The sequence below is a fragment of the Thamnophis elegans genome, chromosome 12 (genome assembly GCF_009769535.1).
Source record: "Thamnophis elegans isolate rThaEle1 chromosome 12, rThaEle1.pri, whole genome shotgun sequence".
Taxonomy (NCBI): domain Eukaryota; kingdom Metazoa; phylum Chordata; class Lepidosauria; order Squamata; family Colubridae; genus Thamnophis; species Thamnophis elegans.
Window position 1 is genome coordinate 1 of NC_045552.1, and position 70,080 is coordinate 70,080.

Sequence of the window (70,080 nt, forward strand, 5' to 3'; positions counted from 1 at the left end):
CCCTACACCCTAGCACCCACACCCTACACGCCCTACCCTACGTACCCTACACCCCCTAAACCCCCTAAACCCCTAAACCCTAAACCTGTGGTTTGAGGAAATGATACACAAACACATAGATTTTAAACCAGAGGTCTTTTTATTGGGAATTATACCAGAAATCTATAACAAAGACTTAAATATTTTATTGTAAAGGTTCTAACAGCAGCTAGAATGTATTTGCAAAAAACTAGAAAAATGAAACAATACCAAAATAAGAAGTTATTCGAAAAATAATGGAGTGTGCTGAAATGAGTAAATTGACATTTGAAATTGGAGATCAAGAAGACGAGCCATTTTATAAGATATGGGATTTGTTTTATCAGTGGCTCGGGGGGAAGCCTGGAAATGAAAATGTTTTACTTATGTTTTAATTGAAGGAGCTAAGTGATAATAAAATTCTGCTGTGAAATAATTAACAATGATACACATATGAATTGAATACTTTAGAACTTTTTGTTTTTTGTTTTAAAATGGATAAGGATAACAATGAATTTATGTATACTTGATAGAGGATTGGTGATATAATGTATAACCCTAAGAATATATTATAAAGATATGTTGTTGATGAATAATTTTAATAAGGAAGTAATTAAAAATATGCAGTGACTACTTAGAATACCTTGTTGAAAAACGAAGGAATTACATCTTTGTTTGAAGGTATGATGTACAAGGACGATAATGAACATAAACATACTCGATAGTTGATTGGTGGGATTATACGTAATTGAAAAGAGTGATATACAAATATAAAGGGTTGGTAAATCTCTTTCGTATCGGGATCTGTGATTATATAAAAGTATTATTAAACAGACAATCAAGAATGTAAGGGAATTAGGTTTATTGAAAAAAATATTAATTGTAATTGAATATATGTTGTACAATGAAAGTGAGGCGTTTAGTTAGATGAAAAATCTGTGATTGCAAATGTAATTGAGAATATGGATGCAAAAACACTTGTAACCAAACGACATGCTGTATGTAATGGATGAGATCTTTTTATATTGTTTTTTTTATGTTTAAAAATAAAAAAACAGATTGCAAAAAAAATGGAATATATGTTTTAGATACATTTATCCAATTTGTGCCTGTTTTTTATACATATATGGTTTTTGCCATAATAAACCTCATGTTGCCAATAGTATCTGTCAGGCTTCTTGGCTAAATGTAACGCTGGATAATTAATGAAACCAATGACTTACCTTTGATGTCTTCAGTTTTGACTGATTTTACTCAGTGAGTGCCTCTGAAATAAATAAAAAATCAACATCACAAAATGTCCACCTGGTGCTCAAAGACTAGAAAACTAATTCAAGAATTTGACAAAGGAGCTTTTATGTGCTTTATCGGATCAGTGAAAAAGGCAAGATACAATGAATTGGAATGTTGTGCCTTGAGAATACCTCAGACCACGTTTTTCTACTGTTCCCAAAGATAGGGCCTCCAGCCCCTGGAGTTTCTCTTACTCTCCAAGAACAGGAACTTAACGTTGCCTCAGGCCCTGGGAGTTTACCTTCCAGCAAGAAACTTAGGTCAGTTCCTGGACCTGAAGCAATTTTAGTTAATAACCTCAGGCTCTGCCAATATTTTATTTTACTCCCTAAATACTTGGCTAAAAAACAATTCAGCGCCCAGAAGTTTGCCTCCTTTCCCTGAGGGAAAAACACTTTTCCTGGGACTGAGGGAGGTAACTCGCCATAGGTGAGCTGTGGTAATTTGGAGTCCTTTAAATAAGATGCAGAGATATTGCCTCAGCCATTTCTGGCGTTTTGCTCCTAAGCGTGGTTTACTCCTAAGAGTATTTTTACTCCTAAAAACTAACTTTTAAGAACTAAAATTACCACAGGTGCTATGTCTCCGCTAGAATTACCTCAGGACGCAGGAGGCTACGGCAGCACGAAGTCTTCGGCTGCGGAAGCGCGGATGGGAGAGGGGTTTGGGTTTTTTCCACCTCTCCCGCGCCCTTGCAGCAGCGTCGAAGGCCCGAGAGACAGGGTCTCCGGAAAGTCTTGGTAACCCAGGTCAGGGTTGAGTACCATGAACCTGGGGTTTAGGGTTGTTGTCTTTTTTGTTCTTCCTCTCAAGAAGAGGAAAAGGGGACTTTCTGCTTTTATTTCTATAATCTTTCATTTCTCCGAGAGACACAGCACGTGGCTGCTCCTGCTTCTGCAGCACGCCCACTTTCTAAACTGCCCCCCCTCGGAGGTGGGTGGTGGTGGTAGAAGTCAATCAGCCAATCCGAGGGAGGGGATTTCCGAAGCAGCCAATCGACAGCCGAGGTGGGCGGACCGAGACTTTCCCCGTACGAAACGCTTCCCTCCTCTTGTTGAAAAATAAAAAAATTAAGGGCTGCTGTTCCTTCTATCGCCACGAGACGGCGATGTTGTCTGTAAACTCACCTGCCATAGGCAAACTGCTCTGAAATTCTCCAATCCGATAAACCTCTTCCATTGCGTTGTGGCTTTGGGAATTTGTTCTTCTATTAGCAGAAATCGTGTGCATGTGTTACGTATTGAATTTTTTCCTCTTTTTAAAAATCAAGCTTTTTGCACCTAGAGGAGAGGACAAAAACTCACCCTGCGTTCCCAAAAATGGTGGCTTTGGAGGCAAAACGTTTTTGGAGCCCCAAAAAATTATTCCCTACCTACGATTGCGCTCCTTATCGGCTGTTTCGATCGTGGCCCCTAAAGCAACAACCGGAATCCTATAATGCCAATTTATGAAAATGAATCCTCCATATAGCTAACAATGAAGTCCTAAAACATATTAAAAAGATTTAAACAAAACAGCGCCTGTGATATCCCCTTTCGTCCTACAAAATGCTTCCCTGCTCTTCTTGAAAGATAAAAATTTTAACGGCTGCTGCTCCTTCTTTCCCCACGAGATGGCGCTGTTGTATGTAAACTCACCTGCGATAGGCAAACTGCTCTGGAATTCTCCAAATCCATACAGCTTCTGTTGCTTTGTGCCTTTTGCATTTTCTTGTTCTACTTGTGCAAATCGAAAAAGTTTCATGAGCTGTAAGCTGTAATCATCACATTTATGACACATCACGGCTTGAACTATCTTGCTTTACGTGTAATGAGTCTATCTCGTATATTAGTTTCACCTTTTAAGTTGCATTCATTACTTATGAAATAAATGAACTTTGGCACGATATTCTAATTTTTCGAATTTCACCTGTACTAGCAGATATCGTGCAGATGTGTTGCGTATTGTATTTCTTGCTCTTTTTTAAAATCAAGCTTTTTGCACCCGGACTCGATTCGGGGTGGAATTTCATGCTTAAAAATGGTATTTCTTGCTGTTTTTAAAAATCAAGCTTTTTGCACCCAGAGGAGGAAAATTCCTTACCCCGCGATCAGAAAAATGGGTGCTTTGGATGTATTTGTGGTCAGTTGAGTAAAGGGCCAATATTATCATGCTTTAATCCAATTCCCCCTGGAGCTGAAGGGGAGAACTCTTTATTATGTAAAGGGACTAGCTTGGCCTTCTTAATGGCCCATTGACAAAGTGGGGATGGGCAGGGTTACAGGCAGCTATTCTGTCTCTTAAAACATGTGTCTTTATTTTCACATCCAGAGAAATAATCTGCCTTTTCAATATTTCTTAGGATATTTCATTTTTCTGGGAGAGGGCTGGATGATAACTTCCCACACTAGGAAATATTGAAAAGGCAGAATTTTTCTCTGGATGTGAAAAGGAAGAAACATGTTTTAAAAGACAGAATAGCTGCCTGCAGCTTCCTCCCCATCCCCCTTTGTCAATGAGCCATTAAAGCCTGAGGTACTCCACTTTACATAATAAAGAGTTTTCCCCTTCAGCTCCAGAGTGATGGGATTAAGGCATGATAATATTGGCCCTTTACCCCACTCACCCTATGGCATCTGAGAACTCAACCAAATCTGGATTCAAAATGCAGCCTAGAGGGTTGCCCCTGCATGGACCCGTGGGAGTCTGACAGCCAATCAGAATGCAAGATGAAGATCAAAGGCCAGAGAGGGCATAAAACCAGGGACTCTGCTTTTCTTCGGCCCTTCTCTTTTTCTCCACGTCTCCAGTGTCTTTTTCCCCACTTGGAGCCGAACCCAGAAGGACATTTCTTTCATCACTATAATGCAGATTTATGCAAATGAATCCTCCATACAGCTAACAATGAAGAAATAAAAATAACGCTTCCGTGCTCTTCTTGAAAGATAAAAAATTTAAGGGCTGCTATTCCTTCTTTTGCCACGAGACGGCGATGTTGTCTGTAAACTCATCTGCCATGGGTAAACTGCTCTGGAATTCTCCAAACGAATAAAGCTATTCAGTTGCATTGTGGCTTGTGAATTTTCTTGTTCTACTAGCAAAAATCGTCCAGATGTGTTGCGTATTGTATTTCTTGTTGTTTTTCCAAATCAAGCTTTTTGCACCCAGAAGAGGAAAACTCCTGACTCCGCGCTCAGAAAAACGTGTGCTTTGGAGGCCAATTTTTTTTTATCCCAAATTGAAAAACCCATGAAGGGACTTGATTCGGGTTGGAATTTCATGCTTAAAAATGCTATTTCTTGCTGTTTTTTAAAACCAAGCTTTTTGCACCCAGAAGAGGAAAAATCCTGACCCTGCGGTCAGGAAAATGGGGGCTTTGGGGCCAAAACATCTTTTGAGCCCTAATTGAAAAACCCATCAGGGGACACGATTCCCTACGTAGTGTGGAACCCTCAACCTTCTGAATAAGAAGTGAGCATCTTCTACGCTAGACCACCCTGCGCTCCTTAAGAACTGTTTCGAGCATGGCACCTAAAGCAACAACCGGAATCCTATAATGCCAACTTATGCAAATGAATCCTCCATACAGCTAACAATGAAGTAATAAATATAACGCTTCCGTGCTCTTGTTGAAAGATAAAAATTTGTAAGGGGCGCTGTTCCTTCTTTCGCCACGAGACGGCGATGTTTTCTGTAAATTCACCTGCAATAGGCAAACTGCTCTGGAATTCTCCAAACCGACGTTGCATTGTGCCTTTTGCATTTTCTTATTCTACATGTGAAACTCGAAAAAGTCCAGGGGCTGTAAACCGTAATCATCACAATTATGACACATCACAGTTTGAACTATCTTGCTTTGCTTGTAATGAGTCTATCTCATATATTAGTTTCACCTTTTAAATTGCATTACTGAAATAAATGAACGTTTGCACGATATTCTAATTTTTCGAATTTCACCTGTACTAGCAAAAATCATGCGGATGTGTTGCATATTGTATTTCTTGCTCTTTTTAAAAATCAAGCTTTTTGCACCCGGAGGAGGAAAACTCCTCACCCCGCCATCAGAAAAATGAAGGCTTTGGAAGCCAAATCGTTTTGGACCCCAAATTGAAAAACCCATCAGGGGACTCGATTCAGGGTGGAATTTCATGCTTAAAAATGGTATTTCTTGCTGTTTTTAAAAATCAAGCTTTTTGCCCCCCGAGGAGGGAAACTCCTCACCCCGCGCTCAGAAAAATGAGGGCTTTGGAGGCCAAAGTTTTTTTGAGCCCAAATTGAAAAACCCATGACGGGACTTGATTCGGGATTGAATTTCATACTTATGTTAAATGGAAAAAGATTTCCTCCGCGAGTTCGGATTTCCCACCTGGGAGAGCGTCACCGGCTGAGTGAATGAATTTAGAGTTGAAGCGAGCTGAGTTTGAAAGCGAGTTGTCTTTATTATTTCAGGAAAGTGAAACCGATGGTGATGTGGATTGGAGTTCCTGGGTGAGCTGACCCTGACGTACAGTAAGTGTACATTTTTTATACCGTTTTCCTCTTTCGAGTCCTTTTTTCTTCTTTGTCCTATTGTTTTATTACTTTTTGTGTGTGCCTTTGCTAATGGTTCTAATCCTGTGTTGCGTTTTGTTATTCCTCTACCCTAAAATGATTCCTATTTTTACATCTTTGCCCTGAGTTAATGAATCTTTGTTGTCTCTCTGACCTTTTGGTATTTTAAAGGTAACTTCTTCCTGCGCTTCCTAGATCTTTTGTATTATTTTGTACTCTGCAGCTATTTCTAATAGTTCTGGTAACTATTCTCAGGAGGTTTCTTTTAGAATGTATGCTGGCTTTGTTATTCTTGTGACTTCCGGTTTGGTTACGGTCTTGGGAAAGTTCCCTTCCTACACTTAAAAATGGCATTTCTTGCTCTTTTTAAAAATCAAGCTTTTTGCCCTCAGAAGAGGAAAATTCCTGATCCTGCGGTCAGAAACATGGATGCTTTGGAGGCCCAATTTTTTTTTACCCCAAATTGAAAAACCCATGAGGGGACTTGATTCAGGGTGAAATTTCATGCTTAAAAGTGGCATTTCTTGCTGTTTTTTTTTAATCAAGCTTTTTGCACCCAGAGGATGAAAACTCACCTTACAGTCAGAAAAATGGGTGCTTTGGAGGCCCTATTTTATTTTATACCCCAAATTGAAAAACCCATGAGGGGACTTCATTCGGGGTGGAATTTCATGCTTAAAAATGGTATTTCTTGCTGTTTTTAAAAATCCAGCTTTTTGCACCCAGAAGAAGAAAACTCATGACCTCCCGCTCAGAAAAAGAAGTGCTTTGGAGGCGAAAGTTTTTTTGAGCCCAAATTCAAAAACGGACGAGGGGATGAGATTCGGGATGGATTCAATCACCAGAATGGCATTTTCTCATTCCCATCTCGTGCCCCCTCCTAACCATACCGATGGGCTCCGAATCCAATGGTGACGTCCGTTTTGCTCCGTGAATTCATGGAGAGCTAACCCTAACCCTAAGTGGCATTTTCCCAATGGATTTTTCCCATGTACTTTGCCGTAAATGTACATACCGGCTCAAAAGACGTGCCCCCTTCACCGACGCGCTCTGAATCCAATGGTGACGTCCGTTTTGCTCCGTGAATTCATGGAGAGCTAACCCTAACCCTACGTAGAATTTTCCCCAATGGGATTTTCCAATGTATTTTGCCAGGAAATGTACGTAAGGCCAGCTCGAAAGGCGTGCCCCCTCCAAACCGTATCGACGGGCTCCAAATCTAATCGCGATCTCTGTTTTGCTGATATGCGTTCACTATGGAACGTGTGACCCCCTTGGATTTTTTACTCCGTGGTGGTCTCCTTAACTGAGGAATTCTTGTACCGGTCTTCCCTAAACCTTTCTGTTCTTTAAGCTCTGACAGTTCCCCTGACATTTTTTAGCATAATACTGCTTAGTAGTGAGCAACCTGAACTATACGGAAATTTTGTAAGTACCGATCCAGACTTGGTTGCAAATAGATAAGTATGATTAAAAAACCTTCAAAATCACAGTTTATATTTAATATAGTGCAACAAAAATAGTTAAGAATGCAAGAACTTTTACAGATTAAAAAAATAGTGTTTAAAACCATCTGATCTTAAAAATAGACAGTGAAGCTTTAAATACAACCGCTAGTTATTTTTTACTGCTTCTTGCCTGGGACCGGCGTAACTATTAAGGAAAGGCTTCGTTTCTTAAAACAGAGACTTCTGTAGAGGCTGCTTGTTCGTAGTTGAAGTCTGGTATAGTTTTGCCTCTGAGTGGTGAGCTTGAACGTTCTTGCTGGATCCATTCAGCCAGTTTGGAGCTGGAATGTACCAGAGAGTTACTTTGACTACCGTTGGTTTGAGAGCAAACGTTATTCACTTCAGGGTTTTTGGTTTTGTGGTGGTTGATGTAAACTTTGTATTTCAGCAGAAGTATGAAGATAAAAACAAGGACGGACGCCACAATGATGCCTCCGATGATAATAATCATGGTCCCACCAAGAAACTGTGCGTGGAGGGAATGACACTGCCGATATGCCTCCTCTGTGGTGAACTGCACACACCCTACCACCAGGGTCGCTGTCAGGGAAGTCACGCCGTCCTCATAAACAGCAAGGACACACAGATCGTAGTCCCGCCCAGCAACCAGGTCGGTCAGGAAGAAAGACTTGCTAGAAGCCGGGATCATCCTGCAAGAGAAGACAAACTCGGTCTATAGCAAGGAACCGCACAGCAACATCCCTCTCCGCTCCCGTGATTTCCCAAAAGCTAAAGGGATGAACAGGGGAGCCGTTGGCTACTTAGGCAGCGTAACTGTCCCTTGGTGGCCATGTTGGTGTTAAAATGGCAAAGTGTGCGTTATGATATTCAAGTTGATGATATGCGTTCTTATTCTTACTTTGACAAAGCAACGGTATAGTCTGTACGTATATACGTATTTAAATTGCTGATTTTCAATTATGCAAAGGCCCGACATATAGGTTTTTCTCTGATTAACCTAGACATGAAATTTACCCAAGGCCATATTTCACTTTCCATGGGAAGAAGGATTGGGACTGGTAAATTGAGGAAATTAACCAAGGAAGGAAGGAAGGAAGGGAAGGGCTCTATCCCCATCTGCTGTTAGGCAGTGGTGGGATTCAAATAATTTAACAACCGGCTCCGTGCGCGTGGCTAGATGGGCATGTGACTGGATGGGTGTGGCTAGGTGGGCATGTGACCGGATGGGTGTGGCTAGGTGGGCATGTGACTGGATGGGTGTGGCTAGGTGGGCATGTGACCGGATGGGTGTGGCTAGGTGGGCATGTGACCGGATGGGTGTGGTTAGATGGGCATGTGACTGGATGGGCGTGGCCAACTCAATGTCATTCCCAGCAAGGTGGGGCGGCACCTTGCTGTGAGTGATGTTGAGTGGGCCATGCCCACTCAGTCACATGACCGATGCTGCAGAGACAGGCCGATTTCCTACCTTTCCCACCCCCCCTCCGTCCTTGAAGAGACAAAATAAAAGCCCCCCTAAAGATTGCAACTGCCTGCTGAGCCTGCCTGATGATGATCTCACCCAGCGGCTTCTACATGAAGCCGCTGGGTGAGATCATTCGACGGCATGGGATAAAATACCATCAATATGCGGACGATATGCAGCTGTATCTGTCCGCCCCGTGCCAACTCAGTGAAGCGGTTGACATGATGTGCCAGTCCCTCGAGGCTGTTAGGGACTGGATGGGGCTTAACAAGCTTGTACTCAATCCAGATAAGACCGAGTGGCTGGTGTGTTTCCCTCCTACTAATTGGCCAAGTGTTCCATCTCTCAGGCTGGGGGGTAAAACAGTACGCCCCTCAGACAGGGTTCACAATTTGGGAGTCCTCCTGGACCCACAGCTGACTTTTGAACACCACTTGTCAGCTGTGACCAGGGGGGCATTTGCCCAGGTTCACCTGGTGCACCAGTTGCGTCCCTACCTGAACCGGGAGGCCCTCACAACAGTCACTTGCGCCCTTGTGACCTCTAGACTGGACTACTGCAACGTGCTCTACATGGGGCAGCCCTTGAAGAGTATTCGGAGACTTCAGCTTGTCCAGAATGCAGCCGCGCGAGCGATCGTGGGTGTACCTTGGTTCACCCACGTAACACCTATCCTCCGCGAGCTGCACTGGCTGCCTATTGGTCTCCGGATATGCTTCAAGGCGCTAGTCGTCACTTATAAAGCCCTTCATGGTATTGGACCTGGGTACTTGAGAGACCGCCTGCTGCCAATTATCTCCAATAGACCAATTAGATCCCACAGATTAGGCCTCCTCCGAATTCCATCCGCCGGCCAGTGTCGACTGGCAACTACCCGGAGGAGGGCCTTCTCTGTGGCTGCTCCGACCCTCTGGAACGAACTCCCCGTGGAGATTCGAACCCTCACCACCCTCCAGGCCTTCCGCAAAGCCCTCAAAACCTGGATGTTCCGACAGGCCTGGGGCTAAAGAGCTGTTGCCCCCGTCTCGAATGGTATGACTGTTGTGAGTTTTAAATTATATATTGTTATGTTTGGTTTTTTTAATTTTTGTTTGTATCCCCCTTCCCCGGTTCGAGTTGTGAGCCGCTTCGGGGGAAAAGGGCAGCATACAAATACAATAAACTGAACTGAAACTGAAACTGGCAAAAGGAGGCTAGGGGCAGGCAGCAGCAGCGGCAGGAAGGCCGGCCCGGGAGTTGACTCCTCCAGGGCTTGGCGGCAACAGCAGCCTAGGTCAGACTGGGAGAGGGCTTGTGACGGTGTAGGCAGCTAGGCCATGAGTCAGGACTCGGGGCGTGCTTGCAGGCTCACTCACCCAGGGAGAGCAGGGCTGAGGCAGAAGGCCAGTGTCAGGCCTGCAGCCGGTTCCTTTTAGGATCTTTGGCCTGCCACACACTCTATTATTTTACTGTGCTTTTGATTAGTAGGGAATTGGGAGGGAGAATAGTAAGGAATAGAATGTGTTGTCAAAATAAAGAAATTCCTTTCTAGAAGCCCAAGGTTTCTACGCCTCTGAGCCCGACCGGACCTGGATGGACGGAACTGCCAGCGTGGCAGTGGAAGATTGGACCATGTGATGGACTTGTGGGTGTGGGAGCAAGCTCATGAACTTTCAACTGGATGGGAACCCCGGGAAGTTTTCAGATTTGGGTTTTCCACAGATGTGCCAACATGTCTCTCCTTATAAATTGGAAGTTTAAGGAAAACTCTGCCTTGGACTCTGATTTAATTTTGGATGATATTTGGAACGCTGACAGCATGCAGCAATGGCGGATGAAGGCATTCTGCAATGGCGTGTGGATGTGATGAGGAGTGACTGGGCAGGGAAGGGCGGGGGTGGCAGGCAGGGGAGGGGCCATCCAGTGGCGTGATTTGCCGGTTCTCCGAACAAGTAACATCCGGTTTGCCCGAACCAGTCTGAACCGGCTGAATCCCACCCCCGTTGTTATGCCTAGACCCAGGAAGCAATTTCAGGAATTTTAGTCTTGTCTTAGGCATGAGGCTGGCTGGGCCAGACACTCTCTCTCAGCCCTAGTAAGGAGGCAAGGGGAAGCATGTAGTCCAAAAATGTGGCCAAAGAAATGACAGGGATTACTCCAGAAGTCACCAGAAATCATGGCACAAAAATGAAATGAAATTGATCAGCCTGTTTTTAGCACATTTCTCATCTATCCTGCATGAAGTTCTGGTTTAAAAGGAACGTGGCTTGGATTTTCCCTTTGGAGTCGCTTCTCTTTTCATTCTGCCTCTTGATGATCTTCCTCCTACCCTCCCAACTCATTCTGTGAGAAGGCATCAAACAAGCGGTGCCCAGTTTTACACCACTGATGGTTGAACTTCCCACCGCTGCCATCTTGCCAGAAATAAACTTGAAACAGGCCTGGTAGGAATGCGTACCTGTACACCAGGATATCATCAGCAGAGCTGTTGTACTGGATCTGGAACATTCGCATCCCAGGAATATGGTGCTGCGAAGGCCACTGGATGAGGGCAGAGGACGAGGTCAGCTCAGCAATGGCCACTTTCCTCTCTTGGAGAGATTTGGTTTCATTAGAGAAGCTGGACTTGGCTGAGATGAGGATATCCGATGGACCCCGCTCAGCTTCTTTGCCAGAGTTCGTGCTGTTAGCAAGATAAGGATATGGGCTGACCAGAAGTTCAACGGGTGCAGTGGACTCCCCTGCAGCGTTGGATGCTATACAAGTATACGTACCCTGGTCTTCTATGGAAGTCACTAAAATATCCAAAGTCCCATTCTCATAGGAAATTGTTCGGGAAGTGTTGGAGACCAATTTTCCCCCTGGTGAAATCCAGCGCATGTATGGTTCTGGATCACCCATTGCTCTACACTTCAAGGAGACACTCTGTCCTTCCGTGATCACTTGCTTTGCTGTTCTGCGAGTGATCATTGGTGGTTCACAGACAAATTCCTCCTCCTTAATAGACCAGAAATACTTGCCCATCAGCTCGGGGGGGGAGGCACAGGTTTCCAGGTCGTCTTCCCTAGTTAGGCGCCGTAGCCACACTAGCTCACAGTTACAGTGCAGCGGGTTCCCTCCAAAGCTCAATACCAGAGACGACAGAGGGGTACCCTTGGGCTTGGCATAGACAGGGATGCGGGAGAAAAGCGGGTCGGGGGGGATCTTCCTCAGCTGGTTAGAAGTCATGTCCAGCCGAGCCAGTTTGTGAAGGTCGGAGAAGATGCCTTCAGGGACAAAATCTATGAGGTTATGATCCAAACTAATAGTATTGGCATTGGAAAGCCTCCCGACCGTTTCCCAGGGGACCTTAACAAGATTATTATAGGATAGATCCAGATCCTCAATTATGTCAATGAAATCATCAAAAGATCCAGGTGAAATATAATGTAACTGGTTGTTACTGAGAATTAAGTGGCGAAGGTTGATCAGTCCTTTGAAGTGATCCTCATCAATATAAGTGAGGCGGTTACTATCCAGGTGTAATGCATGAAGACCTTTAAGATCAAAAAACGCATAAGGCATAATATGACTGATTGTATTTCGTGATAGCGTTAAATGGATCAGGTCTGTCATGTTTGCAAAATCCTTCCTTCGCAAAGTCGTGATGAAATTATCCATCAGTCGGAGTTCTGCTGTCTGTCGGTCAATGGCAGGAGGGACAAAGAGCAGCCCATTCTTGGTACAGAGGATGGTGAAAGAGGGGGACACCCTCTGGCAGCTGCAGCGCATGGGACACATCAGGGCCCTCACAGCCATGGTGCTCGTCATCAGAAGGCAGAAGAGAAACTTTTCCATGGTAAGATATAAAGGGCACCTAAAAAAAAAAAAAAGAAATGGACAAATCCATGAATGTGAATTTGAACCAAACACGCTTTAAACATGAAAAAATAAAGAGAAAGCAACATTTGCCTGGGGATCTACTTAGCTACTCCTACATCGGGCTAATTTTTCAGCTAATCTATCTGCTGTGGACATTTTAAAAAAATAGCCTGAGACTGAAAGATGATTGTGGTTGGAGTCCAGAATCTCATTCTGAGGTGCTCTGGCCTCTTGAATTGCTTTCTACATAAAACCGAGTTTAAGGTTTTAAAAGAAGGCCATACAATTATAAAATCATAAGGAGAGGAAGGGACTGCAATCCCCTTCCCAGGTCAGGAATTATTTCCGATAAATGGCTTCCTACCCCTTTTCTGAAAAATTCCTGGGATGCAAACTATAGAAGGCAAGGTGTGTGTGTGTGTGTGTGTGTGTGTGTGAGAGAGAGAGAGAGAGAGAGAGAGAGACAGAGACAGAGACAGAGAAAGAAAGAGAGACAGAGACCCCACAATGGCTTCAAAGCAGAAATCACAGAGGCTTCAGATTTCAACACCACCTATCTTATCTTATGCCACATCAATCATTAATGGAAACATTGTTCTTATGATTTTACATACTCTAATGTAATGTCCTTGATGGTGGATGCACTTAGAAAGATACATTTGGGATAGAACTGTGCTCCTATGAGAATTACATTTCTTCCTTTCAGCCGCATTAACCTTTTGAAACTATCCAGGGTGCTTACAGTATTTTATTCCTGAAACTGTTACACTGACATTGCTCCTGCTTCCTTTAAAGGAAGCAATAACACAGATATAGTAATTATGTTTACTGCTTTGGCAAAAAAGCAAGAAACATTATATAAAACCATGAAAAATAACTTATGTATGTGGGTCAGAATTTTGCATCAGTCTGCCACAAGATGTCAGGAATGTTCAGAGCACACCGGGAGGAAGAACCCCTTGATCTGCCATGAGCTTCCTTTTTATATCTTGATCAGTTCTCCTGCTGCCTGATTTGAATTTTAATGTGAGCTGATGTCCGGCAAAGGGGGGGGGGGGTTTGCCACATCAGTCACACTACTTTCCTACCAATTAATTCCATCGTGTTTCCTAGTTGTTGTAATAGATCCAGCCCTTCTTTGTCTGATGGTTGCATTTTGTTCGTGCGTTTGTATCCTTGAAATTGCAAACTTAAAAATATGTCTGATACAAAGAGAAGCATTCCGACTGGTAGACTTCTCATTATTTTGAAGGGCCAAATTCTTTTCCCACCACAAACCTCTTGCAATAGAGCACGAAGTTGATAGCAACCATTTGCACATCTCTCACTTAATTTTTATCCTCTATTACTCCAATGTTTCAAAACTGGTCTTCCTGAAAAATCTATAAATTAAGTGCAGCGCAAAGCAGCTTCCATTCACTTGACAATAAATCCATCTAGGTTAGAGGAAGGCTACTCCAAGAAGCTCAAGAAGAGGTTGCCTGATCAGACCAGAACCAAAAAGCCCATCTCGTTAAGCATCACGAGGGGCTGCTACAGAGAAGCAATGAGACTTCTCTCTAATTCGCTTAACGCTGCAGTCTCTGAAGAAATCCTCCCTCAATTCTCTCCACCTCACTGGGGGGGGGGGGAGGGGACTTTCATCTCCTTTCTGAAGATGATTCCATGACCAATGATTCTAGGAAAGTGACCTCTTTCACATGACCACAGAATGTGATTTTTTTCAGCCTTCCACAACCCACATCTTTGCCAGGGGTGGGTTCTGGCCAACGTTACTGCCGGTTTGATCGTGGGCACGCGTTGGATGAGTGCTGTGCGCACATGCACAGTCCAATGGAAATTGTTCTGCGCAGGTGCAGAACTAAAAAACAATATGGCGGCAGCAACGGCGTAACTGGGAAACCGGTTCGGGGGTGTGGCCAGCCTGGGTTGCTGCCGGTTCTGCGACCCAGGCCAGCATACCACTACCGGTTCAGCCGAACTGGGCCGAACCGGTAGGAACCCACCTCTGATCTTCACTCACCAGACATACTGAACTTGTAAACCCCCCCAAATTCTAAGCCCCTCACAAAACCTGAATGTTTCCTTGGTGCCATTACAAAAACGAAAACCCACCCTGGAGCCACTGGAACAATCCAGAGAAGGGAGGTAGGTGGGGTTTTCCTTTCCTTTCTTGAGAACCTGCCCCATCACCTGTGGAAAAGACACAAAGCTGCTACAAAATAAAAATGCTAATTTACAACCACCCCAAGGGCCTCTAGGCCATGCATACTTTTTGACTGACAACCAGTTTTTCTTCCCATCTCATCCTCTTCACTGCGAGATGATTCTTTCCACACCAGAAGCTCAACGTTGCCTCGGACCTCAGTTCAGTAAAGTGCTCTGTCCCTTTTTTGCTGTAAAGCCACAGCAGCCTATTTTTTTCTGCTATCAGTGGACCCACGCATTTCCTACAAGATGCGCAAAATATTTTCCCATGCCTCATAAATGTGAATAGAACTAGGCTGCCCACTGGGGGATCCCGGGTCCTTGCTTCTGTGATCCGAAAGGATTTCTGTGGCGCTGGACTATCTCCACCACTTGCTTTCCAGAGAAACCTCCCTCTCCCTCCCTTCTTGCAAGCAGATCGGCCAGGCCTTCTTGAACTCTTCATAGCACCCCTTTTCATGGGTGATCTTTTTCCCAGAACAGAATCACCTTGACGCGGGGATCTTAAGGCCGTATCGACCTTTGACTATTCGAACGGAAGCCCAAGCGCTTCCTAAAGAAAGCACTTCCTTTAGAATCAGCAGGAACACAACCGTTCGCCTCCTACAGATCTGCAGGGAAAGCCTGTTCCCAAGAAAAGGCCCCTGATGGCGGAGCCCCATCTCCAACGTGCCCACCCTGGACTTCTCAAGGCAGGGGCTCCACGCAGGGAGATTCCACTCGAGGCCGTCTGTCTTAATCCTGCTCCATGGGGCGTTAGTCGGGCACCGTTTGGAGTGCTGGGTCAAGTTCTGTAGACTTCACTTTAAAAAGCACATGGGTCAGATTGAGCGAGTCCAGAGAAGGGCAGCAAAACGGTTCAAGGTCTGAGGGAGAAAACACATCAGGAGAGATCGAAGGAACTAAATACGCGCAGCCTGGAGGACAGAAGGGAAAGGGTGCATGTGACTGAAACCTTTACATATATTAAGGGTGGGAGTAAGATTCTAGAAGGCAGCATTCTCAATATTAAAATATTGATATTTTATTGAAATGCTTCAATATTTCAGTTTTCTATGGTTCTAGCTTCTCTTTCCTCATTCCAGAAATAGGGAAGTTTTGTGTTCTACCACTAAGCTTCTCTGAGCAGTGGGGAGACATCAGCTCCACATTCTGAAAGGACGGAGAGCAACACAGCATAACCTTTTGACCAGACAGAGGAAGCACAGGTAGGCGGGAGGAAAGAGGCAAGGTAAGAAGAGATTCTGCTCTTACTTTTTAAGCATTCCTCAAGTGCACTCCTAAATGAGCTCCAGCCATGCATCTACTTCCTTCAGAAGCTCCTTCCTGATGGATGTACTTGATGTGACAAGTCTTCTACACAAACTTGCATTTTCTCCGCTAACCCAGCAGTTCTAGTGGTCTTGGAGGAAGCCATTCTCCCTGCAATTACAGAGACCATTCTTTTGTACTGGAATTCTATTGGAGCAGAGACTTTGTCAGGTGATGGAACAGATTGCAATAAAAAGGGCTGTGTATGAACACATGCATGTATTTCTGTTTATACGCCTGCCCATCTCAGCCATAGGTAAATCTGGGCAGCAAACACAATTAAAAACATCAGCATAAGAAAAATGTAGACCCCATAAATGTATTTTAATATCTTTAGTTCTGCATAAGGTAGCATTGCCCCCGACAGACCCAGTACACAACTCCCAACTCCTCCTCAAAGAGCAAGTGGCAGTGATGGCTACAAGAGCCTTTGTACAACTGGGGAGTTGTGTACCAGTTGTTCCCTTTTCTGGATTGGGAATCCCTGCACTCAGTCACTCAGACCTAGTGATCTCTCGCTTGGACAAGTGCAATGTGCTCTTCATGGGGTGACCCTTGAAGAGTATTTGAAAGCTACAAACCTGGCTGTGAATGCGGCTGCGTGGATAGTTCCAGGGTACCCCAACGCTGTTATGTAAATTTCACTGGTTACCCATTTGCTTTCAACTCCGATTCAAGGTGTTTACAGGTGTTATCACCTTTAAAGCCCTTTATGGCAGGGGTCCAAATTACCTGAGGGTCCTTCTCACCCCAATGGAATTGGCTCACCACCAATGCCAGCAGAAAGGGCATGCGGCAGACCACGTTGACCAAGGAATTTGGCCTGGCGGTGTCCAGGAGATGAGCCTTTTCTGCTGCAGCCTTTGGAACCCCGCAGTCCTTGGGGTGAGATCTGCCCCCATCCTTCTGTAAAGGTCTTAAAACCTGGCTCAGCCAGTTGGCCTGGAGCCTGGATGGGTGCCTGTCATCCTGTCGTTACTGGATTAACTAGAAGAGTCCCCTCTCTGCTCTATTATTCCCCTGCCCCATCTCTGCTATTTTAGCTATTTCCTGTTAATTTTATTGTATTTATTGCCTCATTGTTTTATTGTTTTAATGTTTATACTAATATCTATACTATAAGCCACCCAGAGTTGTGTGACAGCGAAATGGGTGGTGGATAAATGTAATTAATAAATAAATAAGCAGGGAAGCAAATTAAAATGGAAGCAAGGAAAAATCCATCTGTAATAAATTAATACTTCACTGGCTCAACTAAACAGATGAGCAAAGGCCCTGGGTGAGTTTGTCCTCTTCAAATGTGGAAGGTAATTGATCTCTTCAGCACTTTGGGGTACAACCAGCTGCAGTTGCCATTCCAATAGAAAAAAGAGACTCGTGTGTGACATCACAGCACAATCCATGCCCTTATGAAACTGCACCCTGATGCCTGATGCAAATATGTCAACTGCACTGAGACATCCTGAAGTCTGTTTTCGCACTCCATGCGCACCCCCGCAGATGTTGATGAGAGGATTCTCCACTGCAGACTTCATTACTCCAGCTGCAAAGCCACAATTAATGCCAACCATCTGGAATCCAGCTTAACGCCCTGACCCTGCACTGGTTTTCGTGGCCCTTTATCAGAAATTAAAAGTAAAAAGACAGAGCAAAACTAGAAGCACCCAACTACTGTAGCAGTTACAATTCTAAACGTCATGATCCCACTCCCCACGTAAGCTTTTGTTAAAGCATGGACAATATGACCCGATCAGAGCCTCCTCCAGCACAGCACGGACCCTTACTATCCTTCCGGCCTTCCGCAAAGCAATTAAGACCTGGCTGTTCCGGCAGGTCTGGGGCTGTTGAATTATCCAGCCCCATCCGATGTTATGTCTGTTGCTGAATTTTTAATTGTTTTTATTTTTGTAAACCCCCCCCCCTTTTTATTGTTAGCCGCCATGAGTCTTCCGGGAGTAGGGCGGCATACAAGCTAAATAAACTAACTAGCATCCTGCTTCTGCAGCAACCAACCAGGTGCTTCTTTTGGGAAGCCTTCAAACAGGATACAAGCAGGAGACCTGGGCTCCCTCAGGCTCCCCAGCAGCTACCCCCCCCCCCCCCAAGGCTGCCAGTGTGACCAGAGGCCGTTGCTTACTTGGTGCCTGCCTTTCACTCTTCTTCTAAAGCTAAGTCCTTGGCCCTGACTAACCTTCCAACAGAAATTAATACCCCTTCGTCTGTTTCAAGCCTCCCACGGGAGAATAATTGATCTGGAACGCTAAAGGGATGCATTGCTGAAGACTATCGAGCATCTGGTGGTCAAGATGGTACTTTTCCCTTTTCTAGCACCGAGAACCAAAAGCATGAACTGCCATCTGTCTACAAGGGAGAAAACTTCCTCCTACCAGAAACAAGCCTGTTTAATAATGGTACAACAAGATGACCTATTTAGGTAGCTGACTCTGCCGGTTCCAAGCTCAGTGCTCTCCGGAGAGTCCCAACACTTACATGCAAAACAGGCCATTTATTCCATCAAATACATAGATTGCGCTTCAGGAAGAGGAAGAGAGGAGCAATCAGAAATATGAGACGCTGATCATTCACACTTTGCCAGCATTTTACCTGCTCCTATTTTGGATCCAATGTATTTTCTTCCTACACTTCCCCATGCAACAAGCTTTAGCCTTCTTTTGCTCAAACTCTTCTCACTGATGCTTGGAGCCATTTCAACCTGCTGGTCTTTGTCGATGTTGATGGCAAATGCCACCTTTTTCAGACAGCTCTCCCAAGCAGGAAAGGTGAAAGTGCCCGAGGAGCTCCAATCTCCACTCCGTATTTGAAAGTCAGGAGCTTCTTACAGAAGACGGAAGAAAGATCAGGTGGGACACCAAAGGATTTCCGATTTCCGATTCACCTTAGAAGTCCCGCATGCCACTCATTCCATTATGCCAGCTCAGCTGCCAAAGATATCAATGTGCACCTTGTACATTTTTAGCTAAAAATTATTCAAAAGGGAATTTGCAAATTGAAAGCAACCCTGTTAGTCATTGTCATTGTAGTGAGATAATGCAAAATTGAAGGAATAAGATTGCCTTCCAAAATGAATGTAATCTTTACTTATTTTAACTGTTACATTTCATCCAATATTTCAAAGTATCGATGAAGACCAAACTCTTGCACCTCTTGAATGCAAAGCTTCCTCCCGCAAAACATCAGGCTCCAGTGCAGAAAAAAATCTGCAACTCCCTGGTTGACAGGCTGCCCAGCTCCATCTCTACAGCAGCTCCTGCTGTGCCTGGGGATGAAACCGACACTCCAGGGAAGGACGTGGGAAAGAAAGTGGGAAAGCCCCAAACACAAAACAGGGGATTAGATCAAGACAGCGGATTGACTTGGACTTATGTACCGTTTCATTGTGCCTTATAGCCCTTTCTAAGGGTACAGAGTCACCATTTGGCCCCCACAAGTAGCCAAGATTTGCCCTTCCTTTTCTTTGCAATCTTTCTTCTTCCAAACAGAAATCTACCTGCATTTTGGAAACTGCTCCTTTTGGCCCCTGCTGCTTATCACCAACAGGTTGTATACAGGGGAGTTGTTACCCTGTTTCCCTGAAAAGAAGACCTCCCTGGATAATAAGCTCAATCGGGCTTTTGAGCGCATGGGCTAAAATAAGCCCTCCGCTGAAAATATTGCAACACAGCAGCAGCCATGAGGTGGCCACGCTCGCCGCCTCCTGCGCCTCAAAAATAATAAGACCTCCCCAAAAATAAGGTCAAGCACTTATTTCGAGGGTCAAAAGAAAATGAGACCCTGTCTTGTTTTGGGGAAAACATGGTGTTACTACTCTTTTATTTATTTCTCAAGTATTTTTTAGCATACCTGTGACACCCTCCCCCCCCCCATTATTTTCAAGCTACAGTCTAACCTCTCTGGACCAATGGCATATCTGAATTTTGAAAGCAGGTTTTGTCCCTCTTAGCAACCCACAGAGGCATATAACCCCCCTTCCCCAAACCAATAATATTCAGAAAGCAACTCAGTAAATCAATCAATAGCAGGATGTCTCTCTGTTCAATGCCTAGCCCACTTTTTTAATTAACACCTAGAAGAGAGACAAACTAGCTCTTCCTATTTACATCTTGTGAGCTGTGAGATAAAAGAAATTTCCAGCTTAAAGAACAAAGTATTTATAAAACTGTTATCTAGAAGGATACTTATTATTTGTGCTTTTTAGAGATTATGTGATTCTCAATTCCTTACACAACATAATCAACAACAGAATGCACAATATAATTATTAATGTTTATCTTATTTTCAGAAAATGTACAAAAGTTCGGAATAGTTACATGGTAAAGTAACTACTTTTTCTACTTATTGCTATAAATCAGTTTTTTAAAAGGTCACATAAAATTCACTAGATGAGCAAAAGGGATGCTGATCGTTCCCAATTATCCCAAAAGTGCTTTATCAAAAGGCCATTGGAGTTTGTTTTTTCCTTGAAAATGTTTCACTTCTCACCCAAGAAGCGTCTTCAGTTCTGATTGAATGGAGGGGGGAATGGAAGGATTTATATTCCTTGCACTCTCTAACTAAGAGTCATTGAGGTCACTTGGGGGTTTATCTATCCCCTCAGGATCCCTGAATCAGAGTCCAAAGGAGTGTGGAACCTTCTTGGCACTGCTAAAAAGACTGTGTTGTAAACAGGAGATGGTGTTCAATGTTAACGTGGGTGGCCTCTTTAACGCCTCTTTCAAACCAATGGTCTTCCCTATCCAGAATGTGGACTTTGCCGTGGTCGTTCAAATGAGAGTGGACTGCTGAATCTTGTCCTGAGGTTTGTTCTCCTATGTTGTGCCATGTATTTATGGAGTGGTTGTTTACATTCTACTGCATATATCACATTGCTGCGTTTATGTCTGGATGTTTTATGCTTGGGATGGACAAGCTTCTGCCTCATCTGTGTGTGTGTGTGTGTGTGTGTGTGTGTGTGTGTGTGTGTGTGTTCTGTAATCAACTCTGTAATGTCAGTTCTGTGGACTGAGACATTCAGTTCACATGGGAAGATGTCAAGGAAAATAGTCTAGCTTTCCTGGACTGAGCACTACACATGAAGAAAAAACAGAAGCCTTAACACTGATGTCTACAGAACCCTCCCCCCCACCCCCACAGATCAGTATTTACATTTTGATTCTTGCTACTCATTGGAGCACAAAATGAGAGTGATCAGAACCTGATCAGGGATCTTGGAGTCCTAGTAGACACCACTTAATTATGAGCCAGCAGTGTGCTGCAGTTGCCAAAAAAGCCAACACAGATCTAAGCTGAATTAAGATTATAGAATCGATAACACAGTGTATTACTATTACATTAATAAGGCCTTGGCAAGACCACACTTTAAATATTGCCGCCAGTTTTGGTCACCATGTTATAAGAGATGTTGAGACTCTTTTAGAAAGAGTGCAGAGAAGAGCAACGAACATGATTAAAGGACTGGAGCCTAAAACATATGAGGAACGGTTGCAGGAGTTAGGTACGTCTAATTTAATGAAAAGAAGGATTAGAGGTGACATGATAGCAGTCATCAAATATTTGAGGGGTGCAGGTTTGAGCAGCAGGTTGGACTAGAAGGCCTCCAAAGGCCCTTCCAACTCTGTTATTCTGTTAACTGCTTCCGAAACACACAGGAGAGCAAACCCATCAGTACAAGATTCGGTGATCCTTCTGCATTTGAAAGACAAAGATCACTTTTTTGAGGACACATTCTAAAGACGTCATCTATATTAAAATTGAACAGCCTTCTCTCAACAGAAGGGGAGGGATAGGACATCTATCTGGCACCATTTATCTCCTGTTTGCAACACATTCATTTCAGCAGTTCTAAGAAGGCCCCGTACCCATTTGCTCTCTGATTCAGGTGACCCTTAGAGCAGTGGTCCCCAACCCCCGGTCCGCGGACCGGTGCCGGGCTGTGGAGTACCTGGCACCGGGCCGCGCAGCGGCCGGGGGCCATGATCGCTGCAGCGGCCGGGGGCCATGATCGTTGCAGCGCAAAGGCTCCTGGCCGTGCGCAAAAGCTCCTGGGCCGTGCGCAAAGGCACCAGGGAAGAGAGCCCCGCGCAGGTACGCAATCAATGTGTCGTCGCGAACAACGCCCCCCCACCCCTGCGCGCGCTCAGCGGGCCACGGTAAAATTATCAAAGGCTGACTGGTCCGCGGCGATAAAAAGGTTGGGGACCACTGCCTTAGAGCACTTAAACCCCCAAGTGGCCTCAATGATTCCCAATGCTAACAACCAGATAACTGCAAGGAATATGAATCCTTCCACCACCCCCACCACCCCATTCAATCAGAATTTAAGATGCTTCTTCGATGAGAAGCAGAAAGTCTTCAAGGAAAAAAACAAAGAAAGTACAACTGCCGCTTGAAAAAGCACCTTTGGGACACCCATAACCCGCATGACTGAGTCTTCATAGATATTCAGTTCCCAATTTTTTTCCCCGGATTGCTTGTCAGCCTAGATTCACACTGTCAACAAGGCACAGTTTTCAAGCCAGTCCCAGACCCTGCACACATCTCTCTCTTTTCCACCTGCTGTCCTTCTCATTTACTATTCTTATAAAATAATAAATGCAGAATATTGCTGTAAAAGTCCAATAAATAAATAAACTTTCCAAGCACTCAGATTTCTGAATTACAAGGTGTAGCCACAAAGATGCAGCTTTCAGGAGAGGACCACTGAGGACCAATTTATCAATGGGTCAGGAGGCATCTATGGCAAGGAACTCTTTCCTCTTGCCCATTCTTCTTGCTCCCAGTTAAGCCCACCTACACTTGCACTCCTTCACGAGGGCAACAATCTGTCAAATGATGTGAAAAACAGTCAACATTTTTGCACAATTCTCAGCATCTGATTTTACAAAGAAAAAAATATATATTTTTAAGCTGACAATCCCAGCAAAGAGCAGGACCAAGTGCTGGGATCTTGGAACTGACTGGGCAGGTGATCCAATACACTTTTCTGGTGTTTGAAGGATACTGAAATTCCCAGGACAGTTGCTGTGAGGAGAAGGTTTTGACTAATCATAAATACAAATTTTTTGTTGTGGAGCACCTGAGCGTCAGAGCTATCAGGCTCAGGGAACACTGGCTGGATTTAGGAGGGGGGAAGCCGTTTTTCTCCCTCCAGAGGCTTCCCTGAAGCGCAAACCAGAAGTGTGTTCCCGAACTGACAGGGCAACGCCTCGCGTGTCCTCAGAAATGGCTCTGTGTGCCACCTGTGGCACGCGTGCCATTGGTTCACCATCACGGATATATAGTTATGGTAAGGGGGGGTTAACCTTTAGATGACTCTGACTTTTAAACTGGGCTAAAATGAAACTAACCTTTGCATTACTTTAACTGTTAGATTGCACAAAAGTGAAACTAACCTTTACATGACTCCAGAACAATTATATGGAGGTGGGTTTTTTCTAGTTTATAATTGGTTAAGGCCCTGTGTGCCTAGAGCAGTGATGGCAAAGCTTTTGTGGCTTGCGTGCCAAAGGCGGTGGGAGCGCGCGGGGGGGTGTCGTGCATAGGCATGCCCCCCCTAATGCTATGCGCACCCCAGCATGCATGCGTGCCAGACTAGTGTTCCCCCTCCCCATTTTTGGTGTGCTTTTTTCGCCCTCCCCAGGCTCCAGAGGCTTTATAGGAGCCTGGGGAGGGCGAAAACAGCCTCCCCTTCCCCCCTCCCGGAGGCCCTCTATAGGCTTCAGGAGCTTCACTTCAGGAGGTTTCCTGAAGCCTCCGGAGTGGGAAAAATGGGCCCTGTGGGCAAACCGGAAGTTTGGGAACGGACCTCTGGTTTGCTCGTAGGGTCGTTCTTCGCCCTCCAGAGTCTTCAAGGAAGCCTCCGGAAGGCCACTGAAGGCTCTGGAGGACAAAAACGGCCCTATGGACAAACCAAATGTCCAGTTTGCTCCTAGGGTTGTTTTTTGCCCTCCGGAGCCTTCAGGGAAGCCTCTTGAAGGGCCATGAAGGCTCAAGAGGGCTAAAACCAGCCCTACGAGCAAACCGGAAGTATCTTCCTGAAGGTCCGGTTTGCCCATAGGGCCAGTTTTTTGTGCTCCGGGGGCTTCAGGGAAGTTCCTGGAGCCTCCGGAGAGCAAGAAATGGCCTCCAAAGAAGGCTGAAGTCAGCTAGCCAGTGCACACATGCAATGCCTCGCATGCCCGGACAAAGGACTCCATTTGCCACCTGTGGCATGCGTGCCATAGGTTCGCCATCACGGGCCGAGAGTATAAAGAACAGGCATTAGCCTGCAGTTCCTCAATTCCATTTTTGAGTCAATAAAAGCTGTTGCAGCTCTGCTGGCCTGGTTCTTGCCTACTGAAGCCACAATAGTATTCTTCACTGTGGTAACAATGAGGAATATTCTGAAAAGAGAAACCCACCTACTGTTACAGGTAGTCCTTGATTTACAACCATTCATTTATTGACCGCTCAAATGTACAATGGCACTGAACAAGGTGACTTATGATCATTGCAGCATCCTCACAGTCATGTTATCCAACGCCAGGTGTTTGTCAACCAACATGTGCTTACAAAGGTTGCAGCATCTTGGGTTTAAAACCCAGATTGTTCTAAGCAGGAAAACCTCAACATTCAGTTTCAGTCACGGAGCCAGTTAATCAAGGGGTGATGAACTCCTTTGGCTGAAGGTGTTAGGCACCCATCTATTGGAGATGATTCGTTTTTGATGGGCAAAATAACCTCTTCCTGTTCTATGATTTTCTGTCTGTGTCTGTAAGAGAGAGAAGCCGCGAGACTTTCCCGTGATCTCCAAAAGCAACGACTAGATATGTCATTGGGGGTGGGGGAGCACTGAGGTCAGTTGAAATTTGAATAGCTGCAAGTACCCCCATTTCAGCTGAACCCTGTGGAGCAAAAGGGTTCAGCCTATTTGGGAAACTAAGAACAGACCCAAAGCCTTGATCCTTGAGAGGTAGCAAACCTCACACTCCCTCACACTGCCTGATGTTGCCTAATTGGGTACTGAAACGTCTGGAAGCAAACGGCCGAGCACCGAGGTTTCTACACTTGAACCCAGATGGAGGAAACCTTGGTTGTGGTTAGAATTTATGCACATATCCTAACTTGGGCACAATTTGCAGCTAAATTATAGTTCTTAATTGAGGAAATTCAAATAGCTCTTACCCTAATGACACTCAGAAATTCCTTAAAAACGTGGTTGCTCTTCCAACCCTTGGTGCACGATGGTTGTGAAGAGCTTGTATGTTTAGCTTCTGATTTGTTTTGTTTTTTTAAATTGATCTTGCAGTCGCTCTTTAGGCAACTTACCATTATCTTAGACGTCTCTTAATGTATCTGCAGCTGCTAAGTGGTGCAGAGGATGCCAAAAGGGTTGGTTTCCATGCTGACCCAATGCAAATGGATAAATGAAGGCCAGTTTTCAGCACAAAGGCCTAAAGACAGGCTCTGAATGAAGAAGGCACTCCTTGTGAAAATGATGCCTATATCTTTTCAAACAGAGGTGGGTGTCTTCTCTCCCTCTCTCCCTCCCTCCCTCCCTCCCCCCTCCCCCTGGTCGATTGCTTCTGCACATAGGCACTCCAGTGAGCCAACGACTCCAGAAAATCTGAGGCCTGCTGCGGGAAAGAGATGGGCCCACCTCCTTCCCATAGGTCTCGCGTTCCCACAGGAGTGTCACAGGAACCAAAAAACCAACCCTTTCGGCCAGGACCAGCAGCAGCAGCAGCAGCAGGGCAAGGGAGCTGAAGCTAAGGCCCTATAGAAAAAGGTGTGCTGCCCTATGAGATCCACCAGGGAAAAATCTCTGGTGGCTGATTTGGAAAAGAGGCTTCTAGCAGGTGAAGCCTTGGAAACAGGTGGGTGGGTGTATTTCTTCATTAAGCCACACCCACCTTCACATTTCAAGCCACCCTTTTTCTTTTCTTTAGGAGGAGTTGCTGCTGCTACGGCTGTTATGCTCTTGATCTATGCCATTATTGACACACGTGTATTTGCTTAGACAATCCTAAAACATTTGGAAAGAAAAACCACAACCTTCTATTCGGGTTCCACACAGAAAACACAAAAAGCACGAGGCTCTGCCGGCCACCAGGTCAGGCCCCATCCCGCCAGCTGAGCAGAGAACGGAGACCCTGGCTGAGAACCCGCAGAACTCGGAGCCGGCACGGGACCCGTCCTCCCGTGCACACCGGTCCAGGAGCGAGCCGGCCGCAAGCGTCACTCGAGGGTCCCCGCTTTTTCTGCTGGGGAGGGGCAAGAGAGGACGGTCCCTCCCTCCCTTGGTGACACCAAGAATCACCGCAGCAGCTTTCTCAGTCCAGCCGCCGGTTTGAAGCCATCCTTTGGCAGGCGCAACGCCCCCCCGCCCCCGCACACTGGCGGACGAAACCCACGACCTGGACATGGTTGCCCAGCGGAGGAGGGGTCCCCCAGACGGATGCCGGCGCTCCAACCGCGCTGCCAAGCAGGCCCGGGCCAAAGACGGCAAATGACACTCGCTTCGCCTGCCCAAGGATGCGGACCCCAGACCGGCGCGGCTCTCGGCTACAAAGCTGCCCCGTGGAGAGGCCCTGGCCCGAGACCTGCAAAAGGCGGAGAGGCCGAGCAGCTTCCGCAGGTGAAGGCCAAGAGAAGACGCAGGCGCCCCAGCGGAGCTGGAGATCAGACGCGACCCACACCGGCCGGCTTCCCCCTCCCGACGGGGCGCTGCACTGCCCCGCTCGTCGCGAGAGCTCCGGTTATCCGACTCGGCCCGAAGCTACCTCCGCGCCACAGGGGAAGCAAGCGCTCCCCACTCCCCGCTAGGGGTTCCCCGCCGCCAGGTGGGCGCTTCCGAGCAGCCGCCCAGATTGGCCAGTAGGGGCCACGCGCGAGCTGCTGACAAGAGCTCATCCCCCTCGGAGGAAGCCTGGCACGAGTGGAAAGAGGCCGTTCCGCCAGCAGCAAGAGCGCGCACACGCACCCCGAGCATCGAAGCGCCTCCTCCTCCTCCTCCTCCTCCCGTTCCCCCGCTTCACAACCTTCACGGGGCCCGGAGGAAGGCAGCCGCTGCCGCCCTGGGCAACCCGGAACACGCTTAGGGCTCCCGCTGAAGCCCCGCCACGCCTTCCCCGCAGGCAGGAGCGAAAAGACCGCAACCGCCCCACCCCAGGACGCCGCCCTCGCCTCCCGGCTCACCTTGAGGCCTGCCATCAGTCGGGAAGGGGCCCGCCCTACCTGCCCCCGGCCCCTTGCCGGCGACGATGGTCCTCCCCGCACGGAGAGTGAGCAAGAGCAGGTCGCTCGCCTCCGTCGAGGCCCGGCGCGCCGGCCTGGAAGCCCTCCGCCCCCGCCGCTCCTTGGTCTCCTCCACGAAGGTTGACCCGCCACCGGGATGACAGGCGGCGACTGCGCAATTCTGGGCAAAGGCGAAGGTGGGCTGCCGCCGCGACGCCCCTCTGGCCGCGCGCTTTTACCTGGCCCGACGGCCGCCCTTCGCGGCTCCGCCTCCTCTGCGCGCCGGAGTTGGTAGGCGAGGCTGGCCATGCGCTCGCCGGAAAAGCTCCTCCTGCCGGCTCGTCACACGCGCGGCACCGTCCGCCGGCGCTACGCCTGCTTCGTTCGGCAGCCCCCTCTTCCGACGAGGCCAACTGGGGGCGCCGCCCCCTCTCGTGGCTCCTGTCCCCCTGACGCTCCCGCGCGATCGCCGCGGCCGAGCACGTTCGGTAGCCGCCCCCCTGACGGTCCACGGAAAGCGCTAAGGAAGCCAGTCCGCGGCCGTCACGGCGGAAGGATTTTCGGCCGCTGGGCTGCTGAGTGGGCAGCTGCAGCGAGTGCGCCGCCGCCTCTGAAGGAAACCGCTGCCAGAAGACGCGGAGGAGGAGAGGGCGCTGAAGGGGAGGGGGCGTAGAAGCAAACCAGCCGACGGCTGTGTTGAGGCTTGGTGCGACCGCGTTTCCCTGCTGTGCCCCCCCCCCCCCCCACACACACACACACACACGCCGGTGCTGCTGGGAGCAGAATATGGTCCGGAGATGTTTATGCCTAGTCTAAGGAAGAGCCCGAGTAGGGGGTGATATGGTACGCATATCCCAATATCTAAGGGGCTGCCACGAAGAAGGGGAGGACTTATTCTCCACCTGAAGGCAGGACAAGAAGCAAGGGACAGGAAGTTGTACCCTAGAACTAAGGAGGAATTTCCCGGCAGTGAGAACAATTAACCAGTTGAGTTTTCCTCCAGAAGTTGTGGATTCTCCATTACTGAAGGTCTTCGGGAAGAGACCCGACTACCCCTTGTCTGAAATGGTCTAGAGCAGCAGTTCCCAATCTTTCCAGCTCCAAAGGCCGATGGGGGGAGGAGGAGGGGATGGTTTCGATTGCACTCTTGCCCGCTGCTCATGAGGCCTGGTCCCCAACAGGCTGCGGCTGCAGACTGGAGGTTGGGGCCCCCTGGTCTCCTGTTTGAGCAGGAGGCTGGACTAGAACACTTCTAAGGTCCCTTCTAACTCTGGTGTGTTTCTGCTCTCTGCAAATCAGCCTCCATCCATCAGCATACAAATAGGGGGATTAACACTCCCCAAGAGCAGGCAGAGGGAGGGGGCAATGACCTCACTTACAAGAGTGCCCCCCTCAGGACAGGCAGACGCCTCTGGGCAGCAGAGAACAAAAACCTGGACCTCAGCTATTCCACAGGTGAAGGATTTGAGATTTCTTTTGCTGGGTCTCTGTGACAGAATTGGCCACAACTATCTCCCATGCCCAGAAAGTGCACCATTGCTCTTGGTGCCAGGCTGGAGATATTTCAAACCCAGGGCAGAAGAGTCCAGAAACTCTACTATAGGGAAGGACAGGCCTTGGCAGGAATGCCAGTTGCCCTGACCCTCAGGAAAATTGCCAGGCGTGGTTTCCTTTCCTGGTCCTGGTGAAGACAAGAAGGAGGTTGTTTTCATTTCAATGGAGAGAAAAACTGGGCAAGCCAAGTAAATGGCACAGATTTCTGCCAGCCTCACTTGTTTGGTGTGCAGGTGAGAAATACTCTTCCTCTTTCTGATTGGCACTTAACCAAGAAGCATTGTTGTAATGTGGTAGTCTGTTGGTGGTGGGGCAGATCTTAGGACTTGCAATTAACCACAAAAATGGTGGTTAAACTCTTACCTGTCAAAACATTGGACAGAGACCTGGCCAGAGATGGAACTGGGCTCCCGGCTGTTGCTGTCTGAGTCTCTTGATCTAAGTTATTTAGCAACAGCACAGAAAGCCTCAGAGCATGGACGCCTCCAAGATCCAAGCACAGGCAAGCGATTGGCAGGCAGCTCAGGGCCTTTTCTGTGGGTTGATGTCTTCCTGAGCAACTTGCTCACAGAGATGGGCCCTGGAGCAAAGCTGGATTGGCAGCCACAGATTCTGTGGCCTGGGAAGCCAAGTGCAGGAGGACCCTACGAAGTTCCTAGCAGCTGAATTAATGCCATTTACAATCCCTCTGCCACATGCATTCTCTTGCCCCTTCCCACAGCAAGCGGCTCCCAGCAGACCTAAATTCCCCTTTACCCTGCAGGAGCCTGGTTGGGAACCTGTTTCTGAGCAAAGACAGGGCTTAAAATGCGTGCAGGCCATTTCACCTGTAAAACATCCCAAAGCAATACAATATAATAGCAGAGTTGGAAGGGACCTTGGAGGTCTTCTAGTCCAACCCCCTGCCTAGGCAGGAAACCTTATACCTTTTCAGACAAATGGCGATCCAACATCTTCTTAAAGACTTCCAGTGTTGGGGCGTTCACAACTTCTGGAGGCAAGTTGTTCCACTGATTAATTGTTCTGTCAATTCTAAGTTGCTTCTCTCCTTAATTAGTTTCCACCCATTACTTCTTGTTCTGCCCACAGATGCTTTGGAAAATAGTTTAACTCCCTCTTCTTTGTGGCAACCCCTGAGATATTGGAACACTGCTATCATGTCTCCCCTAGTCCTTCTTTTCATTAAACTAGACATACCCAGTTCCTGCAACTGTTCCTCATATGTTTTAGTCTCCAGTCCCCTAATCATCTTTATTGCTCTTCTCTGCACTCTTTCTAGAGTCTCCACATCTTTTTTACATCGTGGCGGCCAAAACTGAATCCAGTATTCCAAGTGTGGCCTTACCAAGGCCTTATAAAGTGGTATTAACACTTCACGTGATCTTGATTCTATCCCTCTGTTGATGCAGCCTAGAACTGTGTTGGCTTTTTTGGCAGCTGCTGCACACGGCTGGCTCCTGTTTAAATGGTGGTCCACTAGGACTCCAAGATCCCCCTCACAGTTACTACTATTGAGCAATGTACCACCTATACAGTACCTATGCATTTTGTTTTTCTTGCCTAAATGTAGAACCTTGCTTTTTTCACCATTGAATTTCATTTTGTTAGATAGCACCCAATGTTCAGGTTTGTCAAGATCCTTCTGTGTCTTAAGCCTGTTTTCTGGAGTGTTGGCTATTCCTGCCATCTTGGTGTCATGTGCAAATTTGATGAGTTCCCCATTTATCCCCTCATCCAGATCATTGCTGAAGATGTTGAAGAGTACTGGGCCTAAAACAGAGCCTTGGGGTCCTCCACTGCATACTTCCCTCCGTGTAGATGCAGTTCCATTGAGGACTACACATTGAGTGCGGTTGGTCAGCCAGTTATGGATCCACCTGGTGGTGATGCTGTCTAACCCACATTTTTCTACTTTGTCTAGTAGTAGGCTATGGTCTACTTTATCAAATGCCTTGCTGAAATCCAAGCAAATTATATCAGCCGCATTCCTCTGGTCCACTAATTTTGTCACTTTGTCGAAGAATGCAATAAGATTAGTCTGGCATGATCTGTTTTTGACAAACTCATGTTGGGTTTTGGCTATTACTTTGCTTACTTCTAGGTGTTCGCTAATTCGTTGCTTGATTATCTTTTCCAGAATCTTCCCTGGTATTGAGGTCAGGCTGATAGGTCTATAGTTTCCGGGATCTATTTTTTTTTCCTTTTTTTGAAGATGGGAACCACATCAGCTCTTTTCCAGTCCTCTGGCAGTTCCTCGCTGCTCCAGGACCTCTCAAAGATATAGTTCAGTGGTTCTGAGATCTCGTCTGCCAGTTCCTTCAGAACCCTCAGGTGTAAACAGAAACAAATAATTGATTACATTAAAGCAAATGCAATAAGATGTACAATAAGCAATAGTCCTGATCTCCAGGAGCCAACAGATGGACAAGGGGGTGACAGGAGATTAGAACTTCACATTCATATCCTAGTTTACAGCTCACCATATAATTTTGGACTTGCCAACCTTTATAAACTTGATTTCAAAATCCAGAACTAGAAAAGGTAGGGAAATCAAAAGTAAAAATAGACAGTTCATTCAGTTGGTTCGAGTTCCTTGGACAAATACTCTCCAAAATGGATTGCTAACAAGCAACTCTTCTTGTGTGTTCAAATATGCATTTGTACCACATGGTAAAAGAAATCAGATAGGATCAGGAAGTCAAGTCACCCTTATCACTTGCATTTTCACAACTAGACACAAAGATGTTTTTTCCTGAATGCCATCAGTCTGTTAAACAACTAATTCCCACATCACTGTCATATTCCTACTGAGACTGTATTACTATTATTCTCCTCTTCCTTCCTAGTACCTATCTCTTCCCACTTATGACTATAACCATGTTGCTTGTATCTTTAAAATTTATATTGTTTTGTTTCCTAGTTTAATTTGATTGCTTATTAGTAACCTATGACTATCACTAAATGTTGTGCCTTACGATTCTTGATGAACGTATTCTATTTTATTTTTCTTTATGTACACTGATAGCATCTGCACCAAAGACAAATTCCTTGTGTGCCCAATCACACTTGGCCAATAAAGAATTCTGTTCTATTCTATAGTAAACTATAATAGTTACTTTATCCCATGAGCAGAGATGCCCTGGTGACCACCAGATGGAGCTCCTGTGGGAAAGACTCCCCAAGCAGGCTGGAATGGTCTCGTGCCCCCAGTCCTGCATCCAAATACGCCCGATGGAACTGGGGCAGCCCCCATCCCCATCCCAGGCCAAGCCCCGTCCACCAGAACTGAAGCCTGGGCATTGTTTGAGGGCACGAGGCTGGGGAAGGGGAGAAGGGTTCTTCTGATAAAGGTTGTCCCTCTGTCCTTTTCTGGGTTCTTAAATGCTTTTCCTAAGGATTTCCCAAAAGTATGCAAAGTATTTTGTAAACCTTCAGTTGCCTTTAGCCTTTAAATGAGACGTGGAAATTGTTCAAAGAAAAAAGATCTTTAAATGGCAACATCTGCACTGGTCCATTAAGGACATGAACCACATTGTTTTCTATGATTTCACACAACTTCTCACAGCTGCCCACACACGTTTGTTCAAACCACACTCCAGATGGCAATCAAAGAGAGTGAGTTGCATTTTCTCAGGCTCCAAACTCTGCCATGTGGGGGCTGGAGAAGCCGCAGAAGAGCACATTTGAGCAGGATGCTTCCAGGCAGATGGCGCCCGATACGTGCTGCTCTAAAGGAATTCTGCAGCTGCTTTGTCTTTCCTTTTTAATGAAAGGGGGAAAAGATGTGTGAGAGGATTACAAATGTAAAATTTCCATGAATTGGATTATTCTACAAAGTTCTACTGAGAGCATCATGAGGCAAAAAAGAAGCATCAAAAGTCTTGCCAGCTTGGAGGAAGGAGCTGCTCAAAGTGAGAAGATAGGACATCAATGCTACATCTCTGCATTGAAACTATCCTGAAGTGGGCATCACTGAACCACGGCTTCCCCCACTCGTGAGGGAAGAAACACTCGTGGAATTCAGTGGCAGGAAGAGCAGAAATGATGCCAATGTCTTGCCATGCAGAGTGTTAATGGGGAGGATTTGGCTTGAGGGGTCATGATCTGCATTGCCTAGATGATAAGAGTGTTCATCACGAGATGAACTCTATCCTGCAAAAACATAACTTTAAAAATAGACTGGAAATAAAAAGTTAAAATAAGCAAAAAAGACAGTGTCTGATCTTGATAAATACAAATCACCAGGACCTGACGGATTACACCCCAGAGTTCTAAAGGAGCTGGCCGATGTCATCTCAGAATCACTGCACCACATCTTTCAGAAATCCTGGAACACCAGGGAACTACCAGAGGACTGGAAAAGAGCTGATGTGGTTCCCATCTTTAAAAAAAGGGGGGAGGGGGAGGGGAAACAGACCCAGGAAACTACAGACCAATCAGCCTAACATCAATACCCAGGAAGATACCGGAAAAGATAATAAAAAGGGGATCTGCCAACACCTAGAAACGAGTAAAGTAAAGTAATAACTAGCAGCCAGCATGGGTTTGTTGAAAACAGATCATGCCAAACCAATCTTATTTCATTCTTCAACATAATGACTAAATTAGTAGACCAGCGAAATACTGTGGACATAATATACTTAGAGTTCAACAAGTACGCAACATAGTAGACCACAACCTACTTCTTCTTTGTAAGCTAGAAAAAAGTGGGATAGACAGCTTCACAACCAGATGGATTTGCAACCCGCTGACAAATTGTACTCAACGAGTAGTCCTTAATGGGCCTAAGTCTACATGGAGAGAAGTAAGCAGTGTGTACCACAAGATTCCATCTTAGGCCCAGGACTCTTCAATATCTTCATAAACAACTTAAATGAGGGAATAGAAAGGGAACTTACCAAATTTGCAGATGATACTAAGCTGGCAGGAATAGCTAACACCCTAGAAGATAGGCTCAAGATCCAGGAGGATCTTGGCAGATTTGAACACTGGCCCCTATCTAACAAAATGAAATTCAATGTAGATAAGAGTAAAGTCTGAAGTAAGAAAAACCAAAGGTACATATATAAATTGGGTGAAACCAGGCTTAATAGAAGTGACTGTGAGAAGAAGGATCTTGGAGTCTTAGTGGATAACCAGTTGAATATGAGCCAGCAGCAGCAGCCAAAAAAGTCAATACAATCCTAAATTGCATTAACAGAGGTATACAATCAAGATCAAGTGAGGTACTAATACCGCCCTATAAAGCCCTAGTAAGACCACACCTAGAGTACTGCATCCAGTTTTCGTCACTATACTATAAAAAAGATGCTGAGATTCTAGAAAAAGTGCAGAGGGGAGCAACCAGGATGATTAGGGGACTGGGACTAAAACATATGAAGAACAGTTACAGGAACTAGGCGTGGCTAGTCTGATGAAAAGAGGACGAGGGGAGACATAATAGCAGTGTTCCAATATTTGAGGCGCTGCCACAGAGATGAGGGGGTCAAGCTATTTTTCAAAGCACCTGAAGGCCAGGCAAGGAATAAGGGATGAAACTGACCAAGGAGAGATTCAACCTAGAAATAAGGAGGAACTTTCTGATAGTGAGAACAATCAGTCAATGGAACAGCTCGCCTTCAGAAGTTGTGGGAGCTTCATCACTTGAGTCTTTCAAGAAGAGATGGGACTGCCATGTCAGAAATGGTGTAGGGTCTCCTGTTTGAGGGGGGGGGGTTTGGACTAAATGACCTATAAGGTCCCTTCCAACTTTGTTAAACTTTAAATATCTGTTAAATTAGGTAATTGCTTCAGCAAAACTGCCATTGCATCCCCCAGCTGCCCCTTCCCATTATCTCCTTTCATACAAGCAAGGCTGGCTGTTAGATAGGTCAATGGTGCAAGGATGAAGCCAACTCCTCCAATCACGATGTTTCCCTTCTTCTGTGGTCAGGATGCTATGTTCCACAAAGCCTTCTTCCCCCCCTTACATGGCCACCATCATCTTAACTGATAAGCAAAAGGAAATCTTTTATGGTGGAGAAATTCCAGAGTTCCTGCTGTATTGACACAATGAAAGCAACCCACTTCCCTCAAGGCTGCTGAGTGGGTGGAAATGCCTGTCTTTATTCCAATGTCTTGTGTTAGTTGACCTTCAGCAATACAATTCAGAAGCCTCACAATAGCGGACACTATGGAAGCCCACGGTTGAATGAGTCAAACAGATGCTGATGGTAATAGCACCTCTAGAGCCTACTTGGTTGCCCTATGAACAAAGCATGCCACAAACAGTGTGTCCCTCTCCAGAGATGATGAAAGCAATTGTTGGACATGGACAGAAGTCACCCACCTAACCAAGGTGGTCATTCCCAAGACCTTTGCAGCTTCCCTTCTGTCGATCACAAAACCTGGCTTGTCAACATCTGTGATTTCAGGCTTCTAGGTGAGGACCTATGGTGGATTAGATGCCCTTGTGAGCATTTAAAGCCCTACATGGCTTAGGGAAAGGATACCTTCGAGACCGCCTGCTGACGCATACCTCCCAGCGACCAGTAAGATCCCATAGATTGGGCCTCCTTCGGGTGCCGTTGGCCATACAATGTCGGATGGCGGGTCCTCGGAGGAGAGCCTTCTCGGTGGCTGCTCCGACTCTTTGGAACCAGCTCCCCCCGGAAATCCGGACCATACCCACTGTCAGCATCAGGGTTCTCAGGGTCCATTTCAATGCCATCAGGTGAGATACGGTAGCCAAGATAGTCAATTTTAGTTTGGTGAAACTCACACTTAGACAATTTGGCATAGAGGTCAGCGGCACGGAGTTTTTTCAAAACAGTGCGCACCAGAGCGACGTGGTGGTCATAGGTGCGAGTATAGATAAGGATATCGTCCAAATATACGATAACGCCTTTGTACAGATGATCGTGCAAGATGTCATTAATAAGTTGCATGAAAACAGCAGGAGCCCCCTGTAGGCCAAAAGGCATGACCCGGAACTGAAAGCAACCAAGAGGGCAGTTGAAAGCAGTCTTCCATTCGTCTCCTTCCTTAATGCGGACTCTATAGTAAGCTTCCCGGAGGTCCAATTTAGTAAAGATGCGGCCCTTCCCTAGCTGTGCCAACAAGTCTTTCATCAACGGGAGTGGGTAGAGATTCTGAGTTGAGATAGCGTTAAGGTTTTTAAAATTACAGCATAAACGAAGAGAACCATCTTTTTTTTCACGAAAAAGTACAGGGGCAGCCACTTTGGGTCGAGCCGGTTCAATGAAACCACGTTTCAAATTTTTGTCAATGAAAGAACGCATTTCCTCCATTTCCCTGGGTGACATGGAGTAAATCTGGGGTTTAGGGAGCTTAACCCCGGGTAAAATGTCTATGGAGCAATCAGTAGGCCTGTGGGGGGGCAGATTGTCCGAAGATTTTTCGCTGAAGACTTCCTTAAGATCCCAATACTCTTTCGGAATTTTCTCTTCTCCTGCAATTCTCTCCTGCCCTCTAGCGGCCACTTCAGGAATGTCAGTTATAGGTTGGTCCGGAGAGCCCTCTCCCACTGGAGGCACCTTCGAGCGAACGCGTAAGCGGCCTGTCCGCCAATTTATGTGAGGGTTCCACTTCCGGAGCCACGGGATGCCCAAAATGAGTGGCCTGTCCATGCCAGGTGCGACCACAAAGGAAATTAGTTCAGTATGGGTACCCATCTTCATTTCCAAAGGCTCCGTAAAAAAATGGGCGCCCCCCCCCCCTGCAATAGATCCGTCTATTTGGCAAAACACAATTGGGGTTTTCAAAGTGCGCAATTTGAGGCCCAATTTTTCCACCATGGCTGGGTTGATCATGGATCGGGAACAGCCTGAATCGAGCAAGGCCAGGAGGGTGGCAGGTTGCCCCTCAGGGGGTACTTTTAACTCTACGGGGATTAGCAGGGGCCCCTTATTTGAACTCACCCAGTGAGGCGATGTGTCGTCATCGGAGTCCTCAGAAGAAGAGGAGTTGGCGTTCGCGTCTCCCTGTAATGGCTGGGCGAAACGAGGGGGGTTGGAGTCCACAGTGAAGGCAGTTTCTTTCTTCTTCTTCTCGGAGACTCTGCCAGACTTTTCCTCACATTTGGGAGGGAGTTGAGCAGAGATGGGCAATTTAGCACGACATTCGGGGGCGGTGTGCCCTAATTTTCCACAACGAAAGCATGTTAAAGGTCTGGAGAGGCCTGAAGGGGGCCCCCTCCCTTCACCTCGTCGTTTGCAGAGTGATTGAGTGGCTTGAGGGGGGAGGGACTTAGCAGCCCTCTCTTTCCGCTTCCTTCTTTCCTCTTTAGCATAACGGAGCCTGGTTAAGTCGAGTTCAGCGTCCGCTGCGTGCTCAAACCACGTGATCAAACGTCTGGGCAGGTTACGATTGACACATTGCTGATAAATGTCTTCATCTAACCCCGAAGCAAATTTGTCCAGCCGGGCGTCCTCCCCCCAGCCTCTCATGTATTGTGAAAGACACTGAAATTCCTGGATGTATTGGGCGACAGGTCTATCGTCCTGTTCGAAGGTTATAAATTTCAATTTGCTCCGCTTCTCCGTTAAAGGGTCATCAAAACATTGGCGGAAGGCCTCCATAAAGCGGTTGAAATTCCCCAAGAGGGGAGAGCCAGACATATGCAAAGCAGTTGACCATTTGGCAGCTTCACCATCCAAAGACAAAAGAACCATTCTGACCCTCATGACATCAGTCTCAAAATCTCGGCCATAAATTTCCATGTAATTAAACACCTGCATAAGAAAAGAGGCCAGGCCAGCAGAATCACCATTGTAACGCACAGGCAAGGGAGGGATTTTAGCCATCCGGTGTCTTCGGGGGGGTGGGCCCCCCTGGTCAGCAAAACCTCTAGCCGCAGGGGGTGAAGCAGGCCGAGGGGGAGGGGGAGACGGTGGGCGTGGGGAATGTTGCTGCCAACTTCTCCAGTCTCTTTCATCGTCCCCCCTCCTTTCCCCAAAGTACCTTTGACTCCAATAATCAGGGAATTCACTCGTCTGGGGTTTTCTCACGGCTCCCGGCTCCAGCGAAGGTTGTCGGGGTTGCCTTTGGGTGATTTCAGCATTCCAGCTTGTCTCTGCCTCTCTTTGACCCACCGAAGTCGACCATCGGGGGGGGGGAGGGTCAGGCCGGCTGGAAATTTGCAGTTGAAATAAATCTTCGTGCAGGGAGAGGTCGGGCGGGCCGGGCTCGTGTAGCGAAAGGTCGGGAGGTCCTACTCCGCTGGACTCTGCACCTCCAACGGCCCCCTCCTCCTCCCTGATCGGAGAAGACATTACCTCCCTTCTCGGTAGACGTAAATCTCCTGGAAAGGGTTTTTGTAGACTTTGCTTCTTGTCAGCATCCCTCCATTACATAATTAGGAAAGAAAGACTAAGAGACTCCATGGAAAGGAAATCCAAAGTACTTTTACTAATTATAAATGGTAAGCGAGCAGTTGCGAAGCAAAGTCTACTTAATTAGGCGCGAAAGCGATTGATATATAGAATAGCCCATTCCCCACCCCTTAGGATCATAGCTCCAGGCCAATCATAAGTCCTTCAAGTGTCAGGTGTGGGATAACTTCAAAAGGCATCACGAAGATGGAATGTCGAGGCCGTTACTCTACGCGGGAAGCTCCCACGCATGCACCATCCGAGCATCTCGAACATCCTAGAAGACTCCTCCAGCACATCAATTAACCCCTCCCAAATACTAGCCCACCCTCCCCGTTTCATGGCAGCTGAAGCAACAGCAAGGCAGAAGCTGACACCCACTCTGATGGCCTTCAGGAAAGCCGTAAAAACTTGGCTGTTCCGGCAGGCCTGGGGCTGTTGACCTCACTATTGAGGTCCGGCCCCGACTAGAATGAATTTGATGGATGATTGTTGTTTTAAATTGTATTGTTTTTATGTTTTTTATATTTTGTTTGTAAGCCGCCCGAGTCCTTTAGGATTGGGCGGCATATAAAAGTTTTAAATAAATAAATAAATTTATGCCAGGAGGGACAGGAAAGATCAACAGCCAGGCAACAACTTTTGACCAATGAAGTTCTCTCTGGAGGTGTAGATTGAGAGATTGCCCATTTGTCCTCTGGACAGCTGCTCCTAGTGAGACTCTGGGAATTGAGTTTCTCCTGGGGTCTGTGAGGTGATCATATTAGGAGCTGAGAAATTACCATCACACTCAAAACCACTGTGCAGCCTTTATGAATGCCAGATATGCAAAAGCGTCATTTTCTTACAACGCTTTCGGCTACAATTAATTTCAATTTAAGGGAGGTCTTCCAAACAGTAGGAAAAAATAAAGACTTAGTGAGTTGCTTTTGTTTTGGAATCAAGAGGGAGAAAATACTAAAGGATTTTGACTTAAAAAGCAAAAAGCTTAACAAGACTGAGATCTGGGGGGGGGGGGGCAATAATTTTACAAATCAGAATAACTTTCCTTGTTGCAAGTTGAAAATGATTGCCAGGTTTTATTTTTGTCCATTTTCCCCTTGATCTTTTCTAGAAATTGACTATGGAACGCCAGCAGTCGGTTCTTGTTTTTAATTACATTATTTCAATATTCATGTTTTGTTTCCTGAACATTCAGTAAGTTCCAATTATGCTTGTTCTTGGCAATCTTTTATGAAATCAACCATGCATGCTTTTCTTCTTCAGCAGTTTGGAAGCAGTAAACCTCTGCTTCCATTTTTGCAGGGCAGATATAGGTAATTGATCACCGTCAATACAGGGATGTAATTCATAGTGAATAATCATTATCTTTCTTGTTTTTTAGTCCAAACTTCCCACTTGAGCTTGTTTTCAATTAATAATTCCAGTAATATCTTATATCCCAGGTATTAAGTGAGGTGGTGGCCTAGTGGTGAAGATGCTCGTATCCCACTAGGAAGGTTGAGAGTTCAATCCTAGGCAGCAGCACGTGTTTCTTTCTCCTGAAGTGCAGAGAGAAAATATCTGCTGCAAACTTGGTATAGGTGTCAAGAAGGGCATCTGGCCAGTAAACCCTCAGTGCCATCCAGTTCACCAACTCTATCCCAAATTAAGGGATTACAGGGTTGTAAAAAGAGAAGTTTTTATTATATCACAGGTATGGCCCAGGTCTTGATGCTTTGATGGCAGTTTCCACCTTTTAATTTTGGCTTTTACACTTTTATCACTCTTTAGATATCCTAATCACGTTTAATTTGTCTGCACTTGATGATATTCAATAGTAAAATATCCAGATACTTGTAGACGTCATCCTGATGACTCCAAAGGATATGTCTGTTTGGTATTTTGATTCCTGATTGCTGTTCGTGATTTTACCCCAACTTTATTGCTACTCTTGCATCTCTCTCTAGCCAAATCCCATGGATTTATCTGTGCTAAAAATCCTTATGGTTTACTTGTTAATGACTGGATTCCAATTTCCGATTTTCCATAAAACTGTAGATTATCCATATAAAGAAAAGGTGAGGTTTTATTAGCAGCTATTCTTGCTTGGTAACCAAGATTTCCTTCCTTCAAAGGGAGATCACAGCAATCACAAGTAATAAGGGTGATAATGAGTCACTCTGGAAGATGCCTTTCCTAATGCTGACAAGCCTGTACTTTTCATTTCCAACCAATTTTGTCTTCTACTGCTTCATGTTTCCTAATGTTTTACTGACACCAATTGTTTCCCAATATTTGATAATCCAACTATGTGGTAATGAATCAAATGCATTTTATAATCAATCCAGATCATATATAAAGTGGATTTTCACATTTTGCAATTCTCCAAAATCAGTTATCAATCTGGACTTGATTTTATGCTCCTCTGCTTTTCTTTTTACTTTCTTCTTTTACTGGATGTTACTTTCTTCTAAATAAGTTTGGGTGTTCTCCACTTTTATGCTTGTAATTTAAATATTGTAGGCAAAGGTATTGTCGGCCTATGGTTTCCTCCTGTTGTTGTTGCTTTTGCCGAGTCCTTTTGAATCATATACATTTTGCCAGTTATTAATCAGGCACCGATGTCTCTTTGTTCATGGCTAAAATGGGATGGCAGCTGGACAGATATTTGAGCTAAAATTGAGTCATGTAATTGATGGTTTCCAAATGTTGTTTTTAATCCTTTTCACCCAATTTTAGCGATGTCTGCTCGTTCTTCCATTTGATTTTTAATAAATCCATCATCAAATTCTTTTTTCTATCCATTAATTTTTATTATCGTTTGAGTTTCTTGTAGATCTTTCTAAACTGGATTGTTTCCTTTTTGTTTGGTTTTCTATTTTCTGAATTTCTATTGCCATTCGAACATTGGTATAGTTGATTTTATTAACTTTATTAACTCATAATCCCAGCTTAAAATTAGCATATTTTATTTTAGCAGAATGGTTAAAAATGTGCTGGTTGATGACCGCAATAAAATAAGTAATGCGTGACAATTAGAGTAAGCCCACATCAGTTCAAGGCTTTCGCAGCAATGTCAGGCGTGTCCCACAGGGACTCATTCACCTCGATGGGGTCAAATGATGTTTAGCAATAGCAACAGCAGTTAGACTTATATACCGCTTCATAGGGCTTTCAGCCCTCTCTAAGCGGTTTACAGAATCAGCATATTGCCCCCAACAACAATCCGGGTCCTCATTTCACCCACCTCGGAAGGATGGAAGGCTGAGTCAACCCTGAGCCGGTGAGATTTGAACCGCTGAACTGCAGATAGCAGTCAGCTGAAGTGGCCTGCAGTGCTGCACCCTAACCACTGCGCCACCTCGGCTCTTTGTTGGGGAGCAACCAGCATCGCCTTCTTCTGGGCTCATCCTCCGAGCACAGCCAGTTCCAGGGAGTGATCCAACAGTGAGAACCAGCTCAGGGTCCTTTCACAGGTGCCCCCGATGCTGCTTCTGATGCTTCAGGATTTCTGTGGGTGTGAGATGCAGGCTGTCCTGGCAGACGGCACAGTGGTAGAGCTGCTGCAGGCCAGAGGTGCCAGAGGTAGCCTCCGCCGCACCCCTTCTGGGCCCTGGGGGAGCAGAGAAGGCACAATGAGAGGGACCCCAATGCTCCAGCTCTGCAGATGAGACCCTGCCCCTCTCCTTCCCAAATGCCAGGAGACCCTGCTGAAAATGCAGCAACGGAAGTACTTGCCTTTGTGGCCAAGCTCCCTGTCCTGAGGGTCAGGAGACCGGCAGGCCTCTTCATGGGCCACACGCTCCAGAGGTGTGAAGGGCATGTAGAGGTCGCATCGAGGGCATGTCCAGAAGCTGCGCAGGCAGTCACTGTACAGGTCTCCCTCCCCCTGCAGGGGTGTAAGGAGGCAGTAGTCACAGGGTGGGTGGGCTGCTGCCCCCTCCCACAGCCAGGAACGAGAAACACCCCCCCCCCATCCCAGGAGTTCTTCCTTCAACCTGGACTCACTGCCAGACAATTGAACGTCAGGAACTCGCCAATCCTGTAGCCACCTTTCACCTCGTGGGGCACCAGCTGCATCCCCTGGAAGAAGCTGGGCAGCCCCTTAGCCTCCCCAGGCGCCACCCGAGGGCCCACATACAGGTGCTGCTGCTCCAGCGGGGTCATTCGCCGGAGGCTGTACTGGACCTAAAGGGACAACCAGAGATGCTCAGACTGGAAGCAGAGGGGCCGAGCCCCTCCGCCTGACTAGCACTCCCTAACCCAGCAGCCACAGCCTCTCTCCAGACAGCAGCCTACCAGTTCTGGCCAGCCTCCACCTGCCTCCCTATGACACAGCCACGCACCTCCGTCTTCAGGAAGCTCAACAGTTCGTGTGTGAGTTGGCACACCTCTAAGGCGCTGGGTGGTGCCTCTGTCTCTTTCTCTTCCTCAGCCTGGCCTGCCAATCTTTGCAGACACCTGTCCAACACTTTGTCCCAAGAGGCCCGGAGGCGTAGGGCAATGCCGAGTACCCGCACGGCCGCCTCTGCCACGGGGACCTGGAGCTCAAGCCAGGAGTCAGCCACAATGCGTGTACAGTCAGCATTGGTATCGAGAGAGCGGGCCAAAAGCAGTAGCACCTGTGGGAAAGAGCAGCTGTTTCAGGAAGGAGAACCCAAGGGGCAGAGCGAGACACAGAGCCTGCCAGAGTCCTCTCACCTGCAGTGCCGGCAGGCGGAGACAGTTCACCAGGTAGGGCTTGTGGGTCTCCAGCAAGGAGACGAAGAACAGGACTTGGGGGTGGCTGGTCATCCTCTCCTTGGCATCTGTGGGCAGGAAGGCCACTCCCTCAGGTTCCTCTGAAAGCCCCTCCCCGTCCTTCCTAAACTCTGGGAAAATCTCCTTCCCGCCCTTGAGGGCCCTCCAGCTGGACCAGCCATGAAGGGAAAGGGCAGCCTGGTTGCGGCTTCGTACAACGTCCACTTCCTGGCTGCCTCAGGGCAGCCTTTCCAGAACCCAGGGCTGCCAGCTGCCCTCCAGGTGCAGAAGAAAGCCAGATCCAAAAGTCCCTACGCCTTATTTCAATCATGACATGAATAAAACACAATCAATCAAAGAAGGCGTGGAATGATAAGTACATAATAAATCCCACAATAGAAACAGAAGTTGTCACTTGTGAATTGGGTTGACAGGAGGAGTTGCTGATTCTAAAAAATATTATCCAAGGTTTTCCTGCACTGCAAATCTGGTTGACTTTTTTCTTTCTTTCCCCAGTCTGCTCAGGACGCAGCACTCAGCCAGCCCATTTCAAGAATCCACTCTGCCATTCAAACCGTTGCAGAGGAACGGACCATCACACGTGGCAAGAATGGTAAATAAGCAGCAACAGAAGCGTCAGATGGACAAGGCTCATTCCCACCCCACCCCCACCCCCACGCTTTTTCCCCAGTGAAATTATTTACTCCTTCTGTGAAATAATCCTGGGATGAAAACCTGGGTTTTCCCTCCTCCTCCCCCCACTAACTTCATTTCAAAGTCAGGCTGGAATCAGGATGTCCAGTCCAGAAGACCTCCAAGGAATACCGGGAAAACCAGAGAGAAGCTCCCGACTCTCTCGGGGCAGCGGGAGTCGAGATTCTCCCGGGGCCGATGGGCTTCCTCCTCACCTGGGTCCTTACCAGCCTTGGAGCCCGAATGCAGCAGTTCTGGGTCATCAGCAAAGACACTGGTTGGGTGCAGGACAAGGCCGGCTTTCTCTCTCGTGTGGAAGATCTGGAGGGCAGACAAGGATGGTTTCACCGGTTCTTTCAACTGTTTATACGGCGTATTCTTTTGTTTCGTGCTTAACTGCTGCCAGCCACCCAGATCATGTGCAAGATTTAAGACAGGCGGCTGTACAGACTGAAGCAATAAAAAAAACAAGGAATAAGCAAGTAGGGGGGAGTCACAGCAGGGGACCAATTAGGGGACCATCAACTTCTAGGAAGACCTTCCCCCTGCAACGCCAGGCCTGACTCCAACCCCCTTTGACCTCCAGGGGGGCAGAGCAGGGACACCTGCCTGTTCCGAATCCTTGCGGGTCTCGTTGAAAGGGTCGGGGGCAGCCAGCTGAGGGTAAAGGCCCCGAGCCAGCACCAGCTGCAGTAGAGCCAGCTGGCCAGTCGAGAGCCTGTGGCCTTCACAGGCAGCCGCCTGCAGCTCCTCCATATCATGCCGCAGCTGAAAATTCACATCCTGCAAGGCGACAATACAACCAGCCGCCTGCAGGTGCAGAAAGGCAGACACAGGCAGGCCCCCCGCTCCCTCTCCCAGCACTGAGCCCCAGTGGCCCCCAAGTGCCTCCGGGGGCCCTCTAGAAAGCCCCCATTCCAGCCTCCCCATGTTGCGGACGCCCACTTCTGGGTGAGGCAGGAAGCCTCCGTGTGCTTTCCAAAGTGCCCAACGTTCCTTCCAGAGGCCAAGACGCCACCGCCCACCCAAGAGAGGGAGCCTGCCGCTCCCACAGAAGCAGCCACTGAAAAGAGGAGGAGGAGGAGGAGAGGGAAGGTGCCCCATTGTCCTTAGAGTAGGGCCAACGCTTGGTGGGTGTGCAAAAAGCTAGAAAATTCTGGATTCAAGTACAAGCCCTGATTCAGGGGATTTTAAAAACTGGTGAGTTTTTCTTTTGGAGTTCACGGACGAGCCATTGGGGAAAAGTCATGGGAGGCTTCGTTTCTTCTTTGGAGACGTCCTGCTTCTCATCCAAGAAGAAGCAAAACGTCTTCGAAGAAAAACCAGGAAGCCCAGTTGCTTCTTGAAAAAACACCTTTGGGGGACAACCGTGACCTGGATGAGAGAGAATCTCCATATCACGGAACTTTCTTTTCATCCGTGCAGTGAGATTTTTGTGTGCACAGATTCAGCATTAAAAGTAGTCCACAATTTGGGCCGTGACAACCAGCATGTACCCACGACATGGGGCCACGTGATCATTATTTGTGACCTTCCCAGTCAGTTTCTGACAAGCCAAGTCAATGGGGGCCTGGATTCACTTCACAAACGTCTGATTTACTTAACAACCACGATGATTTGCTTAACAACTGTGGCAAGAAAGGCTGTAAAATCAGGCATGGCTCACGTAACAACCACATTGCTTAGCAATGGAAATTCTAGTCCCAATTGTGGCCATTAAGTCCACTATGCGTTGCTGACTCTAGAGGGGGCGGCTGTCTGAAGATGTTTCCATGGTCAGGTGGCCAGCATGACATCACGGAGCCCTGTTACTTTCCCACCCAAGTGGTACCTGTTTAATCTACCCACATTTGCTTTCAAACTGCTAGGTTGGCAGGAGCTGAGGTGAAGACGGAGGTCTCAAACCTGAGTTGCTGGCTTTCCAGCCAACAAGCTAGCATCTCAACCATCCTGCCACCCCATAACCACAGAGCAAGCGGTAAGTTTATAACTGTACGTATAACTGCTATGAAAATCAGAAGCTGCTTTTCTTTGTATCTTTTTCCCCTCTCTTGATTTTTGCTTTCTCTTTTAATTCTTTCTTTTCCTTCTTCTCTTCTTTATATTAGCTTGTATTTTTACAAGCTTTTTAAAAATCTGTAATAAAAATTGTGTGTGTGTGTGTGTGTAGAGAGAGGGGGGGGAGAGAGGAGGGGGGAGAGGGAGAGTGCAAGTCAGCTGGCCCTTCCCCTCATTTGCCCCACCTGAATGTCTAGGCAGGAACTGCCCTCCTCCTCTTCCCCAGATGAACAACCGCGCCCTCCTCCTCCTCCTCCTCCTCCTCCTCCCTCTTGCTGCTCCTCTTCCTGCAGCCGCAACAGCTTCCTTCGGCGGCCCCCCCGCTGCTGATGCTCCCGCTTGAGTCTGTGCAGCTCTCGGTGTTCCCGCCTCCTCCTCTGTCGAGCATAGGAGCTGCAAGGCCGAGCAGGGGGGCACAGCAGTCGGTGGTCCTGCAGCAATTCCTGGCAGAGCAACCGGAGGGAAAAGATAGGCCACCCTTGCTCAAGGCTGTGGAAGCCCCCTCCCGCCTCTCCTCCTCTCCACAAAGGGTGTCCTTGCGAGGGAAGACAAAGAACGGCACAACCTCTCCATGTCACCAAGACAACCACACCACCAGGCGCCCAGCTTCCTCTGCCTAGCGGCCATCCTCACTCCCAGCCCTCCTCAACGGACACCAACCTGAAACTGGCGCCGCAGATTGGCCGCCTCATAGAGCCGGTGCTCCTCCAGGCCCCGACGCCGGCACCATCGCTGGGATCCTCGGCAATTGGCCGCTTTCTCCTGCCAGCCAAAGACAAGGGAAGCCTGACTTGCGTGGCCCAGCTCTGTCCCCACGCAAGGCCTTCCCATCCCCTGGCCTGGAGCAGGAATGGAGCTTGGCTGGAAGGATGCTGCCGCAAATGGGGTGCCAGTTGCCAAGCCGAAAGAGCAAAGGGGAAATGCCGAGAGAAGATCCAGGGAACCCAGAGAAATATTCCGGCACGAGGGCCCTGGGTTGGGAAAGAAGCCTGGAAGGAGATCCTCCCACCTGACGCTCCTCTGGCTCTCGAGGAAGATGCCGCACAGGAAGAGAAGGACTGGCACGTCGAGCTCTTCACGCTGCACCTGTGGCCCTTCCCGCGCCCTGCCTACCTGGACCCAGGCGTTGAAGATATTCAGAAGGGTCAGGGGGTCTCCCAGTGGGCTCCCCAGGCTTCGCCGGGCTGCCAGGCACTCCAGGTCCCTGTGCCCCCCGCCCCTGTGCAGGAAGGGAGAGGGCACGCTGAGGACGGCGGCAATGGTGAGCGTGGGGGCAGCGAGGTCCAGGAGCGTCCCCAACACCAGCATCTTCCCTGCAGAGGGAGACAGGGCGTGAGGCAGCAGGCAGTGCCCCTCCAGGCAGCCCCTCCCCCCTGCCAGAGAAGGCCCCACCCACACTTTCCAGCAAGGTTCAGCCCAATGCCCACCCCACGGAACTCAAGCTGAGCCCTGCACGGAGCTGTCAGTTCCAGGAAGACACACCAGGCCGATGACGAGATGACGAGGAGTCTGGAAGCAGCCCAGCAAACTGGACCCGAGAGGAGAGAGAAGCCTTGATCCTCAGGGCTGCCAGCTGCACCCATCACTCACCGATCACCACATCCACCGGCAGCTGAGCCAGGAGAGTCCCAATGGGCGTTAGGGCCTCTGCTGAGTCCAGGGCACCCTGATGCTTTAGGTAGCCCAGGGCGGCCTCCAGGCTGGCCTGAGGGGGCGGCTCCAGGAAAGGGAACTCTCGGGGGTCGCCTAAGCCCATGCTCTTCATCTGGGGACAGAAAGCGGGCGGCTTCGTTTTAACAAGCAGGCCGAGGATGGCCCCCAAGGATGGCCAGGCTCTCCTACCCGTTGGGTCCAACTCCCCTCTGCTGCTCCCCTGAAGGACGGGAGGGGTTCTTTCTCAAGGCCACGGGAAGACGGCCAAATCCAAGGGTTTGTTCAGGGTTGACCTAGGAAGACCCAGAGGGGCCCCTGGAAGACGCTTCTTCTGTGCCCAGAACTGGCCAACTGGCCTCGGATCTCCAGAGCCCAGACAGGAAACAACTTTTCTCATCATCTACTGCCCATCCACCCGCCTCCCCATGCTGGGAGTGGAACATGGGGCTTTCCGCAAAGCAGGGAGGTGGTGGTGGCTCTTCTCAGAAGACCTCCATGAAGGAAGCACTTCCCCAGCCGCAGGGCAGCCAGGCATCAGCCAGCATCTCTGCATCTGGAGGCCAAAGCCTCCCTGAGCATTCACAGACCACGCAGCCTGCAGCCCTTCCCTCTGTGCAGTTACGGGGCCGTCTGAGGCATCCAGAGGGGGCTTTCCCGTGACATCCCCCCCACCCCCCCAACACACAGCCTTGAATCACTGCTGCCATGGAGCAAGCCTACCTGTAAAATCAGAGCATCCAGTGCCACCCGCTGGATCTCTGGCACTGGGTAGGGGGCAAAATTGTCATAGTCCGATTCAGCGTAGAGGCGGTAGCAGACCCCGGGCCCAGTGCGGCCTGCCCGGCCCTTGCGTTGCTCAGCACTGGCTCGGCTGATCCAGAACTCCTGGAGGCGATGCAGCTTGGCCTTGGAGTCATAGCTCAGCTCTTTCACCTTTCCTGAAAAGAAGGGGTGGCGGGGACAACAAGGAAGAGAGGAAGAAAAACTTTGGAAGGAGAGATATCAAAGTAGGTCTCCCAAGAAGTTTGTAAGCTGTAATCAGTAGGCCGATGCCATGAGGCTGGCTCCTTGCAGCTATGGAATAACCCTTTCAAGACCCTGATGAGAGATCCGCACAAGTCTATATATAGGTGGTCATTACAGTGTGTTTTTCTCTCTCTCCCATCATGTATTTGTTTTCTCTCGTGTCCGAGCTGAACGGTAAGGGAATTCATCTCCATGTATATTTATGTATATGAACCACTGTTAATTGTCTGTGCGCTGTGTTTTGCTCTTGAGTTTATCTCATACTAATCACACTGCCAAAACTCTGGCACATTGGAGTATCCCAAGGCTCTGTTTTAGGTACTCTTCAGCATCTTCATCAGTGATTTGGATGAGGGGATAAATGGGGAACTCATCAAATTTGCAGATGACACCAAGCTGGCAGGAATAGCCAACACTCCAGAAGATAGGCTCAAGATACAGAAGGATCTTGACAAACTTGAACATTGGGCAGTATCTAATAAAATGAAATTCAAGGGTGAAAAGAGTAAAGTTCTACATTTAGGCAAGAAAAACGAAATGCACAGGTACAGTATAGGAGGTACCTTGCTCAACAGTAGTAACTGTGAGAGAGATCTTGGAGTCCTGGTGGACAATCATTTAAATATGAGCCAGCCGTGTGCAGCAGCTGCCAAAAAAGCCAACACAGTTCTAGGCTGCATCAACAGAGGAAGAGAATCAAGATCAGGTGAATACCACTTTATTATGCCTTGGTAAGGCCACACTTGGAATACGGCATTCAGTTTTGGTTGCCATGATGTAGAAAAGATGTGGAGACTCTGGGAAGAGTGCAGAGAAGAGCAACAAAGATGATTAGGGGACTGGAGGCTAAAACATATGAAGAACGGTTGCAGGAACTGGGTATGTCTAGTTTAATGAAAAGAAGGACTAGGGGAGACATGATAGCAGTGTTCCGATATCTCAGGGGTTGCCACAAAGAAGAGGGAGTCAAACTATTCTCTAAGGCACCTGAGTGTAGAACAAGAAGTAATGGGTGGAAATTAATCAAGGAGAGAAGCAACTTAGAACTGACAGAACAATTAATCAGTGGAACAACTTGCCTCCAGAAGTTGTGAATGCCCCAACACTGGAACTCTTTAAAAAGATGTTGGATTGCCATTTGTCTGAAAAGGTATAAGGTTTCCTGCCTAGGCAGGGGGTTGGACTAGAAGTCTTCCAAAGTCGCTTCCAACTCTGCAATTGTATTGTATTGTATTGTAATGTTAAAATAAGAATAGATGTGTATAAAGAATTTGTTGATAAAGCTATAACTATTATGACACCAAAAAAATGTTTTTAGATGACACACTGATTGATGATGAAATGTTTTTTTTAAAGGAAAAAAAAGTTTTATAAACAAAAGAAGCAGTAGCAGGCCCACTGCCATCAAGGTTAATGGCCAGTGCGGAATTCCAAAGTTTAATTATACCTTGTATAATCATATAATTATAATAATTATTATAGATGATGAGGGAAGAATTCAATACAAAGTGGAAGAAAAGAAGCATATTATTCATAAATACTTCACATAACTATATGCGCAAGATAGTATGGAGGAAATCAAAATAAAACATTATTTAAACATAGAAAAGATAACACCAACCTCAAAAGAACAAAGGGAGACAATAAACAGGCCAATAACTTTTGCTGAAGTGGAATTAGGCCTGAAAAACCAGAAAAATAATAAAACCCCAGGACCAGACGGAATACCGGTGGAGCTATACAAATATAACAAAATAATATTGGAAGAGCTAGGAGTGGAAATGTTGAATGAAGTTTTAGGAAAAGCCAAGATACCTGAATCATGGACAGAAGCAATAATATTGCTAATCCCAAAAGAAGAAACCAATCTACAAGAAATTCAAAATTACAGGCCAATTTCATTATTAAACTCCGATTATAAAATATTTGCAGCAATTATGGCAGGAAGAATTAAACAGGTTTTAAATGAACGAATACATCCAGACCAAAATGAATTTTTACCCCACAGACAAAAATAATACGAGGGTCATCCTAGACATAATAGAGTATTACGAGGCGCATCCAGAAAAGCAAATGGTTCTGGTTTTCCTTGATGCACAAAAAGCATTTGACAACGTAATCTGGAAATTTATAATAACACTATTGGATGAGATGAAATTCTGAGAAAAATTTATAAAAATGATAGAAGGATTTTATAACACTCAAGACAGCCAAAGTTCTGATGAACGGAGATCTAACAGAAAAAATTGAAATAAAAAAAGGAGTCAGACAGGGATGCCCCCTCTCTCCTCTGCTGTTTATATTGACTCTGGAAATTTTACTAAATGAAATTCGGAAAGACCAGGGAATAAAAGGTTTAAGACTCAAAAATGAAGAAAATATAAGGCCCAAGCCTATGCTGATGACTTAGTATTTGTTCTAGAGGATCCATTAGAATCCAGCTTGAAATTAATTCAAAAATTAGAAGAATATGGCGAAGTGGCAGGACTAAAGATCAATAAAGACAAAACAAAAATGATAACCAAGAACATGACAAAAAAGCAAGAAGAGGAACTGGAAGTAGCAACCAGAATGCAAACAACTAAGAAAGTGAAATACTTGGGGGTGTCGGCAAAATGTTCTACAATTAAAGGCAATAATCATAATAAATTAGTGATACAAATAAAGAAAGATTTAGAAAATTGGAAAAATATTCAGGTTATCACTCATGGGACGGACGTATAGCGACAATTAAAATGAATATCTTACTAAGAATCATATTCCTATTGCAAGCCGCACCTATTAATTCGGGTAAAAAATTCTTTCAAGAATTAAATAAAATAACCGCTAGGTTCATTTGGCAGGGACAAAAAACGAGGATTAAACTAAAGTCAATGCAAAACAGCAAGGAGAGGGGAAGCTTAGCATTACCAAATTGAGATTTACACGCATCGGCAATAACAATAACATTGGTGAAGGACTGGATAGAGCTAAAAAATAAAAGAATTTTGACTTTAGAAGGCCATGACCTGCAAGCAGGCTGGCATACATTCCTATGGGATGATAAAAATAAAACACACAAATACTTTCAAAATCATTTAATCAGAAGAGCGTTATTGCAAAAATGGCTCAAAATCAAAAAAATCCACTATGTGAAAATCCCAAATTGGCTATCACCGACAGAAAGGACGACTCACCTAAATTTTACAGATTTGAACAAAATCCTAAGATACAGAGACTTAATTGCCAGGGTTGATAGGGAGAAGCATAAAATGGAAGAGGAAATTGTGAAAGAACAAATGATAAAATGGGCACAGAACTTTGGCTATAATATTGAATTAGACAAATGGGAAAAATTTTGGGGAATAAATTTAAAAATGACACTATCAGTTGCATACAAGGAAAACCAGTACAAAATGTTTCACACCTGGTACCAACAAGGTTAGCTAAAATCTTAACAAATACCTCCCCAAAATGTTGGAAATGCGAATCAATACACGGAACATATTACCATTTATGGTGGACCTGTGAGGAGGCTAAAATTTTTTGGAAAAGGATCAAAAATTGGCTGGAGGCAATAACAGTGGTTAAAATAAAATGGAAACCTGAAGTTTTTTTAATTAGGAATTATGTCTGTGAAATACAAAAAAGAAATCCAGTATTTAATACTACATATGATTATGGCGGCAAGGATTGCCTTTGCTCAGAAATGGAAAAAAAATTAAGCGAAGCGAAGATGAAATAATAAGAAAGATTATGGACTGTGCCGAAATGGATAAACTAACTAAAGAAATCCAGGGAAAAGAAGAATCAGAATTCTACCAGATATGGGATAAATGGAGGTATAGGTGGATGGAGGAAAGAAACAAAAATCAATGAAGGAATATAACAAAACTCAAAAAATAATAGTTATGAGTAAAATAAGAGGTTTAAGAATGGTGAAATCCAAATGAAATACAATAGAAGGGGAAATAACATAAGGTGAGCGGTATCGCTTGATGATTGCTATTATAAAAAACAGGAAGTTCCTGTTCGTATTGTATTGTATAAATGTGGTGTACGTCTATTTTTTCTGTGTGTGTATTTTACATGTTTGTTAATAAAAATCTTTTTAAAAAAGAAAGAAAGAAAAGAAGGACTAGGGGAGACATGATAGCAGTGTTCTGATATCTCAGGGGCTGCCACAAAGAAGAAGGAGTCAAGCTATTCTGCAAAACACCGGAGGGCAGGACTCCGGGTGGAAACCAGTGGTGGGGTCCTAACTGGTTTACTACTGGTTCGCTGAGAGAGGGTGTTTTGCACCCTCTTTATCTTGGACCAGTTTGGGCCATTCTAAGGAGAGGAAAGACAGAATTGCACAAAACAGCCCAGACTGATTAATCCCGACTCCATTCGGGGGGGGGGGGGGCATGTCTGTCCCCACAGTGTAGCATTATGGAGATGACCTGGAAGGGAACATCCAGAAGCTCTACAAAAGCAACAAGGGCAGAAACACGGTCGGAGTCCTGGGAAAGGAGAAATAACACATATGAACCCCGTGCACCAAATCAGATCACTACGCCCCAGGATACCAGGAAGGCCCTCCGGTGGGAGTCTGTTTGGGGCCGTCTTCCTCCCCTCCATCTTATGCCCCAGGAAGGAGGTGGCCTGAGTCTCTTCTTTCCCTTCTGCCCCTGCTGCTTCTGGAATGGCTTCGCCTGAATATTCCCTCCAGAGTCAGCTCCACGGAAAGCCTCTTTCCTGCACCATGGTTTGATTCCTGGGTGAAAAAAAGCAGCTTTCCCCCATCCGCCAAACCCAGAGGGGCAGGAAGAACTCTCACCTGCATCCACAACAAACCGGACCCCATCAATGGTCACGGAAGTCTCGGCAATGTTGGTGGAAATGATGCACTTCCGGACTCCAGGGGGAGCAAGGTCAAAGACCTGAAAGGGAAGGTCAGCGGTCATTAAGAGGTTCTGGGGTGTATTGTTTTTTTTAAAAAGTAAATCGCATCTCTCTAGCCAGAGAAAGGTAACAGAAACTGCCACAGAAACCTGGAAATCTATCCTTAGCTGCCACCCCACAAAAACTCTGATTCTACATTTGTGAACAGCTTAGAGAGTGAAGCGCTATGGGGTGGTATGTCAGTCAAAGTGCTGTTGCTAAGATTTCTCCTCTTTCGCTGAAAAAAAAATGCAAGGATATCAAAACCCAACAAGCTGAAAGAGCCCCAAAATTCCAGCCACACCCCATCTGGTGAGATCACCACACTGGATTTAATTGGCCACTGCTCTCCATAACAATCTTCCCACTGTTGAAAGCGGGATGAGGCAGTTTGCCTTCTGCAGCCCTCTTCCGCTCACCTTGTCCTGCTCGGTCACAGAGAGGGTGCTGTGCAGAGGAAGGACCACCCAGCGCTTGGTGAAGGCCGCGTAAGACTGTGCAGCCTCCACCACCGCCCCAATCTCAGCCACCCCGCTGAGGAAGATGAGCAGGTCTCCCCTCTCCTCTGGCGGGTACTTGTGGTCGATGGCCTGAAGCACCCGTAGGAAGGGCTGCACGCCCAGTCGCTCCCTGCGCCCACGGCTGCTTTCCTCAGGGCGGATGGGTTCATAGATGACCTGCATGGAACAGGAGGTCACGTTGGGCCGCCTGCTCTGCCTTCAAACTACAATTGTAAGCCTATTATTAATTGATGTATGAAATCCGCATGCTATAAAAGATGGCAAATCTGAGGAACAACAAGCAAACCCACACTTCCCAGAAGGGGCTTCGGCCAGAACACCAGCAGGCCAGGCCTTCCATTTCTCGGGAGAACCTTGCTCCAAAAGGCAGGCCTGCTCTGGACCAGTTTCTGGGGGTCTTCAAGGGCAGCCCCAGGTACAGTGAATTGCAGTAGCCAAGCCACAAGGAGACTAGCCCCTGCGTGACTGACTGCACGGCCTTCTACTCTGAGAAAGAGCCCAATGGGCACCTCAGCTGAGTTGTGCAAAAGCCTTCACTCTGTGAGCAGGAATTGAGAATCCAGGAACGTCCCCCGATTGTGCACCCATTTGAATGGGGACATGTCACCCCACATCCATAGAACACCCCCAGATCTGGGTGACCCAAACACAGCCACTCAGTCCTGGTGGGTTTGGGGACAGCTCCACCCCAGCCAAAGCAGCACAGCCTCTAAGCACAGGGCAGCCGGTCGGAAGGTGCAACATCAGCAAATTGATGATACCAAACCCAGGAGCTCTGTGTAGATGCTGACTAGGTGGGGGGAGCAAATACAGCCCCCAAGACCACAAAATGGGCCTTCAACACAACCTGCATGGAGCAGCCCAGGAGGACCCCGTGTGGAAAGCCGCCCTTTGAGAGATCAAGAAGCACAGCAACACAGCGGCTGGATGTTTGGAAGGCTCCCTAAAACAAAGGCCCCTCCTCATTCTGCCCCCTGGCTGGGAGGGTCCCAGGGCAGAAGCTGCAGAGGCAGCCTTGGGACGGCCTCCCCCCCCCACCCTCTCCCCCATGTTCCCCTCCCCGCATCCTCCTCACCGTGATGGGGAAGAGGCGCCCAGGGACCTGGATGACAGGAGCCTCCCCAAAATAGTCGGCGAAGAGCCGGATGTTGATGGTGGCCGACATGAGCACCAGCTTGAGGTCGGGCCGGGAAGGCAGCAGGCGGCGCAGGACACCCAGCAGGAAGTCGCCGTGCAGGTGCCGCTCGTGCACCTCGTCCACAATCAGCACCCGGTAGGCGGGCAGCGCGGGCTCCCGCTGGGCCTGGCGCAGGAGCAGCCCTTCGGTCAGGAAGACGACGCGCGTGGCCGGCGAGCGGGCGCTTTCGAAGCGGATCTGGTAGCCCACCTGCGCGGGGAACGGAGAGGGGTCGCTCCCGGCCCCGCGCGGCGCCCCGCCGCCCGCCCCGCCCCGCCCGCCCGCGGGCCTCACCTGCTCCCCGAAGCGGCCCAGGCTCTCGCGGGCCACGCGCTGGGCCAGCGCCACGCAGGCCAGGCGCCGCGGCTGGGTGCAGGCCACGTGGGCGTAGCCGGCGGCCAGCAGGAACTGGGGCACCTGCGTGGACTTGCCGCAGCCCGTGTCCCCGGCCACCAGCACCACCGGGCTGCCTGCCAGCGCGGCCAGCAGCGGCTCCCGCGAGCGGGCGATGGGCAGGGCGGCGCGCTCCCGCTGCAGCCGCGCCAGCCGGGCCAAGCTCCGCCGCTGCGCGAAGTCCAGGAAGCGGAGCAGCGCCAGGCCGAAGCGGCGCGCCAGCGGCGGAGACACGCCGGGCGCCTCTCGCCGGGGCAGCCGCAGGTTCAGGCGGCACCTGGGATCGTAGGCCGGCCGGTCCCCCGCGCCGGAGCCCCGCCGCTCGCAGAAGCCCCGCAGGCGCCGGAGGAAAGCCCAGAAGTCCTCCAGCTCCTGGCCGCCGCAGCCCGGCGGGAAGTAAGCGGCCTCCAGGCGGGCGCGGGTGGCGGGGCAGTCCCAGCCCTCCGCCGCCATCCCGGCGCTTCCCTCGGAGGCGCTGCAGGCGCTGCTGGGGCGAGAAGCCTGGGAAGCTGCCGGGGGGGGGGGCGGGAGAGGGGGGCGGAGACAGCGAGGCCCCGCCCCCAAGCTCGGCCAGGTGAGCCGAGAGCTTCGATCCTTTGTGGGAGGTTTGTGCGCATGAGCGCCTGGGTTGCCCTGGCTGGAGGGTTGAATGGACGGATCTTCTTCTTCAGCCACGCGAGTCTTCGTTTTCCTTTTTAAAATTCACCATTTTCCACAGAGATCTCCCCTTCGTGGATTACTGCCTCGTCGTGGCGAAGGGGCTTGCTTAGCTCAAGGAAGCTGTGAGCTCTGCCGTGCAGGGTCACCCAAGACGGACAGGTCGTAGCAGAGAGCTCTACCACAAACGGGATCCACTGGAGAAGGAACGGGCCGATCGCTCCGGTACCTTTGCCATGAAAACCCCACGGACAGCACCAAAACGGCAAAAACGGCCCCCATGGGGTCGCCGTGGATCGGACACCCCTTTGCAACTAACAACAACAAATAACTCAAGGAAGCCAACATCTCCACCACCGCTTCCTATTGTTATCTCTATAGTAACAACCCTACGAGGTGGATCGGGCTGGTTGAGAGGGACTGGCCTAAAGTCACCCAGGCTGGCTTTCGTGCCTCAGGCAGGACTTGAACTCAAGGTCTCCTGCCTTCTAGCCTAGTGCGACAACCATTGGACCACACTGGCTCTCTATCCTGGTTTATTACGGGCTGTTTTTTCTTCCTGCAGACTATTCTCATCTACTGTAGCTTTTTTATCTACCACATAGTGGGATTGTTGCTCTGGAAGTGCTTGATTGGTGCTGCTTGCTTTGCAATAAAACTGGATCTGCCGTTTGCTTTCCTTGCTCAAACGAATATCCAGGAAGGTGAGTCTGTTGTTTCCTGCATTTAATCCCATGAAAGGAATCAAATCAGGGAAAAGTAGAAGCCTAATGGTGGTGCAGCAAATGGATTGACTTTTAGATGGTATCAGCAGTGCAGTCTGCTCAGAAGTGAAGTGCCATATAAGTTGCAATAAATGAAAGCTTAGTACATCAGAAATATTTCCTAATTTTTATATTCACACACAGACAAACATACTGAAGCAGCAGATGAAAGTTTAGGTAGATTTCTGTCCACTTATTTGCTTTTTACCACTGAATAAGGGGGAAGCGGTGGTCAGGAGAATCAGCGACAATTACTGGGTCTTAGGGGTCCCACTGCATAGCAGAACTAGGGCAGATTGGCCAGAGGGAGCTGCTGTAAATATGTTTCCAGCCAGAGGGGAGCAGCAGCTGCATGGCGGCCTTGCTCGGGAAGGGTTTACACGGTTGTGTTAGTGCTCTGATCCTCCGTGGTGGTGCAGGGCCCCTGAGCGGCTTCTCTGGCCTGGGAAGGGGTTCTTGACACTTCCTCATTCAGGACGTTGCGCAACACAGCACTCAGCGAGCGACAGATTCTAGCCTTGAAGTTTTGGCCCGCAATGACATAGATGACGGGGTTGATGCAGCTGTTGGTGCTGGCGAGAGCCACCGTCAGAGGGTCCAGCTGGTTCAGGGACTGGAAGAGGGGGCTGCTCTGAGTCTGACTGGCGAGAATCAGACCAATGACATGATAAGGAGCCCAGCAGGCAAAGAAGGCCACCACCACCACCAGGACCATTTTCAGGGTCCTCTTGGAGCGCATGAAGCGGCTGCTGTGCACACGCAGAGCCAGCAGCCCGTAGAAGAGGCTGAGGGCTACCGAAGGGATCAGGAAGCCAGTCAGGAAACGCGTGGCTGCCACAGAGACCTCAGCAGTTTGGTGATTTACACCGAAGAGGCCATAATCGACCACGCAGAGCGTGAGGCGGTGATATTCGTAGTATTGCGTTCTTCTGGTCACAAAGGAGGGCAGAGTGAGGAAGGTGGCAAAGCCCCAGGCCGCGCCACACAGTTTCCAGGCTAAGCGGGTTGAACGGTGATTCTGGCACCAGATGGGCTTCAGCACAAGGGCGCACCGATCCATGCTTATCAGGGCCAGCAGCAGAATGCTGGCAAACATGTTGAGGATGACGATAGACGGCAAGAGTTTGCAGGCAAAATCCCCCAGCACCCAATGATTCTCGGAGCCAAGGGACACAGCCAGAACAGGCAGAGACAGGCAGCAGAGGAGGTCTGCCACCGAGAGGTTGAGGAACCAGACGGAGCTCACTGTACGCTGCATCTGGAATCCCACCACCCAGATGACGGCCCCGTTGCCCAGTGTGCCCACTAGAAACACCAGGGCATAGAGCACAATGGCCACCAAGATGATGGGACTCAGGCTGCTCTCCTCCATGCTGAGAGGTATCTCTGTGGTGTTTAAATAGTCGTAGTCAGAAATGTCAGGAAGACCTTCTTCTTCTGTAGGATAATCCATCTCCAAGTGGTGGGGAGTTCTGTAAAGGACAAGAAAGAGAGGAGGTGGGTGTTGCCCCCCCCCCCAAGAGAGGGAGACCAACTTCATCTGTTTCAGGGAAAGGCAATTGCTTTTTAAACCCAGTTTGGACCGCTCTATATTATGGTGAGTTCTCAGTTGTTGGTAAACCATTCTAAGAAGTTCCAAAATGGTTATAAAAAGTCAGTAAATTGTAATGGGGAAGATGAGAAATCAAACTGATGGGGAAAAACATGCTCAAAACATGTCATGGTTGAAAAAAAGCTCAAGCAGCTGAAATAAGGTACAATTAAAGTAAAATGTATGGTTTAAAAAGTGTGGACTAGTTTTAGGAAAAGTCAGGGACACAGCAAGAGGCAGAGTCTGCATATCTAATATTTAGAAATCGTGGCTGAATACAAAGGTAAACATTTTAATCCCACAAACGCAGGTTTCCCACAACATGCTAAATCTAAAGCGTCAAAGTAGAATTGCAGGGTTCCTGGAAGCTGCAGCGTGCAAGCAAAGACACTGAATTATCGTCTGTAGAATATCCTGGCCCTCAAAGGCTGCTCCCACAAACAGCTGGATTGCACACGAGATCGACTGCATCTTGGCCTCATCAAGCGCTGGCAAGCCCAAAATTTCGAAAAACTGCCACTACATGTTCCACAAACAATATTCCACTCATTCACAAACTGCGGGTCAGATCTGTACGGTAGAACAAATTCAGAACTCTACAAGAATTTCAGGCAAAATATAGCACAGTTTCCCTCTTCTTTCCACTTTGGTTTTTAATTGTCTTTTAATTTGCATCCTTTTAGTTTTTGAATGGCCACTGCTGCTGCCTAATTTGTATGTGGTTTTCATTCAGCATTTTATTTTATTCTGTATATATGTATATATATCAATTGTAGATTTTTAGTGCATTTCATTGTAAATAGCCCAGAGAGTTTCAGCTATTGGAGAGCTTTTAAATATTAATAAACAAACTTTGTCAAATTGCTCCTTCTACCATCTTTCCCAAGGCCCACCAAAATGACAGCCTTAGTCCACAGCAGTTCTCCATCTGAGTAAATCTGTCACCTCCACTTCGAGCTAACTTTGTGCTGTGAATATCTTGCCTATTTTGTCTGGTGTTTTCTCATTGCTTATTTTTCATGTTCTTATTTTCCCTGTCATTTAAAACGCAGAATCTTTTTTAGCATTTAGTGGAATCCTAAGAAAAAGAATGTCCAACTTTAAATCTTCAAATGCAAATGGCTTCAGACAGCTTAATTTGGTACGTAGGATCTACGTACGTTGTGTCCGTCAAAAGTTCTGCGGTCACGGATGGGAGAGAAAAACCAGAAAGAATGAGCAAATCTAAAAATATGAATGCGCAGATTTCCCCCACCCCCCCACACATACATTGCCTAATCTGACAGCAAGCAGAAAAACAAATGGATGTTGTTCTTGGGCGTTGTCTTGGATGTACGCAATGAAGCCCACGAAGATCCCAGACAGACGAGAGTGAGGAAGGGGTCTCCTGAAGATAATTCCCATCCCAGATTTAAGAGAAGATGTTTGACCCAGTTTTAAAAACTAAACATTACTTATTAAAACTTCTCAGTTTCTCTGACCTATAGCCAAATCTGCCTTTAGACTAGATGAGATTACTGGGGTGAGTAGGGGTGGTTCTCTCCACTGCCAGAGCTGTTTTGCTCAGGGTGGCCAAGGAAGAAGCCTTGCTGCCCAGGAATGGAGTCGGAAAGAAAAGTAGAAATTGCACTTACGGAGGAGATTTTGCTGTGGTGCCTCTGCTCAAGATGACAATCTTGCAAGGAAGGGCTTAGACACCCTAAAAGAGGAAGCTAGACTTTATTAAAAAAAAAGTGTTCCCTAACCCCAGAGGCTCCAAATTAGGTCAAATGTTAATAGGATATCCTTGTATTTATTGGGTACCTCCATCTCCCAAATGTTGATCCTACAGATCTCCGTTAGGTCCAAAATTCTACTTGGCCCCTAAATAACTGGACACTTTCAGGGCTCTGGAAGAGCAGGTGAGAGACATTCCTTCCTTGGCCCCTGATGACCCCTCAGGCTTACGTGTTTGTCCTGTAGGCTGCAGAATGAAAACACCCACCTGCCTATTGCCTAGGCGATCAGCTTAAACCTAAGCCTCTAGCACCAACTGCTCCAAGTCAGAGAAGGGCACTCGAGGGACAGAGTGGAGTTTTAGTTTCCTTTATTTGTTTCCTTTATTTGTATGCCGCCCTTTTCCCTGGGGGGACTCAGGGCGGCTCACAATTCAAAAAAGTGGGGGGGGAAAGACAAACAGTAGACAATACAACATGTTAAAAAAAGAGCACAACAGTCACACAGTTCGGGTGGGGCTACAATCTTAACCCCAGGCCAGCCGGGACAGCCAGATCTTTAAAGCGGCGCGGAAGGACTGGAGGGTGGTGAGGGTCCGAATCTCCATGGGGAGTTCGTTCCAAAGGGTCGGAGCAGCCACCGAGAAGGCTCTCCTCTGGGTAGTTGCCAGTCTGCACTGGCTGGAAGATGGAATTCGGAGGAGGCCTAATCGATGCGATCGTATCGGTCTAGTGGAGGTAATTGGCAGTAGGCGGTCTCTCAAGTAGCCAGGCCCACTACCATGAAGGGCTTTATGGGTGACAAGTAGCACCTTGAAGCGCACCCGGAGATCAACAGGTAGCCAGTGCAGCTCGCGGAGGATAGGTGTTACGTGGGTGAAGCGAGGTGCACCCACAATCGCTCGCGCGGCCGCATTCTGGACTAGCTGAAGTCGCCGGATGCTCTTCAAGGGCAGCCCCATGTAGAGCACATTGCAGTATTCCAGCCTAGAGGTCACAAGGGCACGAGTGACTGTTGTGAGAGCCTCCCGGTTCAGGTAGGGACGCAACTGGTGTACCAGGCGAACCTGGGCAAATGCCCCCCTGGTCACAGCTGACAAATGATGTTCGAAGGTCAGCTGTGGGTCCAGGAGGACTCCCAAGTTGCGAACCCTGTCTGAGGGGCGTATAATTTGACCCCCCCAGCCTGAGAGATGGAACACTTGGCCAATTCGCGGGAGGGAAACACAGCAGCCACTCGGTCTTTTCTGGATTGAGCACAAGCTTGTTGACCCCCATCCAGTCTTTAACAGCCTCCAGACCCTGGCTCATCACATCCATCGCTTCGTTGAGTTGGCACGGGGCGGACAGATACAACTGAGTATCGTCCGCATATTGATGGTATTTTATCCCGTGCCGTCGAATGATCTCACCCAGCGGTTTCATGTAGATGTTGAAAAGAAGGGGGGACAGGACCGAACCCTGCGGCACCCCATACGTTAGGGGCCTAGGGGTCGATCTCTGCTCCCTAACTAACACCGACTGCAACCTGTCCGAGAGGTAAGAGGAGAACCACTGTAAAACAGCGCCTCCCACCCCCACCTCCCGCAGTCGTCGCAGAAGGATACCATGGTTGATGGTATCGAAAGCCGCCGAGAGGTCAAGGAGCACCAGGATGGAGGCGTGGCCTCCATCCCTGGCTCTCCAAAGATCATCGGTCAACGCGACCAAAGCGGTTTCTGTGCTGCAGCCAGGTCTGAAGCCAGACTGGAATGGATCGAGATAACTGGCTTCCTCCAAGGATCGCTGGAGCTGAAAGGCCACCACCTTCTCAACAACCTTCCCCACAAAGGGGAGGTTGGAGACTGGACGATAGTTATTTAAAACAGCTAGATCCATGGATGGTTTCTTCAGGAGGGGTCTCACCACCGCCGCCTTTAAAGCGGGGGGAAAGACTCCCGCCTGTAGAGAGGCGGTAACAACCGCCTGGATCCAGCCTCGTGTCACCTCACTGCTGTTTACAACCAGCCAGGAGGGGTACGGGTCCAGCACACATGTGGAGGCACCTACAGCTCTCATCGCCTTGTCCACATCCTCAGGGGTAACAGCTTGAAACTCAGTCCAGCGATGGCTTACCAGATCATCCCTTAGTGCCTCGGCTGGTTCTGCAGGATTGGAGTCCAGGTCCGCCCGGAACCGAGCAACCTTGTCTGCGAGGAATTGGACGTAGTCCTCAGCCCTGCCCTGCAGCGGATCGCCCGTATCCCTCCTATTTAGGAGGGAACGGGCTATCCTAAACAGGGCGGCTGAGCGCGTTTTCCCTCCTATCCCAACGTAAAGCATAGCAGGCACAGAAGAGTCACTTTGGGGGCAGTCGTACTGCATCTTTAGGAGCCTGGGGACTTTGGGGATTTGGAAGCAACCAGAATTGTGCGTCTGCGCAACAAGCGTGGTACAGAATCATCACACCTTGCCAAAGGGTGGCCAGGAACCAAGTTTCATATGGCCAGGCTGAGACCCTAAGAAGAGAGGATCCTCCATTGATTTGAAACACCTTCCCTCGCCCCAGTGGGACATTTTCTTGTAGCTATCGCCCTGCTGAGTTCCTTTTTTTGCCAGCTCCCTTTCAGATGACCACAGAGTACTACAATGGGGAATGAGTTTCTTGGACAAACTAATGCCAGCAACGTTCTGGGGAGGTCAGCATGCAAAATGCTGCACATGAAAGTAATCATGTGTCTCTTCAGAATGCATATGCTGTCATTGGGGCAAAGTATTTGCTGAGCTTTTTTTAAAAGACAAGTTTTATAGCATTTTTTCCCCATCACGCATACTTTATGGACAGAGCGTGGTCCAGGTCACATCTTATGCATATTTATAATCATAGTCTCAATATATTCTAATCTTCTGAATATTATCAATATTCATCTCTTTTGTATAATCCTTTATCTTTTTTCATTAATTTATTTAAACTTACATTAAACTTACATGCGCTCTACATGGGGCTGTCCTTGGAAAGTGTTCGAAGACTTCAGCTAGTCCAGAATGCAGCCGCGCGAGCGATTGTGGGTGCACCTAGTTACACCCACGTTACACCTATCCTCCACGAGCTGCACTGGCTGCCCACTGGTTTCCGGACTCGCTTCAAAGTGCTAGTTATTACTTATAAAGCCCTGCATGGCATCGGACCTGGGTACCTGAGAGACCGCCTCCTGCCAATTACCTCCCAAAGACCGATTCGATCACACAGACTCGGCCTCCTCCGGGTTCCATCTGCCAGCCAATGTTGGCTGGCGACCCCCTGGGGGAGGGCCTTTTCTGTTGCTGCTCCGGCCTTCTGGAACGAGCTCCCTGTTGAGATCCAGACCCTTACTACCCTCCCGGCTTTCCGCAAAGCCACCAAGTCCTGGCTGTTCCAGCAGGCTGGGGGCTGTTGAAGTATCCAGCCCCGTTTCATTTGCGACTGTGGTGTATTTTAATATTGTTTGTATTGTCTTATTTATCCCCTCCCCCGTTTCATTGTGAGCCGCCCGGAGTCCTTCGGGAGTGGGCGGCATACAAAACCAATAAACGAAACGTAACAAAACGATACATATCATTACTAAGCACCCTTTTCGTCTTCATCTAATTACTATTAATTCATCTTTACAAATTAACCATTTTTGACCATAGCTTTGCTGTTCCAACTTCCACTGTATTATTCTCTACATAATTCTTAATCTTTTCTTATTCAATTTTTACACATAGTTAACATCACTGTACGCCCTGTATTTCACTTGTTTACAGTTTTCCAGTTATTTACTATTTTTCTTCCCAGAAAATATATCTCACAAATTCCCTTTCCCCAATCCTTAATATTTTATATTCCCAACAGTTTAAATTACATTCAAAATTAATAGTATTTAATTATTTACTTTCACACCCATCTGCTGATCTCTCTCTCTCCCTCCCTCCCTCTCCCTCTCCCTCTCCCTCTCTCTCTCTCTCTCTCAGGATTCCATATTTAATGATTTTTTGATTTATCCTGCTCTCTTGAAGTTTTATTTCATTTTTATATATGTTGCACTTTTTCTTTTGTATCCCTTCTATCTTTTTCTGTTGTGTTTTTTGCACCCACCTCACCAAAACTTTCACTTGTCTCTGTAGAATATGTCCCTTTTTATTTTTTGGGTAGGGCTTTCCCCATTTCCTCTCTTTCCACCTTTCTATAAGTTTCTATTGTATTGTCTAATTGAGTCTTACTTTTTACTTCTTCCACTTCTACTTTTAGCTTCCTGCATTTCATTTAAATCCCCCCTTTCAGATTCTTCTATTTTCTTTTCTGTGTGATTAAATAAACTTTCTGTTTCTTTATTACCTATCAAAGATTCACGTGCTTCTTTTAACATCAAAAATATTTCTCCATATATCTTAAATTCCATTTTATAACAATTTAAAAATCTTTTAAAACCTCCCCAATCATCTCTCTTCACAGTTGATCCAAATTTAAAATCTAATTTCCTTGTTTTTCTTCTTTTCTTCAATTATTTCTCTTCTTTTCAAAAGTAGGGTGCTCTACTGAGTTAATATAATCCAATTATAATCCAATTCCAGGAATAGACAAATCAGTTATTAATTAGCTTTCTTCAAAGAGAGCAAACAAAAAGGAGGGGAAAAACACAAGCACTCCTTAAATTTTCTCACAATGTCCAAATTATCTTCTTCTGTACAGCCAAGGTCAGATCTTCCCATTGCTACGTCTCTGGTTTTGTCTATTTTAAATGTGTTCACCAAGCTTGTTGAACCTGGTAGTGCTTTTTTGATCCAGTAGGTGGCACTCTGAATTTCTATTCCAGATAAGGTAGTCTAACAAGTACAGCTGATTTCCAAAGTATCCAGGGAGTTTAAAATACACCTAAAAATACTATTTTCTCCCCCCCTCCCCCATTTTTTTTTAGAATGCTTTGGTTTTCCCCAGCTGCCCAAATACATGGATTCTTCTTGAGCTTTTTATTTTATAATCTCAAATTTTCTAATAGCCACTGTTCCAAGCTCCAAAATAACTTTAAGAATACAAACTACCAATTTCCAAAAAAAAATCTTTAAGTGAGAATTGGCAGTTATCTCACCCAGTTCCAACACTCCATCCAAACACCGCTGCAGCTCAATTTTTTCAGTTTGGTTGCCCCAGCTTCAAGACAATAATTGGAAAATGGCCGCCGCCCCCCCTGCTTGATCAGGAGAGCTGCTGCTTCTGTCCTGGGGAGGAAATTACCCATTGCTCGCCATCCACAAAATGCCTCTCTTTTCTTCACTGTCCCTTCAAGATGGCTGTGGCCCAAATGGTACCGGCTGCATTTCGCAGGGCTCATCAGAGCTCCACTATTTTCCACCACAATGTCAACCGGGAGTTTTCACTGAGCTTTTTTTTTTTTAGCCAATGTTGCAGGTGCAAGGATGAAGTGTGGAAGGATGCCACTCCACAAATAGTGCAGAGCATTACTAGGAAAGAGAGAACTCCTGCAAGCCCAGCTACCTTCCAGTACACTCGCTCACCGCTTATGGGCCCACTGAACAGAACTGCTGCACCCCTGGCTACTGCACTAGGCAGCAGATTACCTGTGGATCAGGTGTAATTCAACGGGAGAAGCCAGTATGGACTCCTGGCATGAGGCCACTTACACCACTACATGGCATCTCCTGCTCTGAATCATTGCTGTACTCGTTCTCTCCCGGTGCTCTGCCCAAAGCAGCCTGCGATGCCACATGCTGATCCATCTCTGTTCAGATCTGCTTCAGGTCTGTTTGTTTATTCATGTCAGAAGCATCACAATTAGGATAAGGCACAAAATGCGACATAAACTTTAAAATATAAAATACAAGATTAAATTATGTGCAAGTTAAATAGATCCTGCCCAGAAACTAGCAACATTGTGTTTTGCTGCACTGTCGTGAGATCCTCAAGTGTGACCTGATGAGGGCTCAAAAGATAGGTACACGGTACCAGAGGTGGGTTCCTACCAGTTCGCACCTATTCGGTAGAACCGGTTCGTCAAATCTATCGAACCGGTTAGAAGAGGTTCCACCAGTGGACCCGGAAAGCAGGCCACACCTACAGAAGAGGCTCCAAAAATTTTTTGAAACCCACCACTGGTCCTTGGATAGGATTATTCTACACTATCGTGCTCCTATTTATAATACTCAGTGCCTCTGTGGAAGGTAAGGATGACTACTGCGTTTGTGGTGCAATCAGAACATTGCGTGTGTTGAAGTTGTTTTAACGCAAACCAAAGATGCCTTTTAAAAAACAAGTTTACATCATATTCTTATGCATGCCAGTGCTGTCTGTGAGGTGATTTAAGGTGGTTCTGACAAGTGTCGTTGGCATCTTCATATCTGGTCACATGGGCAGCAAGCCACTCCCATCTGGTCACATGGGCGGCAAGCCATTCCCACAAAGGAGGCCACACCCACAGAGTAGGTTCGAACAATTTTTGAAACCCACCACTGCACAGTACATATGTGTTGTCTGCATGTCACCACAATCTGCAAAGGCAGAAGCCACCAGATAGCCCCCTTTGTTCAGAGTGCCTCTGGATCTTGTTGTACCATGAACAGTTTGTTCAACAATTTCCATCTTTTCCACTTTCGCCAGACCCAGATGTCAGCTCAATCACATGTTGGTTCTTTGTACCTTTCCATCCATCTTCATTGCTTTTACATTCTTTGAAGTCTTCCGTCATCCTAAGGCAGCTTTTCTTAAATTTTAGTCTCAGCTGAGCTGGTTGTAGGCCATCAAGAGGGTGCTGTCTCTCTAAATATTGATGTTTTGAGCCTCTCTGTTTACTGCTGCTTCTCTGCAAGCAGCAGGCAGGGCAATGCTGGCTAGGCGGCAGATCTTATCTAGAAGGTTTCAGACATCTGGCAATCATTCTACTAGCTTCATTCAGAGCAACATCTACCTTCACAGCAGGTGCTGATTCAGATTAGGCTGGATGGGTGTATTTGCCTGAGTAGCAAAGAGCTAAAGCTCTTGTCTTAAGGACCCCTGGTTTGGCAACCTAGATGGAGCTTGTTAATTTCCTGAAGATGTTATTTCATCCATCGACCTTCAGTTTAATGTTAGTAGTCTGCTTATGTGTTAGGGTCCTATGATCCCTAGATGCTTAGGCTTGAAGCAATGCTCCAATAACATCCTTTTCCATATTAACAGGCAGCTTCCTAGCAGCCTGCTTATTCCGAAGACGGAAGGCACATAGGCACATACCAGTTTTTAATGAATTTGGCCTTGTGCTTAGCAAAATGATATCACTCCAGAGGTCAGCCTCTGTTTCGCTATTTGCTTTCGGCTGCCATTGAAACGGGGGTGGGGTGGGGAATTGGTATTTGGGAAGGGAAGTTTTAAGTACAGGAGGGATTGTAAAAAGGGAGTTTTGCTCTCACCATCACCTGCGCATGCTGGAGATAGTGACTGGGGTGGCCAAGGCCAACCGTCCTGAATACCAACCTGATGATGCTCTTTGAAGATGGAACTCACGTGACACCTGAGGGATTTGCAGATTGGACTGTGGGATGGGGTTACCAGGGGAAGAGGGTTGGGTCACATATTGACTTGTATGATTTCACACGCTTTTGGCTCAGATCTTTCTTTGTTTAGCTGCTATCTTTTCATAACCAGTAAAAGTACTTTTAATTCTGCGAAACGGAGTTAAGTGGTTTCTTTCCTGGTTGCTGAGGGAGGCTGGCCTGACATTAAGCAAGATTTCACTTTCACACTCATCCTGGAGCTAACACCTTCTGAGGGGAGTGTAAAAAAAACCCAAGCCTTCAAAGGAATGTCCTACCCAGGCAGTGACCAGGAGGATGACATGGGGGCAGCTGCATCCTCGTGTCCCTTGGAGACGGAGCAGATGGCGGATCTGAATTTGGAGGAATGATCCGTCCACCCCAGATGGTCATTGGGAGTGGGACAGAAGTATGACCCTGAAGAAAGTCTGGCTGGAGTTACCACAAGGTGATATCCGGCTGGCAGCTGCTTGGCAGGACACCGATGAGGAGAACCTTATGATGTCCCAGGCTATGAAACTTTTTCAAGACGCTTGGGAGAGGCGACGTTTAGACGAGAATGGTCCTGAAAGAGAAGCTGATCTCCCAGACCTAGAAGAGCCCTGTTCCGCCCAAGGGGGGCCTGGGGGGCAGACAGTGGAGCTCATCAGGATGGAGAAGCCCTGGCAGCAGCAGCAGCAGCCACGAGAGCCCTTCCAAGAGGGGGACATCTCCCCCCCCCACTGACACCAGATGGCAAAGGTTCCTCTGCTTGGTGTGAAATTTGGTGGTGACACAAAGGAACTAGGATTTTTCCTGGTCCAAGTCTGGAATTTCAGGCAACAGTTCAGAGAGAATCTCCCCACAGAAGAAGACAAGGTAGGAGTTGTTACCATGGTGCTGGAGAACAAGGCAGCGGAATGGTTGGTTGCCCTGCATAACGATGACTCCCCCCTACTGAGAGACTATAATAGGTTTGTGGCCGCCCTGAGGAAACGCTTTGATGATCCGCTCACGGAGCGGAAGGCCAGAACCAGAATGAAACCCCTTACCCAGGGGAAGAACCCAGTGGCTGATTATATACAAGAGTTTCGTGAATTGTCTGTTTATATGCGGGAATGGTCAGAAGAGGCTTTAATGGACAGTTTTATGGATGGATTAAACAAAGATATATACCAGATCTGTGTAAACGGGGGAGGGGGGGCATAACTTGCAATGCTGATACGAATTGGCAGTGGACGTGGAGGTTGATCTAGCCAGAGACAAGTACCGCGAAGACAGGGAGAAAGAGAAAGCAGCCCCTCCCAACCCCCCCAAGGAGCTCCAAAAGGAGGAAGAAGTTGGTCTACAAGCAAGCCCCGATCTATCACCTGCTTCTGTTGCGGAAAGCAAATTGCCGCTCCAAGATTGGCCCAAAGCCTCCTGCCCGGGGGAGGGGGGGGGAGAACCAGCCAAACAACCCAGGAAGAGAAGGGACACCGCCATGAAAGGGGTGGAACCTGCTGCGTAATTCCCTCCCATTCCAAGAGAAGAACCATCCTCCTCATCGAGGGAAAGTGAAACCAAGTCTGATGACGACTACCTGGTAAGTTCCCGATTGGGCCCCATGACCATCCCAGTAGAACTTAAAGTGCCCTCTAATGGAGCCCAAGCAAAAATGCTGGTGGCCCTTTTAGATTTGGGATGCACACATTGCATCATTAGCCCGGAAGTGGTGGGAAGACCAGGCTTGAAACTGAGAACTCTGAAAGTCCCCATTGCTTTTTGCCACCCAGAGGGGTCTATAGCTGGGGGGGGGGTCCTGCCCATTTTGTGACTGAACCAATAGACATGTGGATGGGAGATCACCAGGAAACATTAAGTTTCATTGTGGTGCCAGGAATGGACCGGCCTCTCATACTGGGCTTACCCTTGTTACATAAATGGAACCCACACATCAACTGGAAGAAAGGGTGGTTGCGCATCCGATCTGCTAAACCCCCTGAGGGAGAAGGGGAGGCTTCCAATATTACCAACGCTGAACCTAACCTAGTGGCTGCGGTGCAGGAAAAAATTGAGGGGGAAGAGAAAATCCCAAAAGACTATTGGGACCTAAGAGATGTTTTCAGTGAAAAATCCTCAAATTGCCCTCTCACTGCGCAACGAATTGCAACATTGATAACCTCCCATGGGTTAAACTTCCAAAACCCCAGATTTACTCAATGACCCCACGCGAAATGGAGGAATTATGGAAGTTTATTGATAAAATTTTAAAATGGGGGGTTATTGAACCTGCTAGGCCACGTGTGGCTGCCCCAGTGTTGTTCAGAGAAAAGAAGATGGCTCCTTTCATCTCTGTGTTAATTACAAGAATCTTAATACTTCATGCGTGGAAAATGTTTACCCCCACCCTCTGATGAAGGATATGTTGG

At 47.5% G+C, this 70,080-nt stretch overlaps 3 protein-coding genes and 1 long non-coding RNA gene across 11 annotated transcripts; 1 reads left to right on the top strand and 3 right to left on the bottom strand.

The window, feature by feature from the left end:
* Positions 1–7,321: 7,321 nt before the first annotated feature.
* Positions 7,322–27,809, bottom strand: LOC116516197 (leucine-rich repeat and fibronectin type III domain-containing protein 1-like protein). 4 transcript variants are annotated; one of them, XM_032228613.1, is made up of 4 exons: positions 27,606–27,809; positions 16,078–16,245; positions 11,213–12,610; positions 7,322–7,999 (listed from the first exon to the last, which is right to left on the bottom strand). In XM_032228613.1, the coding sequence occupies exons 2-4, from the start codon at positions 16,086–16,088 to the stop codon at positions 7,498–7,500; spliced, it is 1,911 nt and encodes a 636-aa protein (XP_032084504.1). In that variant the 5' UTR covers positions 16,089–16,245; positions 27,606–27,809; the 3' UTR covers positions 7,322–7,497. The 4 variants fall into 4 exon arrangements, with proteins under 4 accessions (XP_032084504.1, XP_032084503.1, XP_032084505.1 ...); XM_032228612.1 differs by having other exon boundaries at positions 27,328–27,809; XM_032228614.1 differs by lacking the exon at positions 16,078–16,245 and having other exon boundaries at positions 27,328–27,809.
* A 13,761-nt stretch (positions 27,810–41,570) lies between these two features.
* DHX34 (DExH-box helicase 34) lies at positions 41,571–55,976 on the bottom strand. 5 transcript variants are annotated; one of them, XM_032227532.1, is made up of 16 exons: positions 55,341–55,976; positions 54,945–55,256; positions 53,768–54,025; positions 53,245–53,347; positions 48,138–48,355; positions 47,355–47,529; positions 46,878–47,077; positions 46,425–46,526; positions 45,950–46,207; positions 44,316–44,489; positions 43,922–44,027; positions 42,975–43,081; positions 42,620–42,895; positions 42,282–42,461; positions 42,012–42,162; positions 41,571–41,886 (listed from the first exon to the last, which is right to left on the bottom strand). In XM_032227532.1, exons 1-16 carry the CDS (start codon positions 55,890–55,892, stop codon positions 41,744–41,746), a joined length of 3,315 nt encoding a protein of 1,104 aa, XP_032083423.1. In that variant the 5' UTR covers positions 55,893–55,976; the 3' UTR covers positions 41,571–41,743. The 5 variants fall into 5 exon arrangements, with proteins under 5 accessions (XP_032083423.1, XP_032083421.1, XP_032083420.1 ...); XM_032227530.1 differs by having other exon boundaries at positions 43,934–44,027; positions 46,425–47,077; XM_032227529.1 differs by having other exon boundaries at positions 46,425–47,077.
* LOC116515468 lies at positions 55,744–59,272 on the top strand. The gene is made up of 3 exons (XR_004256258.1): positions 55,744–55,835; positions 56,158–56,800; positions 58,762–59,272. It is a non-coding gene; the product is annotated as an uncharacterized LOC116515468 (long non-coding RNA).
* C5AR1 (complement C5a receptor 1) lies at positions 56,879–60,139 on the bottom strand. The gene is made up of 2 exons (XM_032227534.1): positions 60,086–60,139; positions 56,879–58,332 (listed from the first exon to the last, which is right to left on the bottom strand). The coding sequence occupies exon 2, from the start codon at positions 58,311–58,313 to the stop codon at positions 57,237–57,239; it is 1,077 nt and encodes a 358-aa protein (XP_032083425.1). The 5' UTR covers positions 58,314–58,332; positions 60,086–60,139; the 3' UTR covers positions 56,879–57,236.
* Positions 60,140–70,080: the final 9,941 nt, after the last annotated feature.

Coding starts and splice junctions, on each gene's coding strand:
- LOC116516197 (XM_032228613.1), bottom strand. Junction 8,000..11,212: donor GATGATATCCTGGTGTACAG/GTACGCATTCCT, acceptor CTTCTCTTGCAG/GATGATCCCGGCTTCTAGCA.
- DHX34 (XM_032227529.1), bottom strand. CDS start 55,892: ATGGCGGCGGAGGGCTGGGACTGCCCCGCCACCCGCGCCCGCCTGGAG. Junction 53,348..53,767: donor CTGTGACCGAGCAGGACAAG/GTGAGCGGAAGA, acceptor CTTCCCTTTCAG/GTCTTTGACCTTGCTCCCCC. Junction 47,530..48,137: donor TGGATGCTCTGATTTTACAG/GTAGGCTTGCTC, acceptor TTCTGTCCCCAG/ATGAAGAGCATGGGCTTAGG.
- C5AR1 (XM_032227534.1), bottom strand. CDS start 58,313: ATGGATTATCCTACAGAAGAAGAAGGTCTTCCTGACATTTCTGACTAC.